This window comes from Archocentrus centrarchus, chromosome 6 (genome assembly GCF_007364275.1).
Source record: "Archocentrus centrarchus isolate MPI-CPG fArcCen1 chromosome 6, fArcCen1, whole genome shotgun sequence".
NCBI lineage: Eukaryota > Metazoa > Chordata > Actinopteri > Cichliformes > Cichlidae > Archocentrus > Archocentrus centrarchus.
The window spans coordinates 27,105,131-27,176,059 of NC_044351.1; the positions used below are offsets into that span (position 1 = coordinate 27,105,131).

The 70,929-nt window shown below is 40.3% G+C and overlaps 4 protein-coding genes across 8 annotated transcripts; 2 read left to right on the forward strand and 2 right to left on the reverse strand.

Moving 5' to 3' along the window:
* Positions 1–667: 667 nt before the first annotated feature.
* Positions 668–5,587, reverse strand: igf2b (insulin-like growth factor 2b). Its single transcript, XM_030731363.1, is given in 5 exon segments — positions 668–1,387; positions 1,389–1,412; positions 2,787–2,968; positions 4,426–4,579; positions 5,393–5,587. Coding segments are annotated over 5 exon segments (651 nt in total). The 5' UTR covers positions 5,468–5,587; the 3' UTR covers positions 668–1,171.
* Positions 5,588–7,516: 1,929 nt separating this feature from the next.
* Positions 7,517–13,432, reverse strand: th (tyrosine hydroxylase). 2 transcript variants are annotated; one of them, XM_030731196.1, is made up of 14 exons: positions 13,248–13,432; positions 12,902–12,997; positions 12,599–12,802; positions 11,689–11,863; positions 11,505–11,593; positions 11,318–11,385; positions 11,147–11,197; positions 10,277–10,422; positions 10,014–10,149; positions 9,514–9,583; positions 9,368–9,424; positions 9,164–9,259; positions 8,924–9,057; positions 7,517–8,302 (listed from the first exon to the last, which is right to left on the reverse strand). In XM_030731196.1, exons 1-14 carry the CDS (start codon positions 13,329–13,331, stop codon positions 8,143–8,145), a joined length of 1,566 nt encoding a protein of 521 aa, XP_030587056.1. In that variant the 5' UTR covers positions 13,332–13,432; the 3' UTR covers positions 7,517–8,142. The 2 variants fall into 2 exon arrangements, with proteins under 2 accessions (XP_030587056.1, XP_030587057.1); XM_030731197.1 differs by lacking the exon at positions 12,902–12,997.
* Positions 13,433–32,719: 19,287 nt separating this feature from the next.
* On the forward strand, positions 32,720–44,369 carry nap1l4a (nucleosome assembly protein 1-like 4a). Of its 4 annotated transcripts, XM_030731273.1 has the most exons (15): positions 32,720–32,825; positions 33,721–33,758; positions 34,809–34,881; positions 35,408–35,552; positions 36,080–36,166; positions 36,623–36,757; positions 36,851–36,922; positions 37,029–37,168; positions 37,432–37,577; positions 40,007–40,026; positions 40,129–40,248; positions 40,371–40,406; positions 40,581–40,634; positions 42,280–42,314; positions 42,676–44,369. In XM_030731273.1, exons 2-14 carry the CDS (start codon positions 33,743–33,745, stop codon positions 42,283–42,285), a joined length of 1,050 nt encoding a protein of 349 aa, XP_030587133.1. In that variant the 5' UTR covers positions 32,720–32,825; positions 33,721–33,742; the 3' UTR covers positions 42,286–42,314; positions 42,676–44,369. The 4 variants fall into 4 exon arrangements, with proteins under 4 accessions (XP_030587133.1, XP_030587131.1, XP_030587134.1 ...); XM_030731271.1 differs by lacking the exon at positions 42,280–42,314; XM_030731272.1 differs by lacking the exons at positions 32,720–32,825; positions 42,280–42,314 and adding an exon at positions 32,832–32,846.
* Positions 44,370–53,504: 9,135 nt separating this feature from the next.
* phlda2 (pleckstrin homology-like domain, family A, member 2) lies at positions 53,505–54,581 on the forward strand. The gene is made up of 2 exons (XM_030731967.1): positions 53,505–54,096; positions 54,243–54,581. Exon 1 carries the CDS (start codon positions 53,640–53,642, stop codon positions 54,054–54,056), a length of 417 nt encoding a protein of 138 aa, XP_030587827.1. The 5' UTR covers positions 53,505–53,639; the 3' UTR covers positions 54,057–54,096; positions 54,243–54,581.
* The last annotated feature ends 16,348 nt before the right edge of the window (positions 54,582–70,929 follow it).

The following is a 70,929-nucleotide window of genomic DNA, read 5'->3' on the forward strand; positions in this document are numbered from 1 at the left end:
CCGCAAAGCCATGGCAAACAAGAAGTACTGTCCTCGAACTATAGTACTGTCCCAATCCAGGTGGTCCATGGTGTCCCATATGTGTCCCCACAGTGCTCCATGTGTCCAGCAGCCTCAGAAGGATGGGAGGAACAGGGACTAGGTCTCAGGTCCCCCCTTGCTGCTTATGCTGGCAAACTAGTAATTAGTAGCCGCTAGCACTCACCATGAGCCTAGATGCCAACACAGCCCATATTTTTCCTCAGTGACTCTTCCCCCTTGACATTGCCACTGCCAGGAGCTCCCCCATATCCTTTATTTTCCTTTTTTTAAGTCACACTTTCCTTAAAACGGAAAGCTTTAATTATTCATTCAAAGAAAAAAAATGTGCTTTTCCACCTCTTCTTTGAGTCCATTCCCAAAGCTAGCAACCATGACATTTTTTAAGCTACACGTTCATTGTTCATAAAAAAATAGTGCCATTTTTTCTTTACTTTGACGTAATCCGTGGCAATGTGCAATTTTGCAGACATTTTTTCTGCTTTTTGTTTGTGATCAAAAGGTGCTGGAACAGGAATCTAATTTTACAAAATAATTCCTTACAGTGTGGAAGTCCCATTATAGGTAGAGGTGCAAACTAAAGAACTAACAGAAATTTTCTTTTCGCCTCAGGAAAAATGATGTGGAATGGATTCTTTCATGCAAGTTGCTCTTCACTTTCAGTTGTCTTCCACAAGGACAAAAAACATTCCGCTAGGTGTCCTCTTGACACTTGCAAATGACAGATCTCTTTCATCTTCTTTTTCCCTTCTCTTTTTGTCTTTTGCTTAAAGATCCACCTGAACTGCATTCAGCTGAATTGTTAACTTTTTGTTCGACATTTGTGTCTTTGCCTTTTGTATCAGTGACTGAAAGAGAGTGGGAGAGAAAGAGTTCAGACAGGAAGAATGTGAAGGCATGTCTGTGTGCCGGAAGAGGGTGGGTCGATGGGGGTTGAGGGGGGAGAGCATTAGAAAAGGACCAGGGTTCACGACGTAGTGGATGTGTGCAGGGGGAGAGACTGGTGAGCTCAGACAGGGCAGGGGAGGTCAAAGAGGACTGCCACAGAAATGACGTCAGAGACAAAGCTATAATCCCCTAGTCTTTTTTTCACCCTCAAAACTCTTGTCTGTGCAAAGGACTGGCAGCGGGCTCATTTGTGGTTGACAAAGTTGTCCGTGGTGAGCAACACGGGAGGCAGCTTGCTGGGAAGGCTGATCAGGGGCCTGTGGAAGATAGCCTGCTCCTCTGCTTTAATCTTCTCTGCATGCCTCTTAAACTTTCTGGCCCTCAGAATGGCGGGGACACCCCTTCGGAGCCGCTGGGCCGCCTTCCTCTGCCACACCTCGTATTTGGAATACTTCACGGTCCACATGCTGTTTCCTCGGAACTTCCTATTGTGGCGTGCAGGCAAAAAATAGAGGAGAAAAGGAAAAAGAGGAGTCAGTTCATTAGGGGTGATAAGATACTGTGCTTATTACAATGGAGGAAAGCCTTGTTTATTTTGTGAAAATATTCAGTCATTGTTGGGCCAGTAAAATGGAAATCAAATGTCATTCTTATGGTGTTGAACGTCATAAATAATTCGCCTTGCCCTTGTTTTGGTTTCCTTGACTGAGAGAAGTTGTCAACAAGTCCCTACTCCAGCCTCTTTAACATTAAGTCAAAGGGAAGGGCAGTCGCTTGCCTCATATACATATGAGGAGCCGGCACTCACCCAACCAGTCATTGAACTTTGTAGCCTCCACAGAAATAATGGAAAGACACACAAACACAATTCAAAAACTTCAATTCTTATGCATAAGACTCCTTCAAACAATGCTAGGTGTTGCCTTGAGCACCAGAGACAAAGCGGGAGTGGTCGCAGTGAAGCTAGAATTTGTGCGAGAGTAGCCAGTGCTCAATCTGAATGGCTTGTTTTGGTCCTGCACTTGAAGAGTGTTTATCCCACCTTCATTCAGTCCAGGCCTGCTCAATAGCCAAGGAACAGCTGGCCTCAGAGCAGGCTGTACCCATCAACTCTCCCAACACAGAAAAACTAGAGACATGTCCAAACTAAGTCCCTAACAGCCCTTCTTTCTTTCGTTCTTTCTTTCTTTCGTTCTTTCTTTCTTTCGTTCTTTCTTTCTTTCTTTCTTTCTTTCTTTCTTTCTTTCTTTCTTTCTTCTTTCTTTCAGACAGGATGCCCACTACTTTCCTCATTAGCGCTATTTATATATACATTTTTAGCAGTGACATGCCACCAGTACTGATTTATGATGAGTCAAAGCAGAAACATCTTCCCAGAGTTGTCTAAAGAAGGTTTAACTGGATTTTAAGAGGTTTAACTGGATTTTAAGATGTCTTTTTAATGCAGTCTAATGACTGCATTAAAAAGATCTCAATGTCGTCCACATCTCTGTGCCATATTTCAGAGAAGCTGTGACGGCCAGGATAGGTGTTTTCGACCGCACAGATACATTTTTTCTACCATCTTATAGGCTCTATCCCTCATATATGCACTTAACACACTGCCTTTTCCTGAATATTATGTGCTGTGACTATCTTGATGTTTTCCATGACTGTCAGCACTTTCTTTGTAAGGCTTAGTAACTGCTTAGTACTGACCATTTAACCAGCTATACCTGCCTTTGCATCACTGTACACAAGAGTCAGTGACATAGGGGTTAGGCTCCGAGGTGAATGGGGGCACAGGAGATGGGCCAGATAAAGCTGGGGATTAGTACTATTTCCCATACTGTTCTGTTGTTGTTGTTGCTTAGATGTACCTGTTTTAGTGCGGGCATCACGGGTATGACCTGTAGAGAGGTGGCTGACACATCCCTTTCAGACTTGGCAGGTTTGGCACAGTACTGCTCCAGTAGGTTGAGGTCACAGCTACGGAAACAACACTCCTCTACGATCCCACCGTTCTGCGGTCGCCGGCTGTTAGTCCTGCTGGTTGGCCTACCTGAGGAAAAATACCACAAGGAACGAAGACGTAGAGGTTAGGGGCTGCAAACACAGCATCAGTATAATAATGAATCAAGGTTGTTTTTCGCAGGATTACTTCAACAGCCATAGCAGCTCTTGGAGCAAACAGGATAAAGGAAATCTATGACCAACTGCAACAAATCTTTTTGTTTGTAGAGGATAATCTGATTAGGGCTATCTGGAAGTCCTTAAATGAGTGAATATACAAGTAAACACCCTGTGCTGTAGAGACCAAAAGAAAGCAACAGACACAATAAGCTCTCAGACATACTTTACGGATAGCAAAATACATAAAATGGAAACTCTTCTGTGACCTTGTCCTTTGCCAAGTCAGCAGAGATATAAAAAAAAATGCTGAGGAAGAGCAGAGAAGTAGAGAAACCAGGAGAAAGGGGATGAGTGCAGAGAGGGAATGTGAGGGTCAAAACAAAAAGAATGCATAACAAAAGAGGGTTAAATCAAGAGAAAAAAGGTGTAGAAAAAAAGGATGGCTGGTTAGCATGTTGCACAGGGAACATTATTCACAATCAGTAAAGGCCTTGTTTGAAGTCCTGCGACTCAAACAATGTTTGAGAAATCTCATGAGAGTGATGACTAGATTTGATTGCAAGAGGAAGAGAAAGAGAATGTGATGCAAGAGGGGGAGGGAGAAGGCAAAGAGGAGGGGGCACATCTATGTTCAAATCGAATAATGATCTTTCTGATCGGAAACAAGCCTTTGTGCCAAGCAGCACACAAAGAAAACACCTTGATTAGCATCAGCTAATATATTTTTCAACTGAAGTCCTTGAAATCAGATTAATGAGAGGAAGGTGAAGTTATTTATGTCAAAAATACTGCAGATGGTGCAAACAGAAGCTTATGCAGTTTAGGATTAACAGCTACCACAATGCTTCCACATACAATGCTTTACAGTGCCCCATCATCATGGAAGCAATGATTAGAATTGATGATCTTTCCTCTCTGCCTGACATCAACAACCCCCCACCCCGACCAACTCATCAGTGTGGTCTCCTGGCCTGGGAACACTATTGCCGAGGTGACCAGTATACCTCATGGGGTGCTATTACTTTAGTGGTAAACAAGCGACCCATCGTGTTGCTAGTCGTGTGTGCCTTCGCAGCTCACAAGTCTTTCATATGCAATGAGATGTACGGCCTGCAATCAGACTCAGCAGAGAAAGCAGCCTGGACCAGGTCTTGAGACACACAGCTGGCTATAATCTCTCCCTGTGCTTATGCGCGCGCGCTAGTGTGAGTGAGTGAGTGCGTGAGAAAGAAAAATAGCAAACACGCATACCACACAACCGCAGCACAGTCTCAGCTCTCCAAGCAGATGTGTGCAAATGAACAACAGAGACATTCAACAGGAGGGAAATAAAAAGCAAATCAACATTTATGCAGCTCATTGTGAAAACTTGTAATAGTTTGAAACCTACTGAATAGAAGCCTCTGTCTCCACAGACGAACTGCAGCGCATCCACCAGTTCACCCCCACACAGCGTCTCCGCCGAGGCCATTTCCACAGCGTAGAGCGTCAGGGCCAGTGCAAAGAGTAGCGCGCGACTCGTTGAAGACATCCTCTTGATCTGCGGGATGAAGCACAGGGTCATCAAATGTAACCATGACATGCAGAAAGTGGTGGCATACAGGATTCATTAAGAAAAAAAAAGAGAGACAGATTTTTATTTATTTATATATAAAAATATATACATTTTCAGACCAAGAGGATATAGTATCCATTACAGGCACGCTGTATATATTCAAATGTTACACACACACAAAAACTGAGAAGAGATGGGACAAAATATGCAGACCCGATCTTCACCTCCCCTGCCTGCTATTATCAGCTGTTGTCATCTGTGTCGCACCTGAAGAAGTGCTTATTGTGAAGGAAAAAAAAAAAAGTCGACAGTACCACCAGCTTTTCCACTCTTACACAACCCTCCTGAAGTTGCAAGGCCGGCTTCTCGGTAGTTAACTATTCGAAAACACCAAACTCAGCATATATTTTCCCCTCGCTCACCCCGGAATGAGCTCACTGACCCTCAGACCTACCGCCCCCTATCTGCCGGTAAAAACATCAGCTGTTTGCGCCGTGTCAACGGCACCATCCAGGCGAGAGAAGACTAAAATTACTTAAAACTCTCTTTTTCTATCACAAACGCCTCAAAGCTTCTCCTTGTCGTTTATGCATCTTACTTTCTCTACCGCATATAAATTAAGAGATGTCGGCTTTACCATACTGCACAAAACTGATGCGAACATTGCATCTACAGAACCCGAACTGGTTTTTCCTACTTATAAAGCCAAGGCAACGTCGCTATAACCCTGTCAGATGTCTCTCATTACGCCCCACGGCAGAGCCGAAGAGTATAAGAGCATTTGCTCCCTCTGGTTACCTTCATTCTGCTGTTCTCCGTTCTCCGGCAGGTGTGGCAAAGTGAATGGTGTCCGTATCTTTGCTGGGTTTCCATTGTCAGATGGCAGTAGCCAAAATGTTGGTAGTTATTTGGTTGGAGAGATTGCAGGTGAGTTAGTTTCCCAGTTGGTTAAGCTATAGTGATGATGAGTGAGAAGCTGTCCCAAGACTAGGCGACAGGCAAAACTTCTCAGGGAGAGGTATTATATACCAAAACACGCCCCTTACTCCAAGCCAACCCCTTGCTCCTCCTCTTCGCGCATTAAAAAAGAAAAAGGCCCAGAGACGTTGTATGAAAGTGCTTCAAGGGAGATAAGCAAAAATGAGAAGGAGAGGGAGAGGGTGAGAGTCACAAATATGGAACTCTTCCATGGGCATTTTTTCCACGTTTACGCACTGTAACCTACAATCACAATGTTTACACACAGGACGCAGACTGAACAAGAATAGGGGTAATTCCTTCGACTCCAAGAAAAATGTCAATGTCTCCGCCCTGCTGTAATTAAGATTAACATTCAGTGGAATCACTGTGGCCAAGGTCTGCGGCTTTCCTCAGACTGTGTAGATGGAGGCACCGGGGTCAAAGGTTGTCTAAGTGAACGGGGGAGAGTAACTGGAGTTGAAGCAGTAGAAAGAGGATGCAGCAGTACCCTGCGTGGGGAAATAGATGCAGACACGTTGTTTAAAATGTCTCAAAATCACAATAAATTGTGATTCATGTGATGGAGAGTCGGGATGAAGAAAATTATGGAAGTTTTTTTTGTTTGTTGTTTAAGTGCTATTAATGCGTTAGTACACACATTGTGACAAATGAGCATTATCCTATTATCCAGCAGCAAGACTTCATTCAGATTTTGTTCAGGTCGCGCCAGAGGAGACAAATAGTGCTGCATACTTTGAAAATCTGAGTTTAACATATAAACAAGCACATGCGTTTTATGCTTTGACGGTCCCCTTATGTAAGCGTGTGTTCTGCTGAATGTAAAGATATGGACGTGTCTTCAGACTCAGACTGACACCTGCTGGTCCGGTTACGCTACCTCCGTTTGTTTGTTCCCCAGCTTTCAGCAACTATTTTGTGCTGGAATCTGATCGCAGCTTCTTACCTGAACAGAAGGATTATGTCCTGGCAAACTCCCAAAGTATTTTCTTTCACAGCTTAATGTTGCTCTGTTATACCAACTCATGCATAGCTTTTTTTCAAGGTCATCCAGACAGCACATGCTGTAAAAGTAGATTCACTGATGAAGGGGTTTGTGCTACTCAGTTAAACGGTGATCATGCAACATCATATCTCTGAAAGGCTGATTTCTGATTTTATTGCATAAAGCACATTAAATAAAGTTTCTATTGTGCATTCACTGTGTCATTAAAATTTCTTAAGCTTGTTTTTGACACCGAATAACGTTGCAAAACAGCAAGTTGTGGTTGCTGGCAGGAGGAGAACGTTAAGAAGATTTACCCTCTCAATAAACTCAATAAATATGCTGGGATTTTATGATCCGGCAGCTCAAACCAGCTAGACTGCTCCATCTTGTGGTAGGCAAGTGTAAGGGGTGGCTCCGGCTCAGGAGGCAGAGCAGGTCATTTATCATCGGAAGGTTGGTGATTTTGATCCCTATCTGCTCCAGTCAAAGTGTGCCAAAGTATCCTTGGCAAGATACTGAACCCCGAGTTGATCCCGATCCAGTTCAATTCAATTCATTTATATAGCTCCAAATCACAACAGCGCCTCAAGGTGCGCTCATCGGAGTGTGATTGTGTGAATGTTAGATTGCGAACACTCAGACGGGGTAAGTGCTTGTATAATTGTATTGTGGATATGAATGGGAGAATGAGACGTACTGTATAGTGCTCACATAGGGTAGAAAAGCTCTATATAAGAACCAGTCCATTTGCCATTTAACAGCCAGGCATCGTTTAAAAAAATCATATGATTTAGTATATTCGGTTTTTCCTGTCAGACATAAGAGCAACAAATTATCAAAAGAAAATTATAATGTATATTTTTAGTTGAACTGTAGGAATAAAACTTGATAAATCACAAAAATGACAGTGAAATGTTAATTTGCAGTTCTTTATTATCTGACAGATTGTAATCAATAGTTTTATTACATGGAAAGTATGTTTTCTTTTTTTTTTCTTTTATTATGCATTTACACTTCAAGACAAAACCAGCATAAAATACACTGCAAGACCAGAACAGCATATTAAAGCCATGAGTTTAATTACTCCAATACTAAATTCACATATCTGGAAAATAAAGCTTTTGACAGAGCAATTACAGATGTATTTTATTTTCTACATAAATGATTAAAATATACACCCTTGTGTTTTTTCATTTTAAAATAGCTATACCATACTTGTTTAGTTTTCTTTTAATACATTCATAATCAGTTACTCTTGATTTTGACTCCAGTTTTGACACATTTCTCAAACAATACACTTTAAAAGCATGAATGGACCAATCAGTAAAACTCCATCATTTCACAAACACAGTCACACCCAGCGAAGCATTTAAGATCTTTGGAAAGCTTGTCAGCGCTGAATTTTGAGGTTTTAATGGCTGCAACCTTGCTGGCCAACCAGCAAACCACAACAAGCAACGACTCGGATTCATACAAGCAGGTACTGCACAGAAAGATGAACACACTGGCAATCTTGGACAGCATGGAGTTGGCGGGGAGGAAAGGAAACAACAGGAGGATGGTAAAAGGTGACAGGGCATCATCATGACAACACACTCAGGGCATCTGTCAGCACCTTAAGCTCATCCTTCACTCCTTCCAGGCCTCCTTGGATCTTCATTGGGTTGTCCAGGACTTCAATACTGCTGGTGTATGGATCAAACCTGACTGAGAAGGGACGCTTGATGCCAGCTACATATGTCCTGATCAAAATTGTAAAGATTAAAGAGGTCAGAATGATGAAAACTGCAAAATAAAGAGCTCAGATAGGACTTTCTTTATGCTCCTTGTGAATGCATGCACTAAAGCAGCCATGTCTGCAAATTTTCCCTGCGTTGTAGTTTGGTATATTGCATATGTACGCACATTATAAGGACTGGAGCTTCCACAACATAAAGAAAACACTCCTATATAATGTCACACCCACAATATGTACTCTATTCTCTATGCTCTTTCAAATATCCCAGTGCTGATATTTTCTCATCTAGTGTGGCAAGGATGTCATGTGCTGCATTCTGCTAGAGACTGAATATTGAGAAAACACTCACTTAAGCTACTTGTTTTGCAGGGCAGCATTTGATCTGTTTGCCAAATAAAACTCCAGAGTTTTGCCTTGGTAAGAAAGACTACATTAGGAACAGCTGTCTTCTGGCTGCTATGGCTGACCTACAAAGTTTGTGGCCTCAGGGGTTGGCTGGCTGTTCTCTGACCTTGTCCTTGCATAACCCCTCTCTTTTGTTTTTTGTCTTTTTTTTTTCTTCTTCTTTTTACTGGCTCAGTAGGTCCTTATGTACGTGTATGCCTGGTTCAATAAAGAACAGTACCTGAATTTCTCCTTGGCATCTGAAAAACTCTCAGAAACAAAGTAAACAGGCTGGTATGTCTGGTCTTGATAGGGCTGAACTGCTGCAGCTTCTGGATCAAACTCTCTTGTCTCTGGTTCATCCGACAGAGAGTGCTGGGAGTTAGAAAAAAAAAAAAAAAGGAGAGTTAGCTAATGACTCACAGTTGGCTGTGTGTGTTGCATTAAAGGAAAAAAAATAAATAAAAATGTGTGACCATACCACAAGTTCACCATAAGAGGAAAGCAGTCCAGCTCCATAAGCCCTGACCTCACCATTTTGTTTACATAAGCCATACTCAACTGTGAACCAGTAGAGCTGATGGGAAAAACAGAAAGTCTTTCAAGTTATTCAACCCCCAAACGTTACCCCAGTAATTTTTATACAGTCTCTCTGTGCTGTGATGTTTGAGGACAAGAGACTTACCGTGGACAGTTTCTCAATATCTTCATCCGAAGCCCCCAGTGAAGCCAAACCAAGATTCTTTGGAAAATCATAAATCATAAATACTACATTACTACACTGCATGAGCAAGAATTATCTGTAAGGTTGCTAATCCTTTCAGTACTAACCTGTGAAAATTGGGCAAAAGTGCGATCAGCCAGCATGGGCACATGGCCCAACAATTCATGGACACAGTCACTGAGAAAGAAAGCAAAATCAATTTTAATGGTTGATCCTGAATGAAAAATACCACAAAGTTCGGTTTGATTAAATGCAGATTTTGTGATCACAAACGGGAAATTAAATCTGGTTGCATAAGAATGCAGCAGTTAGAGAATGAAAAGCAAGTCTGTTTGCATGTGAAAAGAAAAGTTTTACTGATACCCCAAAACATACATGGTTCTTTATTCCTTAAGAGGTAAGCTTAATTAAACTTAGAGAAATGACAGAAACAGTTTTTGAATATGGCAGTTATTTAATATTAATTGCTGTTGCTATTTGCAAGTGTTATGCATAATTTCACTTGCATTTTTTTTCATAGATTAAAGTGTTTATGCTATGGAAAAGAGGCAAAGAAACTGACAGCATGCAAATAAACAAAAGCCAAAGGAGTCACAGTCATACTCACGGCTCTGGAGAGTGCATAGGTGAGGAAGCATGTCGGATGTACTGGGTGCACTGGAACACTCGGAATGCCAAACTGGCCAGAAAATCTCTGGCTGAGAGCAGACCTGCCACTGGACGCAGCTGAAATCCTGTGCGCTCTGCACGTGTGTGATGAAATGACAGAAAGAGCGAGAGCGAATTAAACCCTGTTAGATGGAGTGCATATTCGCTACGCATCTGTATTCAGGCATAGTTTCTTTTCATTTTGTCTGATGCCATTTTTACCTTTGAGGAAGCATGACACATCTTCCAACTGGGGAATGTTGTCTGGACTGTACCCACAATGCCTCTCTAGCAGACGAAAGGCCTCGAGGTATTCACTGCAGGCATGGGTGGTGTACAAGTCCCTCAGGGTTGAATATACTTCTCGCCTAAATAGGTATTTAATTACATAAAAACTGAGATTTCATTTTTTAAAAATCAGATTCTTTGAAAAATAATGACTGAGATTCAGTGACTAGGATAAAATCAAATCAGAAATAAAATCAAAATTAAGAGCAATCATTTATATCTTGCACTGCAGGGTAGTATTTATTCTCTTGCTAATTAGATGTATTTAAATTGAATTATATATATATATATATATATATATATATATATATATATATATATATATATATATATATATATTAGTATGCCATGTCCTTCTTGTAAAGTCATATGAAAATTCACATTGCTACCTATTATCTATCTGGTATGTGACAACATTTTAAATCTTCAGAGTAGCTTTTTGGACATAAACTGTCAAAGTAAAATATAAAAATTCACTGGTTTGCAAACAATCCTTATAAAATCATCATCAGGCTATGGCTATGTTTTTTGCTCAGATGAGCTCAAGCTGCCACCTCAAGTCCGTTCTGGTGACACCCTCCATCTGAAGTTAATTTACTAAAACATCCATAAAAAACAAATCATATGCAAAATGACTTATTGGTTGGTGGCTGGACAACAAAGTGTTGACGCTGAAACAGCAAAAACAATGAAGAGTGTTTATAATATAAAAAAGTTTATGCCCATTGCTTCAATGTTTCAGACTTAACTTTCACATCATATTTATATAACAGCATTCAAAACTAATACGCAAGAGCCCCTTACCATGTGTTGATCTCCTCCTCTGTGTATTCCACTCTGGGGATCGACTGCCCACTGAGGAGAAACATATGCCCACATTCATTAGGGATTATTATATTTTACTTTTATGTCTATTTTTTTTTTTTTTTTTTTTTATGGTTGTCTGTGCAGTATTTAGGAAAAATACTATCTCACTATCTGTATCTGAAGGCAATGTCCCCAATCATTTTCCTCCTCTGTCTGTAGGCAGGATCTGTGTAGCCCTGTTCAAATCAAATATTTCAAACACAGATCACATTTTCTAGCCAATAAAATAACCAGCATAATAATGGCAATTATTTCTATTCAATCATTTCTTCTTCTTGGCAATGTCATTACTTACTGGATGGTCATGGTCTAAGTCTGGATCAAATTTGGTGACCAGATGGTGACACTTGTCCAAATCTGCAATTTTCTTTGGGAACCAGTGGACTAGTTAAGAAAACAGAAAAAAATATATCAGTTGTCTTGACTATATAAAATGTTTCACATTTATTTTATCAAAGAATCTAAGAATAGGGTGTCACATTTGACTTCTTTGGTGGTTTTAACATCTTCTGAGTTCCTCTTGATGGAGCTGATCAGAGTATTGACGTCCGAGAGGTGCACTTCACAGCGGACAAAGTACTCCAGGCCCTCCAGGCTGTCTTTGAGTTTCCGGCATGGTCGCGTCTCCAGATGGTGAATCTTAGCTTCAAATGTCTGAAATACAGTCAACAAACTGCAATGTGACGCTAGTAGCAGTACAGGATCCTACATAGAATAAGATGGAGTTGAGAAGTATTTATGCAGCACAATAACTGATTCTGGATGCAAAATATGGAACTGTTTTTTTTTGTTGTTGTTGTTGTTTTTTTAACTCTAAAATAAACATGCATGGAATTACAATTGTTTTGTGTGTAATGATGAACGGATAAAATATTTTTTTTTAAAAAAGGTTTGCACTTAAAAAAACATAAATTATTAACTATAGCACTTGACTGTACTATCCACTGGCAAAAGGCACAACAAATAGGGTGCATTTTAACAGTTTAACAATAACAATGACATTACTTATTCAACCTTTACAGATGAGTAATATTCTATTAATAGACAAAGGACTATTTGGTTGAAAAATTCCCCTTGACTACTTTCCTGCTGGAAAAATCGGTTTTAACTTTCTAACATTTATTGCAACCTTGATGTCTCATCAGAAGGAGAGTCATGGCTACAACATTAGAGTGCAAATGCTGATAACTGTAATATTCCCAACTGGACACAAATTCCAACTAATGGGATTCTTCAAAAACAGGCAATCCCAGCAGCTTAGTCCACATTTGTGAAGTATAAGTAAACTGATTGTTAACAGACAAAATAAATACATACACACAAAAATAAACCCTTAAATTTTTTTAGTTACACCTTAAAACTCTGTTAGAATAAATTCTAATTGGCTACCTCGAAAACTTTGAGTGTCCGCGAAAGGACAGGTGTCTTGGAGTTTCTTAAAGTAAAGAAAATGTTGAGAAGCGCTTTTCCGTCGTCTTCCTCAAACACTATCTGTTCACTGGCCTCTGCAGCCTCTGCCGCTGCAGCGGCGGCTTCCCTCTCCTTGCGTGCGTCCTCGATCAAGCTTTGTCGTCTGCCGACGAATCTTGGAGACTGTTTTAAAAAGAGAAATTAAAGTTCTGCTTGTTATGGTTTTACTGACAGTAAGAACGCACAGACACGACATGAACGTAACTGATGGGCTTTGCTTACTTTTGGAGTGTCTTTCTTGATATTTGATGGGTGCGCTTTACATCTCCAAACGCGCATTAGATCGGCAATGCAATCAAGGTAAACCGTACGACACATCTAAGAGTAAATAGCGACCACAGCACACATTTTAGCAGTTAGCTGTAAATTACAACGTGCAGGATGTTTTTTTGTCCTGCATTTTTTTTAAACCTATGCGTTTGAGATGCGCGCCAGGTAGCAACCGTGTGTAAAGACCATTTTCTTCGTGCCATACAACAGATTCTGTGATTCGTTGAAAAGATTTTTGCCTACAGATCACTCCGCAGACAATCACAGATTTTGGCTTGTAATCTAAATTACTTCTTACCGTGATGGAATCAGATCTCTCCAGCTCGGATGCTGCTCTGCGGACGCTCTTCGTGGAGGACGTGGAGCTGGTTGAAAGTGGCATCTTTACGCTCAAAAGTCTGTTTTGGATTTGTTTGCGAGTGGCAGAAGTGGCAGTGTGGTTTTGGCGCTCTCTAAACCTCTCAGGGTGTGCTGTGTGCCCAGAGTTTTTCTTTTTTCTTTTTTCCCACGCAGGTTTCCCCTTTTTATGGGATCATTTGTTTGCCGTTTCTGACGTCAGACACGCTAATCTCAATCTAATCAATCAATGCGCAGAATCTATCAGTCTCATCCCAAATTGGAGCGTGTTGTATAGTTTGAGACAGAGAGCTTTTTCCAGATGTTTGGCAAATGAAATAAAAATTTCAAACGTGTTTCAAGTCATTAGGTTAGAATTAGAATTAAGTGAACTGCAAAATTTATTGATGTGCTTTAGTATACTGTATTAATAAAGTAATATGCAGTTTTCTTAGTTAATATTTACATGATTTAAATTTAAATAAGCAAGTTGAAGCTGTGTGGTGTATCCAACCAGCAGTTGGATACACTGTAGTCATTTTTAGACCATAATTAAAGCTTTGACCTCAGGGCTGTACATAAAGGTTATACCAGAGAAAAGTTAACTGTGGAAAATTAAGTCACTTTATCAGCTCAATCCAATCTCCACAGCTCCTCACAAATTAGATTTGATTGTGGAAAAAAACACACAAACACACATGCACAGACAGAAGGGAAAGAGAACAAGACATTGTTTTCCTGTTTTGGCCGCTCAGTTTCTTACCTCAGCAAAAGCCATATCAAGTGAATTTGTGCCGCTTTTGCCTGACGAGTTTGGGGGGGCGGGGGGTAACGTGATTGTGTGTGATGTACAGTGCCCACAGGCAAGAAGAGGTAAAATGATTATTTGTGGACCTTTTGCCACTTGGTCTCACAGCAGCAACTGTGCGAGGCTGCAGAGGAGGCAGGTGGGGCCCCAGTGTGACTCTTATTTAAACCCGAACACACAGACTCAAAATGCTAAAGAGCACTGATGTTGCCCTGGGCACAGAAAAAGCAGGTTGCTTCCTTAATTGAAGGGGAGTCAGTCTAAAGAAATAAAGAAAGCTAAAGCAAACAGACAGTACAACAGAAACTACCAGTCCACTTTTGTGAGCCTATGTATATTTCTGCATGGAAACAGTAAATTGGTGTATCTTTTTTTTTAAAAAAAAAGAGTTGGTTATATGTTTTTTCTTCTCTGTCTCTTGACCTTTTTTGAAAGTGGCATGACATGAAAGACTTGGTAACAGATATAAGCTTGACATTTATCTTGAGATAGGAACGATTTTATGCTATTTTTCCATCCATGTCTTTCAAGTGCTTTAGTACTTTTTCTAAGTAGTTTACACTTACAGCTCTTTTACAGGGGGCCAGAAGTAGTTGGACAAGCTAAATGTTTGATGTTTAGACTATTAATTATTAATTCATGATTTACTAATTAAGCAGGTAAAAGTTCTGAAAATCATTGCAAGCATGATATTATGAAACCATTGTTTTGAATCCTCAATGACTCCTGAAAGCAAGTGAAACAGCATGCCATGTAGACAGCATGTTAAAAAAAAAAAAATCCTTCAGAGCAATAGCTTGGACATTAAGAGTGGTGAAATTAACCATCCGGTACATCCTGAGAAAAGATGAACACACTGGTGAGCTCCGCAGCACAAAGTGGTCTGGATATCAGCAGACAACAGCAGTGGTGGATGGTCACAGGATCCTTTCTATGGTAAATAAAACCTCCTTTACATCTAGTCAAGTAAAGAATGCTCTCAGGAGGATGACATATCATTATCCATGTTCAAGCGCAGACTTTGTCAAAGCAAATACAGAGGGTTCACCACAAGGAGAAAACCGGTGATCCCTCTCAAAAGTAGAAATGCTGGATCAAACTTGGCCAATTAAAAAAAAAAAAAAAAAACCCTGACCAACTTTGAACAGTTTTCAGTGGACAGAAAAAAAACTAAGCTCAATCATTGCTGGAATGACAGGAAGGAAAATGCTCCAAGAAGGCTTGGGATGATGTGATAAACACAGAGCTATTGTGTTGTCCATGCTCATGATCCAAAGCACACTGCATCATCTGTAAAAAAAAAAAAAAAAAGAAAAAGGCAAAAACTGAACAAAAGAACCGCTGAAGGAAGCTGAAGTAAAGATCTTGCAAAACACATTTCTTTGGTTATGTGAATGAGTTTCAGATTCAGATAATCAGTGGTTATTCCTAAATGTTCACCCTTTTTAATTAATGCCAAAATTCTGCATTTTCATCTACATCTCATTTTTTTCTTTTGAAATCTAGGGGTTACATGCAAAGCCAAAGTCATTAAAACTGTGTCACTGTCTACATATTCCCAGACCTAACTGTAAATGGCAATGGCTGGAAAATGGATTACTTGATGTGATAATCAAAGTTGTGATTATTCAGAGAAAGTGAAGAAAAAATGTGTTAAAACTGAAAAAAAAAAAAAGTAAAAACATTTGAAGTACACGTCAGAGTAAAGAAATTATTCGGTGTGTCAGAAAATTAAGTAACATTACTAAGCTTGAAATAGAGAATAGAGTTCTGGAAAAGAATTGTTTTCCAAAATAGTAGAGATAAAACCCAAGTTTATTTAAGTACAACCAGATTCAGTGTGTCTGGGGAAGGGCAGCAGAGCTGCAGGCTGAATCAGGATGAAGATAAACTGATATCCATCCTTCTCCTCCCTCCAAATGTCTGCTTCCTGTGCCAGTCCAATTTATCAAGACCTTAGCCCACTGGACATCACCCAGAAAAAGAGCACTGCTGATCTCCCTTACTATTTGTGGAATGGAAAGCCTGGCTATGACATATAGTATGCATTATTTCCAGCCATTAATTTTGAAGTGATGTGGTATAGTCGAGCCATTGCTATGGGGATGGCTGTGACCTCTCCTCATTCCTCTTGTTTTCGCCTTTTTTCCCCTTCCCTGAAATCTCATATTCCCCTGTTTGTCTCTCTCTCTCTCACTGTGTGTTTATACTGGGGCATGGCACTTGTTTCTGCTCATCCAGTCAACTTACCTGCACACCTGAGATGCAGCCGTTAATCAAGTCCCCGCAGAATAGACATATGCACTAGTGTCACTCTTCACTCTTCACCGTATCTTTCAGCTTGTTTGTGTGACACTAATGCTATGGCCAAAGCTGACCCAGTCAAGTTGACTCAACTGGTTGAGCAATTCCATGTTTCCCTAAGTCTCTGATCTATTACATGCTTTGCCCACTAACTGCGAGCCTCACCCAGGTTCATATTGACTCTGTGTCCACCTGCCAACTGTCCAATTCTTGGATTTGGGGCATTCATTATTAACTGGAAGTGCTTTGCCAACCTGCCATGTTCTGTGCTCAGCTCACATTAAACCTGCCCTCATCTCCCTCCAAGCCACAACTTTAATGAGTCAGCTCTCCCAGTCAGCTTCTCTTCCTCCATCATGCCATTCCCTTGCTCCTTCTCCTGTTCCACCACCTGTTTCTCTGGCCAGAGAATCTTTTGTTCCTGATCTGGAGCCTCTCACATGGGATCTTCCTAAGTGTCTAGTATTTCTTGACCAGTGTAACATGGTGTTTGGTCAGAGGCTGTGTAAAAAATTTCACACAGACAAATCTTAATCCATTATTTTTTGGGATTATTAAGGGGAAGCACTCCAGCCTGGGTGGATAAACTCTAACTGGTCTCTGTCTTTTCTGTCATTTTAGGAGTTTACCTGTTATATGAAGTGTCTGTACATCTACATCACGCAAGGATCCCAAATCCTGCTTCACAGTATAGGCCTCAGATTTCTGTGAGGGACTCAGCCATGTGCATCCAACTATAACTCAGCAATTTTAAACTTAGTCATGCTTTTCAGTCTCCACACGCATTTCATGAGTTATTGACATTTCAGAAATAAAGCCCTAACTATTCAAACTATTTGCAACTATTTACAAACTAAACACATTCTAAACAACAGGTTGCCTGATAGTCATAAAGGAAAAACAGAGGCAACCCTATGCCATTTGGCACACATCCCTTAGAGGCATGCTTTGTTTCATTTTGATCTAATTTTTCATGTTTATATTTTTCATGATGAAATCCAAATTTAAGTCTTTATAAGTCATGTAATACTGTATGTGAGTGTTTTTGTAATTATATGGTAAAGTTCACAAAGTGGACACAAATGCAGACACTTCAGTTCAGTCAAACAGGAAAAGTAACAAAAACACACACACACAAAACAAGGAAACCAGGGAAGAAGCAGGAATAATTGGTGGGTTATGCCAAAATAAAGTGGCAGGTAAACAAACAGGTAAAAAACACAAAACATGAGGAAACAGCAAACAGGAGCTAATGGTCAGGAACGATACAGGAGGTAGGAGATCTGGACTGAGGAAGAGCTACAAGGGAAGCAAAGGGCCTGGAACCAGAGCTGTTAGTTTTCAGAAGATTGTGAGCAGTCTGGTGATTTAAGGAAAAGTGTGAAGGAGAACTGATGAGGAATTAGTAAAAGAAAATTGCTGCGTGAAAAAAAAATCCAACACAGCTATCTGACAGAATCAAACCACGATGTCCAGGTCACATACAAATGTTTATCTTACTTCATCCTATAATGTTTCATGCAGGTCATTATAAATGAAAATCAGGGATAAAAATATGGTTTCATTACAAAGATAGAATGCAAAGATAAATAAATAAATAATCTGAATGTAAAAATTAATTGATGATGATCCTAACACTGAAAACACAATGATGGACATAATTAATATAAAATGAATTATGCTAAAGCTTTTTTTTTTTTTTTTTTAAAAAGCACAAGCCAGCACCATGATAAGAGACATATTTTCTAACAACAGTGTTCATAGATAAGGTTATGGCATCAAATCGAAAGTGCAGAAAATTAACATTAACATTAACATTTATATGATCAGCCACGTCAGTTACAGTACATTGATTGGTTTTAATGACAGCAGAACAGTAAGTCACTAGGAATTATCAAACAGCTCTTATAGGAGGATGCAGTGGACCACAACCAGTGTCTGAATCAGGAACAGTCTTAACTTTCATCAATTTAAACTCACAATACCACTATGATTCTGTCCAGCAGCGAGACACAACACTAGGGAAATCCACACTGGCTTCTGGCTGATGGTGGCTTCAGAGAGTCTAGGGACTTAGGTTTTGAGAGGGTACTGGCAAATTCTGGCCGGTTAACAGTATGACTGGCTGAAGAGGCTGTCTTGCTGGTTGTCGCATGAGAGCCAGGTGAAAGGTTAGGTCCAGCAGGTATGACGTCAGAAAGATGTCTAATTGTTGTTAGGAGCCTACGTGTTCCCTGATTGGAGGGACAATGAAACTAAAATTTAAAATAAGTTGTTGCAGTATCAAGGGGAAGTTTCTTGGTATTTTGAAAAGTAAACATTCCTTTTTTTCTTTCTTACTGGCCATGTACAGTATATATTTACCAAGCAGGGCACAGCTGAGTCAGTGGATATCAGAGTGTTTTGGAAACTTTATAAATGATCTGACTTTGAGGTTTTGTAGATTGTGATATACCTTCATCTTTTTGGCTCACACCTGCTCAGTGTGTACATTAGCTCAACAGCAAAGAAGTACTTTTTGGCGGCATTTACCTGGGCTGACTCATCGCCACCACTCAGTTGAATACCAGGTATCGAGGTACCTTTTGTTAGAAATGTTGCACTTGAAGAGCCACTACCTCTGTGGATGTGTGTCAGATGCATCCGCAAATGACACCAGGATGATAATTATTACAATTATGTATTGATTCAGCTGCAGCATTGTGGCTTTGTGAGTGTCAGCTGTATAATTGTGGGACTTCAGACGGGCTAATTGCAGCTAACACGACCAGCTGGGCTATTATTCATCATCCTCCACATTTCTTTTCTCTCTCTCCCTGCTGAACAATGCTAGTCACCTGTGTGTGTGTGTGTGTGTGTGTGTGTGTGTGTGTGTGTGGGGGGGGGGGGGGGGGGGGTCAAGGGACTCATCTAGTTGATGAAGCGAAGAAAAACACAAAATAAATGTCCTATTAATTGCAATATTGTTGGGTAAACAACCTCAAAATGAGGCTCTCAGCTTGTAGTGTTTCCTGTGTGACCAGGCAGACCCTTTATGAACTTACATCTGGTTGTGTGTATTTGTTTGATTCATATGAGGTGTATTAAAATCCTATATAGCTGGTCTATATGAATCCACCCAACACCAGCACATAAACACCTATTTTAATGTTTCCAAACCTTAATGGAAAATTACAAATAAGGAAAGAGAAATTTGCACGTGATTGAGGCTAGTTACCTCTCGGGATTAAATATTTAACTCCTTTAGATTTGTGCCTCAACTTCTACATGTACAGTATGCATTTAGTGTTGAGACTGATAATAGTTCTTGAATGGCTTCACAGTGTAGTGGTTTATGCAGTCACCTAAGTGAAAGATCTCCAGTTCGTATCCTAGAGGAAAAAAGCAAATCCCAGAGAGGCTGCAGCAGGAAGAGCATCCAGTTTTTTTTTTTTTTAAAATGCAGAGCTACCTGCTGTGGTGACCCCTTGTGAATAAAGCAACTGAAAGCAGCTTTTATTGATACTCAAACTGTGGGGTAGGAATATTAAGTGAAAGGCAGTTTGCTAAATGTAATTTATTTAGAGAAAATAAACAATTCATGATGCTACTGTGCTGACCATTATTTCACAGAAAATTTGGATCCTTTATAGTTTGAGAACCACTTACTTGGCATGCTTTCAAATGTCTCAGGTGGTTTATTTGCTGTTTGACAGTAATGAGACTGGACTGAAACTTGAGCTGATAAAAACACACAGACAACAAATCACAAACATATTTTGTGGCTTGTAATTCCTCAATTTAAAAAGGTGTACTGTGACATTCTTGTGCAGACAAAGTTTCATTTATTGTTACTCACCAAAACACTTAGCATGCTTCTAGATTAAAGACCTAGCAATGTGCTAGGTGTGCTGTTGCCGCACTGTTCGCATTCACGATTTCATACTATAAGTCTTCTTTTGTTTTTTTGTTTTTTTAACCTGCTTTGCTGACACATTGCTGCATTTCTCAAAATGCACTTTGCTTCCACTTACCCGATTCAGGATTGGGGAACCAATTCAATATATGTCAGCTTCCGCTATGTCAGTGACACCTCTAATAACCTCCAGCCCCGTGGCAACCAGAAGTTGGATAGGCAGTTAAAAAAATATGGATGGATGGAAGGATGGCTTGAAGTAGGCTGGAACAACACGGAATGGTGTTCTGGGGTTGTGCCAAAAATGATTGCTGAGGTTTCTGTTTTATGTCTAATATCTTTGTTTAGATCGGTAAATAGATTGTAGTCAACTGGATTTATGAAGGGGTATGCTGTATATAAAGAAATGACCTGCTTTGCAAGTATCTTTATAACTGTGTTATTGTGCCTATGCTGTGTTAAAAACAATCCAATCCTTAAATTATATTCATAGAACTGCTAATATATATATTTTTTTCTGGGGTTTTTTTTGGTTTTTTTTTGCAGTTTCTGCTGCCATCTTGGTCAAATCTCTCTTCAAAAAGCAATTTACATACTAGCAATCATTTGTTAGCAAATAATGAACTTTGTGGCACATGATCACTTTTTGGCATCTCCAATTAATGAGTAATTAACTCAGGTGAATGCATATTACTTTTGAATAAAATAAATTTTTGTGTGCTGCAGCCTGGCATTTCTTACAGTGATGGTATGGAGATACCTGTTCACTAATAAGAAAATAATGATGTCCCACGGCCTGCATACAGCCTCAACATATACCCTTTGTCCTCACTCATAGCTGTGATGCATTCACAGTGCGTCTCAGGGAGGAGAACTAAATAAAGTTGCAGCCACTTCACTACTTCATTTTATGGTTTTAAATGAGATATAGGATCTATGCATTATATGTTGTTCATTTATTTTTTGTTAAACATTCTGCAAACAATCAAATCGAAGTGTAGAAATTTTGTGTTTTTCAAACGTTCTCTCAGTGTGGTACAATTTAGTGCAGACTAAACTGGTTTGTTTGCAATGGCACACTATGGTACATGGCAGGTACAGGGCAGGCTGTGGTGTTCAGGGCCAGTGTTAGGTTACATCAAGGGTACCAGACATGAGTTTATATTTAAGGTGATAATACTGATTAGATTTACTCACCAAATTCTACCTTTTATACTAGCTTTGTAGTGTCTAGGGATTGTAAATCAGCCATGGTAGTTTGTGAAACATCTGCTTATGTCTTGTTGAAATCAGCTGGCTAAATCCATAAAGAGCAGTGAAAATAAGAGTAGCAGCATAGGTGAAAGAAAAAAATCTACTGGAGCTCAAACAAAAAAACAAGTTATTATGTGATTCATTCACAGTTATTCTTTTCCCCACTTACACTCATAAGAATAGTCTTCATCTAGTTTTAGAGCTTGGAAAGCAAGGAGCACTGTGTTCTGCTGTTGAGATTTACACTGTGCCAACACTTTACTTAGGCTTAATGGCTTTTCAGTAGTATCTATAGTTGGTCATTATTACGATGCATAACACCAAAAATAACAGAAAAAATGCAATATTTATGGTGATGACATTAAGTTAAAACACTGAGAAGTTAATATTTTGCATAGGAAGCAGGATTTCACTCATTTTTATATTCAATAAGGATTTACAGAATCTTAAAATAGATTCACACACCCTTCTAACCACTCTTTTTTTTATAGAGCATGTATAACTGGCAATGACTGCTATTGTTCTTTCGTGTATTAAAATACAGCTGCCAAGTGAAATGAGTAATCACCCAGAGTGTTCCTCCATTACCTCTGCCTGCATGTGTAATGACAGTGGTGACAGAATGTTCTTCGGGTGGGCGAGAGGTTGGAAAAGTGGAGCCCAATGCTTCATGTTGACTGACGTCATCAGGTTGGTACCATGGCGGCCAGTAATTACAACTGTGGCAGGGACATAACCGTACGCATTACCCACACCACCAGCAGGCTGCTGTAACCCCATTATGATCACTGGAGTCTTTCCATTCACACTTTATTTTGGTTTTTAAGTCCTTTAGGACTCAACCTTAGTTTGTTCTTGCAAAGGAACACATTTGCACAATGTGCAAATGTAATTTTGTGTTCATGACTGAGTACAGCAAGATGACAGAAAGTTTCTAAATTAGGTGCAAAGACTAATCTAATCATCATTTTCGTTTGAAAAAGACACAACACTTGTGTCGAGCGTTTCACACTGGCCATTTAGAAAAGGAATGGCAGATAATGATGGGAAAGAAAGGAAGAAAGTCAAACGTGGGCTTTAACCTTTTAAACTGTTTGTTGATTATTCTCTGCCATACACTATCAGTGCTTAAGGCATGTGTTTTACTTCTTTCTTGGTCTTTTATATTTTTTTTCCTCCGGCAGCCTGTGCTTTTCTAAATGTCATATCTGATAAGTCTGACTGTGGTCCGGATGCAATCTACTGTGTGTGTCATGTTAGATGTGCTCAGCAGGATAAATTTTCACAAATAGTTCTAAGACCACTTAAAGTGATTGATTTCCATCAGTTACTATAAGTGGTCAAATAACTGGTCACAAATAGCACAATTAAGTTTATTTCTTGTTTATTGACTGCTTGGAAAAAAGGGAAAATTCATGTGTTGATGCCAGGATTTATAGCAATAAAATTGGAGTTTCTTTTTTTTTTTCTGAGCACATAATAATGGTATAGGCATACACATACGGATTGTTAAATCCGCAAACTTGAACTGCATTTCCTTAAAGGTAGCAGCACATAAGGAGAAAGCTCTCTCATGACTCAGCACTTTTCATCTCAGACTTTCCTATTGTATGAAAATATGACACTTTTCACCAGCCAGTGCCAGGGTCATAGAAGCAACTTGGTGATGTTGTAGCATTACCCATTTCCCCTCCGGCAGTGACACAGAGCTTTGTAGCTGGAGAGACTCCTAATTAGATTTACCTTTCGTAAATGGGCCCGTGTCCTCTAGTAGCCTGGAGGGGCCCAGCTTCTGAAGCTCATGATGAAAATCAAGCAGCTGGAGCCTCAGCTAAATGTACTGTTACATTTGCCTTTTCTGCCACCCATACAGCCACTATACTCTACTTGCTTAAATCATTTATGTACATGTATGAAAATTAAGATATAGATGTTAATGTAGTAATAGTGAGGTAGTAAGGTGGAAAAAAGAAGGCATAAACATAACAAGTTATATTATTTAATTGCCAAAGTAATAGCCAAGTGATAACCAAATAATGTCTTTTATCAACAACAGTTTTTAGATGAGTAATGTTACACAGTTTATGTAACTGGGTAATAATGAGCAAGAAACTGAGGGTAAAATATGGAAACAAATGTATGCCTATAAGGCAAAAACACTTTTTTATAGTATAGTAATGTATTGGTAGCACTATCAAAACCTGCTAGCCTGCTAAAATGTATGATGATTACCTGTAAATGTTTTTTTGTTTGTGTAATGACCATGAACCAGGGCTGCAAAATGCAATACTACACATTTCTACAAAATTACATAGCAATATTTACTACATCTCAAACCCTAGGACCAGAAAGACATGTATGAAACAAACATGGCTATTATGTCTATTTTATATTACATCACTGGTTATAGGCCACAGCATTGCATGTAAACATGTACATTCTTACCTTTAAACAAAGAAGGATGCTGGGGACTAAAGGTAGGATTAACTGCAACATTGTATGGTAATATTATCCTAATATGTTAAAGCATCAGTCAATATCACCTTATTATTTTGAAGTTACTACCACTTGAAAGTCACTATATAAAAAAAAAAATCTAATGCACAGATGTTCCTATTTTATTGCAGGCAGGTTTGATAGTGTTATGAGTATATTAATACAATTTTACTATTTTGATTTACCTTATAGGCCAGGGATCATCAAATCCAGACCTCGAGGTCCAGCGTCCTGCAGGTTTTAGATGTGTCCCTGATCCGGCTTCTTGTCCTCATTATTGAGTACGTTCCATGACAGAGGAATACACATACATTTACTACAAAGTACAGCAAGACTCTGGGGTGTGTGTGTGTGTGTGGGGTGGTGGGTGTGTGGGTGTGTGTGTGTGTGGTGGTGTGTGTGTGGTGTGTGTATATGCATGCATGAGGGTATGTGGATATATATAATATAGTATATAGATCTGTATATATGATATAATATAGGAGTAGATAAATATATATAGATAGAATAGATATATATATATAGACAATATATATATATATATATATTTTTTTTTTCCTGCCCCCCCCTTTTTTCTTTTTTTTCCCCTTTTTTCTTTTTCTTTTTTCCTCTCCATCTCTCTCTTCTTCTTTCTCTGCCTGTCAGATCTGGCAAGAATAAATAAAATAAAATAAATAAAATAAAAAAAAAAAAATACAATTAACAAGAATAGCTTATAGAAAATAATTATAGAGCACGTCTTGTAAAAGCAAATATGTTTGGTACAATAATGCCTTCGGATTATCATTCCGATTGCGAAAATTGCCAGACATGACAGGTCAAAAAAAAAAAAAAAAAAAAGATGTGTCCCTGATCCAACACACCTGAGTCAAATATAGAAGTCATTAGCAGGACTCTGGAGAACTTGACTGCATACTGAGGAGGTAATTCAGCCATTTGAATCAGGTGTGTTGGATCAGGAACACATCTAAAACCTGCAGGACACCAGACCTCGAGGCCTCGATTTGAGGATCCCTGTTATAGGCACATGTTTATTTCTACATTTCTACAGTATCAACCGCATGTAAAGCTGAGCACAAATGTTTGTGTCGTTATTAAACTTACAGGCTGAACAAGGAGAACACTGATCAGAGATGCAGCCAAGAGGCCCATAGTGACTCTGGACGAAATGTAGAGATCCACAGCTCAGGTGGGGGAATCTGTCCACAGGACAACTATTAGTCGTGCACTGCACAAATGTGGTCTTTATGGAAGAGTGGCAAGAAGAAAGCCATTGTTAAAAGAAAACCATAAAAAGTCCTGTTTGCAGTTTGCCAGAAGCCATGTTGGGGACACAGCAAACATGTGGAACAAGGTGCTTTGGTCAGATGAGACCAAAATTTAACTTTTTTGGCCAAAATACAAAACGCTATGTGTGGCGGAGAATTAACACTGCACATCACTCTAAACACACCATCCCCACTGTCAAATACGGTGGTGGCAGCATCAGGCTCTGGGGCTGCTTCTCTTCAGCAGGGACAGGGAAGTTGGTCAGAGTTGATGGGAAGATGGATGGAGCCAAATACAGGGCAATCTTGGAAGAAAACCTGTTGGAGTCTGCAAAAGACTTGAGACTGGGGCAGAGGTTCACCCTAAACATAAAGCCAGGGCTACAATGGAATGGTTTCAAACATATTCATGTATTGGGCCAGTCAAAGTCCAGACCTAAACCCAATCGAGAATTTGTGGCAAGATCTGAAAACTGCTGTTCACGAACGCTCTCCATCTAATCTGACTGATTTTGAGCTGTTTTGCAAAGAAGAATGGGCAAAAATTTCAGTCACTAGATGTGCAAAGCTGGTGGAGACATCCCCTAAAAGACTTGCAGCTGTAATTGCAGCAAAAGGTGGTTCCACAGAGTATTGACTCAGGGGGGCTGAATACTTTTGCACACCACACTTTTCAGTTTTTCATTTGTAAAACATGTTTTGAATCATATATAATTTTCGTTCCACTTCACAATTTGTGTTGGTCACATTAAATTCCAGTGAAATATATTTATGTTTGTGGTTGTAATGTGACAAACTATGGAAAAGTTCAAGGGGTATGAATACTTTTGCAAGCCACTATATACCACAACCCTAGATGTACTTGGCAACAGTGGGGAAAAAAATAACTGTATTTGAACAGGAAGAGGCCTATGTCAGAACTGTCTTCTGTTAATTTGTCTTCATACATGTTGAGAATCCATCCATCCTTCCTTTCTCCTGCCTATCGGGTCACAGCCCTCTCCCCAGCCACCTCCTCCAGCTTATACGGGGAACACTGAAGCATTCTGAGGCCAGCTGAGAAATTTAATCTCTCTGGTGTATCCTGGGTCTACCCTACCCTACATTTCCTGGTAGGACATGCCCGGAACACCTCACCCAGGAGACATCTTAGTCAGCTGCCCAAACCACCTCAACTGGCTCCTTTCAATGTGGAGGAGTAGCGGCTCTACTCTGAGCCCCTCTTGAATGACTGCACTCCTTACCCTATCTCTGCAGAAAGCTAATTTCCTTCCCAATCATCAGCCTCGATAGCCAGGGATCGGTCTGCCAGGGCCTCCGCCCTTGGTCGCCACCTGACACACCCTGCAACCAACCCCTATGGCATCTCCTGTGGGTGGTTGACCTACAGGAGGGTAGGCCCACGTCTCCTCTTTGGGCTGCACCCAGCCAGGCCTACAGGTTAAGGCCCGGCCACCAGGCACTTTTCCTCGAGCACTTTCATTTAGCCTTTTGTGTTTAAAATATTTTATTCTTCTGATAGTAAATGTGACTTTCTGTTTAAGAGAAGCAAGAATGTAACAGCATGACATTCAGAGGTAAAAATTAAAACTTGGTGGAAACAATGAGAATGTGCAGATCTGTGTTAGCTGCAGGGTACTAAAATGTATTAATTTACTGTAAAATATCTTACTAACAATATGTCAATATAGATCATGTTGACAAAAAATAAAAAACGTTCAGGGTTTCACTGCTACTTGAATTTACCAGAGAGGAAACCAAACATTAAACTGAAAGAGTTGCTGTGCTTGTGGATACAAAACCTAATTATTAGCTTTATTTAAAAAAAATAAATAACTGGTATATTTGCAGATTAATACTATTAATGAAACTGAAAATGATCAAACATGAAAGTAAGTGTGCCCTTGACAGAATATCCTTGACTGTCCAAATTTGAATGAAGGCAGTTTTGTCGTCAAATTTTTGATGTTTAAATTATAGTGAAGTATAACAACACACTAAATCTGTCATTGTGGGTGTCTGCTCATGTGATAGCAGGTGTTACAGATGTTTTTTTTGTTGCTAACTAAAAGGTTTAGCTGTCGCTGCAGAATTAGAATGATGGAAACTGCGGAGGACAACAGACACGAAAAAACAAACAAACAAGCAAGACATCATGATTGAAATTGCTTATCGGTGCAGATGAAAGTAAATTGCACTCAAAATGTGGAAAGCGTGAGCTGCCCTAAGTTGGATCGACGGCTCTGCCGAATTTGTTACACATGCACATCCTTTTGACGCACCATAGTAGTTCCGCTTGCCATTTTTTATCCCCCTACCATCCTTACACACACACACACACACACACACACACACACACACACACACACACACACACACACATTCACCCAAGACCCCCTCCTGTGAATAATGACTGCAGCTGTAGCAGCTAGTCGCATGTGTGCTTGTTTGTGTGTCTTATTTTGATGGCTTTTTTACAGTCGGTGGGGATGTGTGTGTCTGTCTGATTATGGTGTACAGATAGGCCATTACCCACGCGTTACGAGTAGAGGGGCTTAATGGACAACACAGGATGCAAGGGCAGGATAGCTTGTAAATATTGTCCTGTCTTCCCAGTCATATCAATACTGTCATCTGGGAGTCGGGCCACTTCATTCACAAAACCAATACCCCATTGGGATGAGGTGGGCCAGTGAATGCAGTGTTCAATCAAGAGAAAAAGACAAAGTCAATCATAACATCCACTTTCACAGCTGATTCTTTTCTTCTCTTGTGTATGTGTGGATGGGTTTGTGTGTTTAAATGAGACACGTGAGTAACAGAGGCTTTGACCTGCCTTGCTGAGTCTAAACCAGTATTACTGCAGACTGTAATCAATACAAGGAACAAAATATTCATTAAAGAGCTTTTAAATAATACAAAAATAATATTAGAGATCTAGCTGTAGCATACATTTCCAAATTTAACCAATCAATGCAGAGGAATTGATTAATCATTCTGTGAAGCTGTGAGGACAGTTACATACATAGGTTTAATAATTCATTTCATTCAGGGCCACAGAGTATTGAGGTTCTTCAAATATGTAATGGAACACCAAAGCACCTTCACATCCATATCTGTCAAAGATTTTGAGCATATGTCTAGCTGGATTTGGAAACAAATCAGACCAAACAAATACAGGTGAGGGATACAACTACAAAGCTGGAGTTGACTGGAAATATCTTTCAAAACTGAGAGGGCTATGCATTGATTTGCATGGTGGCTATTGTCTACATTTTTATCCTATTTAAGGCAATGCCTGCACATAAGTTGGTATTCTTGAACAAAGTCAGAGCTTTTTCAATCATTTAATGCACAAACTTCATTCTGTGAAAAAAACAAGCACTCCATTGGCCTTAGAAACTAATATTAATTAACTAAAAGCTACTTTCATGCTGATCTCATGCCACAAGGGGTCACCACAGTGAGTAGCACCACACATTTGATTTAGCAGTTTTATGCCAGATGCCCTCTCTGTTGCAACCCCAAAGGGGATTTGTGGTTCCAGCTGGAATTAAACCAGTGACCTTGCTAAGTAAATGTGTTAACCACTACACTATTATTATTTTTCCAGACATTTCTCCATATTTTGTATAACAAAATATAACTGTATAGGGACCAGAAAAAACTAAAAACACTAAAGCTAAGCACACAGCGCAGGCACTTACAGCACGCAGTCTGCATCATGTTATGCTCAGGGCATGCTGGCGTGTGACAGCTGGAGCAAACAGTTGCTATCTTCCTGTTGGTGTTTTGGGAGCAAAGGTAACATTTTTTCAAGTAGATTTTCCAGCCAGGTGTTGAACAGTCAAATGAGCAGGTGTTTTCCTTGCTCCCAGGAATGTTCTTGCAACTTGGATTAGGGCTTGCAATGTTGCTGTATCAGCTTTCCTTTTCATGTGTGACATGACCAGGGTATGCCCCAGCTCTTTCAGCTAGACCTGATAAGTTCTTTCTTCTTTTATTTACATGACTGACAGAATAACCCTACTGCTTTTTATAGTGTGTGATAATTTAATTTAGGACCCATGGATAACATTAATGGGATAAATAGTTCCATTTATTAAAACTGCATAGGCAGAATTGGGTGCTTTCAACTGGGGTCCCCTAGGACCCCAAAACATTTGTAATTTTTTTTTAAGTATTAACTGAAGCATGAACAGAAAACAGTGATGGTGCAAATCATTAAAAATAAACTGACTTGCAAAGCAATGAAAAATTGGAATGAAAAAAAAATACCTGTGAGATATGACAAAAAAATATATGTGGGATCTGCAGGAATGAGGGTTAATATGATGTAGAATTCATATATGGTTCAATGGCTGCAAGAGGCCCTGTTCCTCGGAATATGAAGCAACATCATATCATAATATTTCCACCATGCTTCATGCCCCAGGCGCAGAGATTTGGCAGAAAATAGATGGATGGTTGGATGGATGGATGGATGGATGGATGGATAGATAGATAGATAGATAGATAGATAGATAGATAGATAGATAGATAGATAGATAGATAGATAGATAGATAGATAGATAGATAGATAGATAGATAGATAGATAGATAGATAGATAGATAGATAGATAGATAGATAGATAGATATGGGCTGCACGAAAGATGTCTGCTTTTAGTCCAGCTATGTTTGTTCATCTGTCCAGAACAAATTATTTCAAAAGCTTCTTTGTGTTTATGTTCACTGTCAGAATGCTCCTTTTGGTCAGCAAAGGATCTTTCTTAGAACACCTTCAGTGCAGGTAATACTTCTGTGCTACTTGTATAGACTTCCCACACCACTGTAGATGGAATGATTTGTTTCAAATATATGGAACTTTGTTATTTTAATATATGCATTTCTTACCCACTTGCCAGACTCATAAGCATTCATGAGGAATGAAAGTGAAAGTGGCCCACACACTCTTTGGCTATACTTTAAGGTCTGGCTGGTATCAAGATTTTATCCTGCATCCTTCACATGTGCACAGCAAAAAATTTGTATCATATAATAAAATTTATGAACACATGCCTGAACAACAAAACTGGACCACTGCATATAATACGTGACTTAATCTGAGATTTCTGGATTGGTGCAAAAATTTTACAAGCTTTCAAATGAATATATTTAAAGACTCTTTCCCCTTTGTATAACTCAAATATCTACATTACAGTGGGTGGTAGTGCACAATGTGTTTTTCTATACATTTATAGAATAAATTGGCAGTTATTATACAGTTGTTTCTAGACTGTTGGCTCATCCCAAATGCTACACAATCACATTTGATTTCTTCTGTAAGTACAGACCCTGCTGGTAAATGTCACAATGTGACAGGCACAAAGTCTGGTCACAACAATTCTGCCCTTAGGGGCCCCAGCGCTGTCACTTCCTCTCAAGTGTGTAGACTACACTGTGGTTAATAGCAAACAGAAAGAAGACCAGATTTTAGTGGTTTTATGTCTATTGCTCTATTTCCGTAAAGGGGGGGAGAGGTAACAGCGGGCTGTGGCATATAAATAGACTATGATCACTACTAATTTAGTCTTATGGCCTGTCCTGTGAGCCTCTGACAGGAAACATTTGAATGAGCAACTTATTTATAAAATTTCTAATTTAAGATAGAGGTTATCAGGATGAGATGGAACTGCCAGTTTGTGAATGGTGACAGAAAATGCCTCAAAGCTACACAGATTTAAAATTGCCCTTGATGTCTCCTGGTTCCAGTAAAAACACTGATGATCTCTTACAAATCAGGTATATGGTAACTCTTGTCCTACTGGATGACATCAAGCTGTAAGTGAGGAGCGAACGGGACATCAGCTCATTGACCCACCTCACCAAAATCTGCAGCAAAAATGCTGGGATGTTATTTAGACTAGATAATGGCCACGTGGCAGCCAAGAGGGAAGGTGACCGAGACTAAAGGGATGGTACTACCAGAAGACAGGCTAGAAGCAAAAAGTACCTGATATCCCACATGTCATCGGGAACCATGGTGAGGATGCAAGGAGGTCAACCACAGCTAATTTTCAGAGTTGCTCTGGTGACAGTGGGTCTTAGTTTGATCATTTATACCTTAGAAAAATGCATTTTATAACTAGACTAGAAATTTGTTTATTGCAGTCACATTTCTGCCTGTCTCAAACATCCATACCAAAACACTAAGAGCTATTACAGGTGTTTTTTTTTATTATTACAATTTTCATTTGTTCCTGTTTACTATATTTCACATTCAAAATGTCATGCTTTAAAAAAAAAATCCTTTCTGCTATATGCATGAATATAATGAAAACAAGCAGTTTTCCGCAAGTGCTGGTGGGAATGGAAAACACTAATCACAATGCTTAATAAACTTTTAGTGGCTTATTAATACATTTATACAATATTAGAGTCTCTTTCAGTCAGCAGATACTAAAAGAGTCATTGTCTCTGATAAAATGAGTATATGAAGCCCTCTTGTGGTCTGCACATGATTTGGTCCAGCGATCACAACATTCACTAAAATCGAATACAAGTTGCTTGTCACCTATATCAAAACAAACGCATTTCTGCTATTTCAATACTCCTACATTTTATTAAGACTTAAGGTGCTATAAGATGGAATCATTATTACTTACAAACAAGTACTTACAACATGAATAGCCCAAGTTGTACCTGTCTCCTGAAATCATATGATTTTTAGAAGCAGCTTTGAAATATACAAGCATAAACCTACTGGGGTATTTAAAATATAGAGTTCTAAAATTACAAGCTAACTTGACTGTTCAAAACTGTGGTTGTATAATTAATGTTGTGTGATGTGTAGATGCTGGCTGAAATTATCCCAAATGCCCACAAAAGGGAACTCAGACAAACAGACCAGACACCAGTGTGGGATTTTTAATGGACTCCTGTGAGACATTATGACAATATCAGAAAGCATTTATCAAGAGAGTATTTCTCTTGTCTCATGAGACAGCCCCAGGCCTGACAAAACATATACATCTATATTTGGTCTTTTCATGTTGACTTCACTCTTCTTCTCCCATGCAAATTATTATCTTCTGGGCACAAGTTATTCTATGTACATGTAAGAATATTTACATTTTAAAATAATGATCCTGTGTGCATTCAGTTAATTGCTCTGACAAGAAAACGCGTTGTTGGTATGAGATGGGTGTTTGTGTTTACACATGCACAAGATATCCTCAGTAAAAACATAAAAATAAAAGCTTTTTTATAGAGCCCTGGCAGCGGGTGACAATACTGCGTGGTTGTTTTTATTTGGTAAACCCGAAGTGACTGAGGCACTAGTGAAGGTAGATAGGTGGTAAGTGTTACCACGAATGAGATTTTCGCAACGCAGTGCTTAAATGTAGCACCAAGCTCGCCCTCGCCGGCTGTCCAATCAGAATCCAGGAAGCTGGAGCGCGTGTGTTGCTCGGGCGTGCGGATTGAAGCGAATACGCGTGAGTGACGCGCCTGGTGAGAATTCCGCTCATTTAGAGGTAAGACTGTTGAAATATCCAGTAAGCACACATTTATCAGTAATGCTAGCATATGTTTCCGTGTTGGGGTACTACCCTTTGATTCTGAGCTATCTAATGGATCCGGCAGACCGCGGGTTAACTGTCCTTACGGTACTTTTGTCTGACTCTGGTGTTTTTAATTCACCCGCGAGCTAACCGAAGCTAGCTTGTATTAGCTTGTCAATGCGGTCGGTGGAAGCTAGTTGTTGTACCGTTATCTGTCGATACATAATAGACACGTACAGCTGCTGCTCAGCCTCCTCATTCTCATCGTCTTGTTACAACTGGTGGCAATCTAAAATGCTAACCTTTGCACTTGGTTTTCACAAAACCATTGTTCTTAGCACGTTGGCTTGTAGTTTCTTGCTACCTAGCTGGCTAACCCGGTTAGCTGCTGTCAGATCTTTGGCACGCCCATACTGTGCTTACAGCTATGTGCTTGTTCGTGAGCTGATGCTAGCGTCTACATTCATAACATATTGCCCACAGGTTCCCTGACTGTTAGAAGCAGCAGCATTTTATACTTGTTGTGAATGGGGAGACGCTAACTTTGGTTGTCATAGCTTACCCCAGCTGCTATTAGCATGTCAATGCGTCATCGGCCTGCGCTTGCCCAACACTGTTGTTGCTCTAGATCGGTCGAAGTTAGCTCAGCTGGTCTGCCTGTCACTCTTCATCACCGGTTTTAATTTTGAGCCTTCAACGCAGATTATTTTTGGTAGTGTAATAATGTCTCTTATTTACAAGGACTCGCTGATAAATATAATTGACAGTTTTTCATCATTCACTTTATTGCTACTTCTTAAAGTTACTCAATCACTTTAATTGCTCATGATCATCATATGACTAATATAGCTGAATTTCTCCTAAACAGAGGAAGGAGTTGACACTTGGTCATGGAAGCCAGTAAAGGTAAAGACATAAAAAGTGGTTTTCTCCGTGCAATTTTAAAGTATACGTCTAATGTGAACCTGTCTGTGTACTTGCTTTGACTCAGTACTTGTGAGCTGTTAAGTGTGTGTATGCTTTGAAGTAATTTCAGTACTTTAAAAAACTATTCAGCAAAGGGCAGATTTTCTGACCCTTTTCAGTCTGATTTTCAAAAGTAGCGCTCCACTGAGATTGCGCTTTTGAAGGTCTATACTGATCTTCTAATGGCATCTGATGCAGGGCATTGTTTCTGTATTCAATGCTTGACCTCAGTGCTACCTTTGATACTGCTGACCATAATATTTTACTTAACAGGCTTAAAGTTTTGGCTGGTATATCTGGCTCAGCACTAGACTGGCTTTCCTTCTATTTGTCTGGAAGGACTTTTTCTAGTAGGGCTAGCAAGTTCTCCTCTAACACTTCTCCGGTAACCTGTGTGATTCCTCTAGGCTCGGCCCCAGGTCCATTATTATTCTCTTTTTACATCCTTCCTTTAACCAGCATCATTAATATTTTTACTGGCATTTTTTTATTACATAATTTTTATGCCAATGCTATTCAGCTGTATATGTTTTTTAAATCTCACCAACTGGATAGGCTGTCCACCCTAGTTAGCTATTTATCCCAGTGTGCTTGGCTCTCAATTACTTTATTTTAAATTCCAACAAGACTATGGCCATGATTATAACTCCTATTGAAATATATTGTAAGAATCAGTCAAATGATTGCTTCATTTTGTGAAGTCCAGTGTTCATAATCTCAGCATAATATTTGATTTTTCTCTGGGCATTGATTCACATGTAAAATCTATCTTGCATTCTTATTTCTTTCATTTAAGAAACATCCCTAATTGGTGAGCTATAGTGCGATAATGCCCTGTTTACTGCCTTAGAATTATAACCTTTTTTATGCATCCAAGCAGTGCAAAATGCTGCAGTCAGGCTTCTTACACATATTAGTTAGCAAGCGCACATGTTTGTTATCACAGTGTGAGATGAACACCACTATTAATGTTGTCTGTTGGTTTGGCAGGTAAAGGGGATCAAGGGATGCAAAATCCAGGTGGGCTGGGTGACAGACCTGTCAGCTTCCACTTCTTGGAAAGGTCAGTGCAGCTGAGCTGTGATACAGCTACCTTTTTTAGATATGAGATAAAAATGAAAACATTGTGATTACAGTTTATTGTTCGTCTCATTGTCTGGACAAGTTTAGATGGCAATTCAAGAAAATTGCACATCCGTCAGCTTTGCATTAAAGCTGATCTTAACTAAATAATTTTTAGAGGTTCAGTGCCCTTTGTCATGTTGACATTAACGTTTGAACAAAACTTTTCACACGTAGAACAAAGCCAGTTTTTGGATTGTTGCTTGCTCCAATCAGTAGAGAAATGTATTAACTGATACTATGAGCAATTTCTAACAGCTGATATAGAATCACTAGATTTTTTTTTATACTGCCACAACAAAAAAGCACAAATAAAATCACATCTGATCTCCTAAAACCATGATTAAGTTGTTCCTGCCCCTCTGGGTTGTAGACTCTCACAAAATGGTCTAGGATTACAGTTTATCTTTTTTTGTTTTGTTTTTTTAATTTTGACACACCATTCTCATGTTTCTCTTCCCTTATAGCATGCTTCCCAAAGCAGTGAAGAGGCGAGTGCATGCCTTGAAAAGACTACAGGTGCAATGTGCTAACATAGAAGCTAAATTCTATGAGGAGGTCCATGAGCTTGAGAGGAAGTATGCTGCCCGCTATCAACCATTGTTTGACAAGGTACAGGAAATTTAGTTTTTAATAACAAAACTTTTCCTTTTACTAGTTTCACACTAGACAAATAATTTCCATTACTCTTTGTATGCTAAGGCAAACAGCAAAAACTAGCTTTGGAAATACATTTGATATTTAAGAGGACAAATCTCTAAGAATTACTTGTGGTGCTCCCTACACTAATGGGTGTTTACATATGTCTCCGGTCTAACCAGAGGTCAGCGAGGCTTCATCCTTGGTGCTAAATTGAAAACTGCCACAGCAAGTAGTTGACTATCCTTTTGTCAGTCAAGGCTATTTCCAGAGATAGTGACAAGAAGTCTGCCATTCTTAATCACACTGGAGAGTGACAGCTGTAATCCTGCTGCACCTGTCCTGTGTCAGTCCTTTTCTCAAATGGTGTTGATGTCAGGCTGCAAGCTGAAAATAATCCAGTCTTGCCAGATGAATGTTTGCCCGCATACCAATATTTTACAGAAATGTACGTAAGTCTCTATTTGAAATGTTTAACTTCACTATAATGTTTCTCACAGAGACGAGATATCGTCACAGGAGCAGTGGAACCCACAGACGAGGAGTGTGAGTGGCACAGTGACAGAGAGGAAGAGGAGGAGCTAGCTGTAAGTATAAATGTGATTCGCCTGTAGAACCTGATCTTGCATCTACTGGTTTTCTGAAACAAAGGAACAGGATTGTGTTGTTTTTGTTTGTTTTTTTTTACTTAAAACCAAACCTGAATCTCAAATAATGTCGAGTGTACTGAGATTGGCTGCTCTAAAATAAAGTCTCTAGCAGTGGATTTAGACTATGTTATGAAAGCATTATTATGTCATTACGCATTACTGTAATAACAGAATGGAACTGACCATTTTTGGGTTGCGTGAGTGGAAGTAAAACAAGGTTTTAGGAAATGTGCTTCTAATGTAATCTTGCTGCAACCTGAACTGTCTGATTATTTGGAGAAAATTCTATCTGGTAATAAATAATGATCTCAGTGAGACATCTTTAATGCTTAAAGTAAATTTAGATTTTTGTGAACAGTGGATGTTGATCATCTCTCTGCCCACTCACTACAGGAGGAAGTAAAGGAAAAAGCTACTATTGAGGATGCAAAGAAAGAAGAAGCCACACCAGAGGAAGACCCAAAAGGCATCCCTGAGTTCTGGCTCACTATATTCAAGAGTGTGGACATGCTCAGTGACATGCTACAGGTACATTTCAGTGATTGATAATCCTGTTAACCATTTTGCCTATTTTGTGAATGGTAGCTCGAGTTTCTGACTTGGCTGTTGATCTCCTAACAGGAGCATGATGAGCCCATCTTAAAGCACCTGAAAGATATTCAAGTCAAGTTTTCTGAGCCGGGAGAGCCAATGGTCAGTGTCAGCCAGTGACTATAATTATACTTAGATATCGTTACATTTAGCTTAACTAAGATTTAAATCACTGTGTCAAATGGTCTTTTTGTTCTTTCGTTCTTAGAGTTTTACATTAGAGTTCCACTTTGAGCCCAATGGTTACTTCAACAATGCAGTTCTCACTAAGGTCTACAAGATGAAATCAGAGCCTGATTCCTCAGATCCTTTCTCATTTGAAGGACCAGAGATCATTGACTGTGAAGGGTAAGAGCCAGAGCACATAGATATGCTTGTCAAACTGTGGTCAATATGTGATGTTAAGTTTTTAACTCAAAAATAGATCTGTGGTTTGTGCAGTATTTTTGTTCACTTTTTATAATATAAATCTCTGGCTTTACATCCCACGTATCAGCCGCCTCTTCACTGGTCTTCCTTTTTTTTTTTTCTTTTTTTTTTTTTTTTTTTTTACCTTTTTCTTGTGCTTTGCTTTTTGCCACTTCTCACATTTTCATATTTCCTTTCTCTAGCTGTCAGATAGATTGGCACAAGGGGAAGGACGTGACAGTGAAAACCATTAAAAAGAAGCAGAAGCATAAAGGGCGTGGCACTGTCCGCACTGTTACCAAACAGGTCCCCAATGACTCTTTCTTCAACTTCTTTAACCCTGTCAAAGGTAAGAACACACACAAAAACAGATGCACAGAAAATGTATTGGATTTCTCTAGAGCTCTAAACGTGTCATTCAAGGCAGCTTCTCCTTTCATAAAAGGAGTTGTATAGATCTGCACAAACACCTCTCTGAAATGCCGACTTGTTCATAGCTGCGAGAAATGATACACCTACAAGACAGTTTACGTGTTCACATGCAGGTAGTGTAAAATATTGAAGCATATAATGTTAACTTTTAATGATGTATTCAACTAAAGTGAACAGCAGGTGGCACCAGACTCATTGTATCAAATTGTTCGGACACTGCCATGTCATAGGTGGAACAGTCTGTGTGACTGTTGCTGAGTTTGAACTTTGTACATGAGTCAGCTTTGGAATTTTTATATGAACTTTGGTTTTACCATTATTTCCCAGCTTAGAGAGGGTGGTGTTGTGATGCTAATTAGTGAATTTAATGACTGACACTGAAAATGTGACACAAAAAAAAAAAGAGTGGAAAAAAAAAAAGTTTATGGTAGCAACTACCTTTAAAGACATCATGCAATTTATTGACATTATTATTCCTAATACAATATTTTTGATATTGGGTAACCTCAGTGGTACAGCTGCCCCATTGAAAGTGAGGCAGGTCAGTCTCCATTGAATAAATATTAAGTGAATAATATAGTGACAGTTGGGATAATCTTGAAATTAATGAATCTTCTTCAAAAGATCATTAAGTTAGGGCAGGATACACCTACAATGACTGTATCATCTTTCTTGTATAGACAGCTTACCTGACTGACATGCCCAGACTTATTCTAACTTTGAGGAGTTGACCTGATCACTCATTGGCTGAGCAAATGTTTGTCTTGCTGGTTCAGTCATAGACTTAGTGTATTACTAGTAATTACAAATACTCGAAATCTTTATCAAGTGTGTTTGGGTGTGCAGCTCTTGGGCTGTAATGCCCATTAGTGAATAGACTAATATTCACAGATCATATGGGCATGCACAAATACTGCATGCGACTTAATTGCTGTGCAGACAATCGATATGTCAAGATTTATTGAAAGATTTTATTGGAAAGTAGTTGCCAGAGAAAATGTTGGCTTTGGCATACACTTCATTTTTCACCATGAAATGAATCCAACTTTTAATATTGTTTGATATCTACATCTGTCCTTGGAGGTCATTCATTCTCATTAGTTATTAGAGGATGATGGAGGGCTTTGATGAACGGGGTTCTGTTGAACCCCACCCCCAGGGCTTTCAAATTAAGCCGGCGGCACGCGCATTTTCCACCTACTCCACCACTCTGCGCCGTCTACTTTTTAATTTTCCTAAAAAAATTTCTTTGTGCCGTCCGCCATCTCCATTTCCAGCGCCACGTGGACACACGTAACAATTTTTACGTTCTTTCTATCTGAGTCATATGATTGGTTCACGACTGCCATGTGACTATTCATATTGTCTGCTGCCGTCATGGCTTCGGTCTCGGTCATAAGGCGCCTGCTACTTTGGCATGCCCCCCTGCTACTCCGAAACAATTTGAAAGCCCTGCACCCCCCATTTCATTTTGTTTTTTCTTTAATTTGTCACTCATCTTACAGGGGTTTTTGGGTATCGCTTAAAGAGTGTATGTTAATACTTTTCACAAATCATTTAATGTAAGCAGAGCTAGACTAATAATTAATTTCCTTGATCTTTTTATCGATCAGATGTCTTTATGTATTTGTTAGCAGAGTAATGTTAATATAGAAATGAAAGTAATGCATTTTATAAATCTCTCTTGCATAGTTCTTACAATACTAAAAAGTACATATTGTCCAAATCCTGCTTGGTATATACACCACACTGCTTCAAAAACACTAAGTTGAGCTAGAAGTCTACGCTGCACCATGAGGAGGGCAAAAAAAAAAAAAAAAAAAATTGCTGTTGACAAACTTGTGTTAATTTCTCTTTTCCTTCCCATCCTAGCACTGGTAGAGTTATATATTTAAAAAATGGTAACAATATGCCACTTTTTACAATTTAGAATGCTAGTGTAACAAAAGTGCTAAATTGTAATGTAGTCCAAGCAGGACTGTTGGGTGGGATTCTGCTGTTAAACTTGTGAAAATCACCTGTGATATTAAATATGCTAATATTGCATTGGCAGGCAAAGAACTGTACATTGTTAAGGTTGTCCAATCAAGATGAAACTCAGATGCAAATAACACTGTGTGCACAGCTTATAGAAGTGTAAAGTGTCAAGTTTCCCCTAATACAGCATTGTTGAAGGAATAGGAAGGGCTGGATGATGTCACCTTTAGTCAGTTTGTTTGCATCAGGGTGAGGGAGCACAACGGTTTGCTTATGGCCTGTTTTTACCCTCTTATACTTTTAAATCCTTTCTGCTGTCAGTTTAATTCCTTGTCAATTTTATAATTTTTTCTTTTTTTTACCTTGCAGCTCCACCAGATGGAGAAATGGTGAGTAAAATGTTGCTAAAATTGTTCTTCATAAAGGCATTATTGCATCTTTAATTCTGTTCCGTTCGTGTGAAAAGTGTCTCTTCTATTTTTGTTTTATAGGATGAAGACTCTGAGTTCACCCTAGCCACAGACTTTGAGATTGGTCATTTCTTCCGTGAAAGAATAGTTCCCAGAGCAGTGCTGTATTTTACTGGAGAGGCCCTGGAAGATGATGAGAGTGTGAGTGTTTTCTTCATGCATGTGTGCTGTGAGATACAACCATATAAAAAGCTTAAGTGACAAGACGGATGTTTGCAGGCTGACTTTGTTTGTTGGTGGTTTTTCCCTATTTGTTTGTGCAGTTTGAAGAGGAGGAGCTGGAAGAGGGAGATGAAGAGGTGATTCTTTGTTCACTAACAAACACTCCATTTGATCAGAAATGTCAAAAAGCTGTTTGCTGACCTTCACACAGGACCTGGCCATAATAATTAAATTATAGTAGTACATGTAAATGTATATTTTTCTGAATTTTTATTTGCATTTCCTAGTATTATTTTCTGTTTGTGTCTTAGGAACAAGATGACGAAGGTGATGAAGATGATGATGAGGGAGACTTTGACCCCAAGGTCAGTTTGCATCTTGCTCTTCCTTTTGCTATCAGTGATCACAGTTTGAACCTTTAGGTCCTCTGTGTGACTTAATTCTGTCTGTGGTCATGGAGCCCCTCATTCAGGCCGAACCAGAGAAAAGCACATTCAGAGGAAGTAATGGCAACATTATTAAATGGTACTTAGTGAGCGCCTCCCCATTGGCATGAACTGCCCACTATTGTGGACTAATCATAGGATACAAAGTATTGAAGATGTATGCAAATGTCTACATTATAAGTTAATGTGTATAGAAACTTGTTTCCACTACTACAAAAAAACTTGAAATTTTGAGATAAAAACCTGAAGCAATTATCTCAAAATTGTGACTTAATTCAGAATTTCGAGTTATTTTCTCAGAAGCTAGTAAAATTTTTAGATAACTTTAAAAGATGTTTATTTTTTTTGCAGTGGCAGAAACAAGCTTCCACATGTGAGCTTTTAACCAACTTGATCACATTTGTGTTCATATAAAGGAGTGTTTACTCTGTTCCTAAGTGTCAGCAACACCTTCAGGATTAAAGGAACCTGTCGTATTCTTTTAGCATAGCTTGTCCTCGGTTTATAGTGTCCCTAATTTGTAATGATTGCCTTTGAATGTTTCAGCTTTAGTCTGATTTTGTTCTCAGTATTTTTAAAAAGCAATGAAAGCCAAATTCTCTGGATTCCATCTGTAGCTTCGTTGCATCCTGCTGGGAATTAATTTAACTGAAAATGAAGTTGGTTTCTAAAATGATGCAAACATTACATGTCCTTTGACTAAAGCTGGCAGGTTTTCTGTCTAAGCCAGTGTACATGGCCTGTTGTGTAAACAGTGGAAAAACCATCATGATACGAGGGTTCCCCGAATTTGGTTTCTAATTCCATGCTACTTGAAACAGCTGCTCAAAGCTGATTATCAAGATTTAACTTCAATGTCATGACATATAAAATGCACAGAGCATCTCAGTGTATCATTGTATTAGGAGCATCTCAATATCTCAAGCAGCTGTTTATGAAGATTAGGCAGCGATATTCTTAATGTCCCGTGTTGTGCTAAAACTGCTGAATATGTTACAGATTACCAGGATTCTGGTCATTTGCATAACCTGTACACAGGTTAAATGTAAAGCTAAATATACCACTCATTTTTCCCAATCAACTGAGACATGCAGTGCAGTCAGCATGTAGTAGGCTTTCTAGTAGTTTTGACTTTTTCTGTACCCATTTCTTTCAGGCTCTCAGATTTTAAAAAAACAAAAACAAAAAAAAAAACTTGTGTGATAACAGTGACAGAGTTGTTTATTTGGGATTTAGCTGATGGTGTTGTTAAGGTTACTATGCTCTGTTTATGCGATGTTCCTGTCTGATGGTGAGGAAAGGACCGTGTGGCCTGTAGTCATTTTGTAGGTGTGATGACTGATTTTATTGACTAGTTCGGGGTTGTTGTTGTTTTTTTTTTTCTTTGCCATTTCCCTGCTGCCGTCTCCTCACTTGATTGTTTTTGCTTTAGAAATTCTGAATGCTCATTCGCTACCTTCAGCAATGTTTCACTGTACTTTTCGACATTTTTGAATGTGATGATTAAACTTGTTCATGCTGTTGTCTCTCCCTCCCCTGGATTACCCCCCCCCCTCCATTACAGGCATAATCAAACATTCTCACCCCATGCATTTCTAGGTAAGGGAGAAATTAGGATGGTGTCCCACATGCATCACACTTGCTCGTCCAAAGGCTTTGGGTTATTCTTACTGTCCTTTCTTCTTTACATCCTTACTTTTTAACAACATTCCACGGTCTTTAGCACTCCCAGTTTATATATTGGGTAGATGGCTTCTGTTCTTAGTCCTCTGTTAGTTTCCATCCATTTATATTTCCTGCTTTAGACTGATCCCAGGTTTCTAAAATTGTTCCCTTTGCTGTAAAACGAACAAGGTGCTTCCTTGAGCAACTGCTTTCTTGCTAGCTGATGTTGAGAGGCTTCATTGTGTTTTGTTGTCTAATCTGTTTTGCTTTTTTGTTTTTTCTCTGTTCCCCGCAGAAAGAACAGCCCCAGCCGGCTGAATGCAAACAGCAGTAACCTTGGTGATCAGCGGAGGTGGAGACCTGCTGTCCATCAAATCAGTTGTTAACCAATCAGCAAGTCCTGTTACTCGTACAGGCTCCACCTTTTTACAAACTCATCTGAACGCAATAGAACGCAAACCAAACTGCGTTTTTTACTATGTGCATGACTTCTTTTTCTTTTGTCTTGCGCCCATCTCACCCCGTTTATTTGGCTTCATTCCAACCCAAAGCAGAAAGTGACTTGACTCTGTTTAAATTACCACAGCATCACATAGGAAAAGTCGTCTTCTCTAATAAGGTTGAGTAGGTTACTACTGCCAAACTCAGAACATCATTATATGAAAGAGTTAAAAAAAAAAAAAAAAAAATCAAAAAGATTGGATCCCAAACTTTAGTTTTCATGGAAATCGGTCAGTTACTCAGGGTTTTTTAACACCAACACGATATGCGAGTTTACCAGGAAACTGCTGAACAAGTTTGACTTAATCTTTCTCTGGGGGTTGCGTTTTCATTTGATAGTTTTTTTTAAAGAGACATACAATGTACCATTTTGAATTTAATTTACTTTTTTAAATGTTCATTGTCATGTCATTGGACTATTTATTCTGGTGTCATGCAGCTATATGATACGGTGCATTTTGGGGAATGCTTTAAGGCCCATCCGCAGTTATAGGCTCAAATCTTATATGAGCTTAGCAGGTCAACAAAACGTGAATACTGCCAAGTTTTGTTTTGTTCTGTTTTCATTTGTTTTGTTTTTAAACTGTCAAAATGCATTCAGACTGAAGATTTGTGTTCTGCATTACTAGTGCTCACTTCTGCCCAAATACATTGGGGTAAACAAGCATTTACACTGAGCACACTACAATTATAAGACAGGCATGTGGTTATGCCTCAAAGCTGTCATATTGCTCTTCCCTGTTTCTTCCATCACCCCTAAAAATGCTCCTTTCTCTTGTGTTAATAAGCTCAGTAAGAATAATTTTTAAAATTACAGTGTTTGACAGGAAAGGCCAAAAAAACAAACTTTCCCCATCACATTCAGTCTGAATATTCCCCTCACAGATGACAGATTTAAACAGACATGGTGGCTGATCCTTAACCTTTTTGTGGCTGTTCATAAGAGAGCACTTCTGGTATGTATCTAGAGCTTAACAGTGTCAATTAGAGTGGAACAGGGTGCCGGAAGTGTGGATGAAATGTAAATTCTGTTGCCAAGAAGCCAAAATGAAAGACACCATCTTGGTTCATTAAATTGTTTGCCAATTGTTATTAACACAGTGTAATCTAATTCAGCATTTAAAGTTGTTTCAGAATATATAAATATTTGTTATTGTCTAATGAATCAGTAGAATGTGGGGGAAACAGATGATAGAAGGTGTCAATGTATTTTATGTACTGCACTGGCATTTTGGCACCTTTGCCTGATGGTGGATCATCGACAGCAAAATATTACCCACCCCTTCGCTCTTTTTAAAAAGAAAGATTGTAGATCTTGGACTGATCTCCAAGCCACGGTTGACATCTTCAAATCTACGCATTGGACCGTGTGCTAGCAATGGCCTTAACTGGTTCTTATTCACAATTTGTTACTTGCGCAATATTTCTTTTCAATTTGTACAGTTAGTTAAGATATTCTATTAAAGTTGTGCGACATGGAAATGCAAATTTGTTGTCTTTTGTGTGTTTGCATTTAGTCAAGAACACAGGTAACCCACTGCTTCCATAGGAATTAAGAAAGTAAGTAGTAGTCAGGTGCTCCTAATCAGAAGTCAGTTATTAACTGAGCATAAGCAAATGTGAGCAACCAGAAGTGTTCGGCAGCTTGCCGGTCTGGAGCATTCAGGTGTGTGTTAACACAATGCCAATGGGGAAAATTTTCACCAATGATCTTAGAGAAGAAACTGGCACCCACTGAGTGTTAGGTGTTTTACAAACAAATCCAGTATTCTGCAGTGAGAGATTGACAAGTGGAAAACAGTCTAACCAAGTGTGAACAGCCCAGCAAATTCAACCCAAGGTCAGAATGTGTAATACTCAGAAACTGCAAAACAACCCAAGAGCTGCATCACAGTACAATTAGACTATTGAATACATATGGCTTCTTTAGAAGGGCTGCCAGTAGAAAGCTGCTTCTCAAAGGAATATCAGCACAATTTAGGTTTGCAAAGTTGCAGGTGAACAAACAGTACTTCTGGAGCAATGCCCTTTGGATAAATGATACCAAAGCAGAGATGTTTGGCCACAATGCACAGCAGCACATTTGTGGAAAATCAAAAAAAAGTGTCTCAGCACAAACACCGCATGGCGGTGGAGGAGTGATGATTTAGGCTTGGACCTGGGCACCTTGCAGTCATTGAGTTGACCATGAACCAACAAATCTGCAACAGAAGATTTGAATAGGCTGAAAAAGAATCAAGGTGTCGCATTGACCCAACCAGAGTCCAGACCTCAACCCAATTGGAATGATGTACAGAAATGAATACCAACAAACCTCAATGAACGGAAACAATGTTGTAAAGAAGAGTGGGCCAAACTTCCTTCAGAACAATGTAAGAGACTGTCCTAAATTTGTCTTACTTAAACCTGTAGACACTGATGTATATTTGTTCCTTGTGTCATATTAAAATGAATAAGGCATATTGCTTCTCCACTGAAGCTGCTATGTTGTATGCTGGTAAAATTAATGATGTTGCTGTAGAGTGAGTGCTCAGATCATTTTTCTCAGGAAAATGCACATGCTGTTGAAAGCGCACCAGGTGATGATTTGCAAATGATTGGCTGAAGATTTGAAGCATGCAGTCGCAGGCTCAACATGTTGAGCAGATCAGATGAGCCTTTTGTCCATCACAAACACCATAGTGACAGTGTTAAAGCGGCTTGGTATCCAGGCTGTGGGAATTTGGTTTTGGTCTGTCCAACCTCAAGCAAGGCAACCAGTTGGTCTGGAATTCTGTCTTGCAGATACAGAAAGCATGCACACTCCTCTAAGAAACCCTTGTGATACATTGTGGGAGATAATGGCTGAGTACTCTGAACTTTCTGGAGGAAAAGATCAACACTGTGCTGACACATGGGTGCTTTCTTATCCTGTCAACTCATCAAGCAACACCTACAGCTATGTGTTTATGCCTCTGTCTTCATGGGAACATGAAGGTGACAAAAGAAATTTTTTTGGATTAAATCAAGATTGTGACAAACACATGCTGGTAAAATATATGAAGGGAATAAGTAGAAAGCTCTGAATGCTGATACCCCCATCCTTCAGCAGACAATCCACAGACTGAAGTCTCTACTGTAATTTTGGGGATTTTGCTCTAAAGACCTGTGAACAAGACACCATTCATACTGAGGCTGCTGTGTGGGGGTTTGAGGATTGCCTGACTGTAACAAGGAGTCCATTTGTGCCTGCGTTTCATGAACTGGGCCGGGGAGAGGGAACTCCACAGTGGAGTCATGATGGCTGCAAACACTGTGCACTGAAAAATGATATTGTGTCAATTAGATATAACTGTATATTGGACAACCCATGGGATATATATAAATATATATATATATATATAGAGAGAGAGAGAGAGAGAGAGTAAATGTTGCTTTTTTTTTTTTTTTTTAAAGGAAGAAGCTACAGTGAGGGTTTATCATCTGTGGTCTCTTACTGTTGCTTTGTTGTTTAATGTTATATTGCATTCATAGATCCATAGCCTGATGGGACTGATGGGACTGATGAGGGGGGGGGTCTGAGGATATTAACTTCCTATTAACAAACACATACAGAAAAAATCACTTTACAGAGCTCTCAGGGAGATGGATAGTTGTGCACATATTCACAGCAGCAGAACAAAAACAGAGGGGTGGAACAAAGAGGAGTATTCAGATTATTCTGACACCTCCTGCCATCGTCTCATCCTTATCCAGCAGAAGTGCAAAGGGTGCAGTCCTCCTCCAGTCTTCCTCTGAGCTGCAGCTGCACCTAACATCCCACTCTTGGCCTCAAGGTGCTACTGGCAGTGTTCTACGTGTATGTGAGCACCAATACAAGTGTGCTTGAATAAGATTGTCTGTGTGGGGTCTTCTGTATCGTCCCCTCTCATTCGGAAGTGATGTTTGCCAGACTGAGTTCCGGACAGAGAGAGAGAGAGCGAGGGAGAAGGGAGTAGAGAGGCGCTTTATGCTTGTGACACTGGGTTGGTGTTCAGAAATGAATGAGGTTAACTGGAGGCCTGAAAAAAAGAGACTATTACCTCTTAGATCTGATCTTACTGATGGTCTTGCACACACTGACTACGGACAAAGATATAATTCGAGTCATTTTAATCCTATGTATGTAACTCTAATTCCACTTTTTGGCCCTGCCAGTGGAGTGGCAACATGGATGGTCACCAGTTTTGTCAAGTAAATAGTGGTAAAAAGTGACTATTAACATGCTAGACTAAAATGATAACATTATACCTGCTTAGGATTCAGTCTTGTTTAATGGAACTCACCTCACAAGTTCAGATGTTTACACAGTAACCCCCTAACTTCAACTACACCAGATGTTGCAAAACCAGCTTTTCAATGGATAACTTATGCATGTGACAGTAAAAAGACAATCCAGTTTGCTCACTCATCATCAGAGAGAGAAAGCTGAAATATTAAAGATACTGGCTCTTCACACTCCTGGTAGATGCCCATGACCAGAAAATGGAGGAATGATGCAGGGATCATACAGAGGTAGGCATCCAGAGAGGCAACCAGAATAGATGAGTTGCCAAAAAGATTAAAAATTAGTTTCAGTCAAAAAAAATAATATCGAAGAACATTTGAGGCATAAAGTTACAGAGGTTGAGACAAAGAAATAACTTCAAGTACAGGCTGTGATCATACACAAAAGATCATATATAGGTTATCACAAGTAGAGGGAGAAGTTAAAAGACTAAATTTCAGCCAGAAACTATAATAGTGAAACCAAAACTTGAGGTGCAATAATATGTGCAGTCCAAATCAAAGATCTGCAAATGAATGAACACTAAACATGCAAAGTGCCAATTCTGCTGCCGCAGTCTCTGTTGACAGCACCTGCAATGCAGTATCAAAGCCTGCCACACAGGACTCATGGGAAACTCTGTTCAGGCAGGCCAGCATCCAAAAAGAGGGAGAGAGGAGCACACTCTGCTCCCATAGCAAGACTAAACACGGCTGTGACTAACACACCAGCCTGGGCTTCACAATAACACTTTTTGTTTGAGCGTCATATGTGGGCATCAGGTGATGGAACTATGAGGGAGGGGGGGTGTTGACAGCTGTTGGCCAAAATACAACCATTTTTCTCTTTTTCCTTTTTGGAGTTTACCCAGCATGCACCGAGCATGTCCGGTACCTGACTGGCATGTCTCTCTCACTGTGGGAGGAAAACCAGAATGGCAGCGTGGGGAGAAGCTTTCATAGAAAAGGCTCGGCAAGGAATCAAACCCAAGCTGACCACAAAATAAGACCACATTCAATGAAACAAAGAAGCATCATTTAGAGTCGCGGGGGGGAAAACAATGCCAAGTACCAAATTTAATGCAGCTGCTATCAGAAAGTTCTGCACAATCTCTCATATTAAAGGCACAGTTTGTCTTCTTACGTTTATCTGTATGTGCTTAAGGTAGATTATAAACAATGGCCATTATAACCATGCTAATCTTCTTTGCTTTTACTGCATTATCACGTTTTTACCTGGTATGTCTGGGAAAGCAAGCTTCACACCCAGTCACAGCACAGCAGCAAGGCTGCACACCTCTTTGTGGATTTGTGAATGGGTTGACAAATGAATGGTGAACTGGGTGTGGCCCTTGTTACCTGAATCACACGCCTTAACTTCCGTGCATAGATAAATCTGTCAGTCAGGCATGGTAAACATGAACCGGTATTAAGTTACATAAGGAATGCAGCCATGACTAATTTAAATGTATGTAAATCGTGCCTCAAGCTGTTTTGTTTCAGGTTAAACAATGTCTGTGACTAGGTTTGAGTTATTATTATTATAAAAACTTCTAGGCTTGTGTGATCCCAGAATATTGCATCTCATATTTCGAGGGGAGTCTTGAAAAATGAGTTAGTTGTAAGTAATCATTAAAATGCAATTTCCTCATTCATTCATCATCTTCTTACTCTTTCTTGCGCTTTTATACAGATTATCTGACACCAGGGCATTTCTTTGGAAACAAGCCTGCATTGTTTCTGATGAACACAATGGACAAACCACCTTTTAAACGAATCAAAGTCATGTGTCAGAATTAGCATGAAGCCAGAAACTCTGAAATCCGTGAGCAAAGGTTTAAGTGTCAAGTGTAAAACCGGTCCACACATCCTGCTCCCACCACAGACTGGTTTCAGTTGCATGGAAAGACTCTGGGTTTATCATATAAACTGCAATGAAGCTGTGCAGGCAGTGAGTGAATGCTACATTCCTGGCTGAGAGAAGGATTGCAGACCTGCATACCTGCCATTCTTCATAGAGCAAAATTGTCAAGAATGAGGTACTGGACTCTTCAAGTGACACCCAAGATCACATCTCATAATACTTATCCATTCATGAGAGGTGCATGAAGGAAATGTGGCTATCATACACAGCATTGTTCATGTTAATTTGTCTTGAATGCATCATCATGTGTGCAGGAAACTTAGTGAAGCATGTTTTGTTCTGTCTTGGCATCTATGAATCTGTTCATATTTGCTGGAGTAAAAAGACCAGTTCATTTCAGTTTATATAGTTATAAATCATGACACATGGCATCTTATTTAAAGGAGCTTGCAGTATAATAGAAAGGAGTCATTAGCTGTAACTTAATAATAAAACTGGAAAGAAAGTGCTGCAGACTCTTTGCCGTGATCGTGTCCAGTTCATAAAGAGACTTTGTAATGTGTACTGAGAGCAGCCATGTCTGTTTTTATTGTTCTCCTCCTGCAACATTGTGTGTTTGACTTCACGCTGCCCTCATCAGCCATTTGTTCTTTTTCCCACGCTGCTGAATGCCAGCTTAGCCACATACACACACAGAGCTTATCAGAACAATGCCTCAAATAGCTCTGGAGTCTCATCACAAGGGCATGTCACCAAAGAGCAGAAGAGGATGTGTGTGTGTGCGTGTAGGCGGCAGGGCAAAGCCATCAACGTGTCACAGTATGCAGCTGTTACCTGTGGGCTCTGCTGTATCTGTAAGTAGCCATCCGTACTGCTCCCCATTGTTAGACTGACTATGTATAGTTCCCTGACTGTTGGAGGTTTTCCCAAGCTAATGCATTGAACACATGCAATATATGAACACTAATTCACCTGTACTGAAGCACAGATATATGCAGGTGAACTACAAACTACAACTTTCTGTTAACAGCCAAGTGCAAAGAGTACCATCTTTGTTTTTTTATAACATCACCATCAGTTAAACGCCCACCGTCCAATTGGGCATGTTGCACCAAGAAGAATTTCTCAGATAACTGCTAAAACACCATGTACATCTCTAAACATTCGTTCTTAGCAATAATGACTGCTAATTACAGCAGAAATTAACTGCTTTAAAGTTTTCAGATCAAAACATAGCCAAGTTTTTGGTTTTCCTTTTTTAATTTTTTTAACTGACATGGCAATCCAGCTTCCTAGAATATATGTCTGGTCAAATGGGGTTTAAATATAGTACAGAAACGACACACATGCTGTATTACTTCACTGCTCCCAAACACTACCTGTGAGGTTAAAAATGCTGATCAGTACAGTCAATTACTGCATAAATCTGCATAAATCCTAGGACATGATACTCTTAATTTAATGGCTTCCTGAATTCTGATTTATATATATATATATATATATATAAAAAAATTGATATCTTCATTGTCTACAGCAAATTATTTTTCTTGATAACTTACCTGAGATCTGTGACTTTAGAGTTAAAAAGGAATAATTAATGATCTATTAATTTTATTACACCAACAAACTTCTAGTTTACTTATAACTCAATTATTCCATTTCTAATTAGCGTTCGGGAGTAGAGGACACGCAGTCTCCTTTTTATATGGATATCTAACATTTGCTGGTTTATTTTCAGCCCAAATTAATTGCAGCAGGGTTCAGTAAGTCTGTCTGTATTTTATTCTGTGCATTGTGTTGTGACTCACTGTGAACTCTCAGCAGCTTCGTGTCCCAACATGACTACCAAACTCTGGGTTTTTCTGGTCCTTCCACCTGCTGTCTTATCACACCCATGCGCCCATGGCTACAAGACTGTGTGACACTGAGGCAAACAAGGTTAAAAGAACAATAAACTTCAAGTTCTTTTACCTTCTTGCCCACATTTTAACTGTTCATTTTGTGATTAAAGCCCTCCCCCATTGTTGAAGTTTTCTCATTATCTGACTTCCTCCCCATATGTCTCTGGGTGATTTGTTTTGTCTTTGCAGAGACAGCACGAACCGGAGTACACTGATTTGAACCCGAGGTTGTCACAACACACCTGCAGAGAGAGCCATCACACATCCCAACTCCCTCGAGAAATACTTGTACTTTCCCACAATCCTGAGAAACAAGGAACACAATGTCACAGTTGAGTTTTGCTGCGGCCTGAAGTCTGCACTCACATTACGTGGTTTGTGAACTTTGAGTGTATTCATTCCTGTCTACATGTAATGTGTGGAGAGTTTATTAGATGGATACCAAATCCGCTTCATGTGATGAAAACACTGTGTACTGTTTAAGCATGGTCATATCTGCTTTATCTGTTGTTTATCAAGCTTAGTTTTCATTTAATTTGAATCTTTTCTGCCCCTCTTTTTTCAGAACCCCACATAAAAAAAGTACAATAATGCTACTGAACATAATTTATTATACCCCAACCCTGCTGATACATAAAATAAACAATGATCCTTACAGATTGACACAACACACTCATCCACAAACAATCACTGGCCCACCTTTGGCAAGCAAACTCCTCCAAAGTAAGGCACTCCACAGCTCACTGAGTCACTGCCTGGGCACGTCTGCAAGGCTCCACCACTTTACTTCTTCAAACAAAAAGCCCACATATGCACACATGGATGTTTCAGAGACATAAAGCAAAGGCCTGGAAACAAAGGAAGAGGAAGAGGAAGGGAGGTGAAGAGGCAGTGGTGAACCTTTTCACTCAGCAGAAGCTGGCTGACTCGGGACACGTGTGGTTTTGTTTTCTTTGAGGTCAGAGGATTAAACTGACCACCACATGCCACTGTTGCCGTGTCTGAACTTATGTCAGAATTGTAAAGCAGACAGGATGTTGATCTGTTTGAAATTACTTGCCATGGTTACATCTTTGGTGCTGTCAGATCTATATGATCATGGTGGTGTGGATGTGTGAGGCCTTTTTGGTGGGCTTGTAAATCATAGGCACACAAAGCATTTTTATACCCATATTGTCCCCCAACTATTTACTGCAGAGTGCTGGAGACCTGGTGGTGAGGGGTGATGACATGGTATTTTTTATCTTTAGGGGAGATGTTTCCACAATGCGTTTGAGGGAAGACAGATAGAGAAGCCAACACAGGAGAGCCTGAAGTGGGTGCTGTAAGGACCTCTTCTGTTGTGCGCGCGCGCACACACACACACACACACACACACACACACACACACACACACACACACACACACACACACAGATGGTTTATATGAACTAAGGTCCCTGTTGTGTTTGTGTGACTGAAGCCCGTAGGGGATAGGACAGACTGCGGGCGGATAGTCGATGACATCTCCTTCCTTACCATCTCCCTCTGCTGAGTCACACGAGCTCCAAGAGTGCAAGGATACACATCCAGTGTCTGATATCAGTCTGACATGAACAAACAGGACTGGATAAGTCATGTGACTTTGTGAGCCGCACTGGTCCGTTGGTGAAGGAGCACGGCATAGGCGTGGCAGGAGACATGATGATAGCCAAGCAAACACACCTTAACAACCTTATCAAAATGCATCAGAGTCATTCAATATAGCTTTTGTTTTTGGTCACCGGTGCCTCAGGATCAAACTGTGAATCATCTCCAAAAGTAGGCCGGAACTATAGAGAAAGTTTATTTTTAGATCTAAACTTAGTGGATAAGATTTTTTTAAAGTTAATTTAGCTTAATATCAAACTAAGAAAATATAAAAGGTATGTAAGTTAACTCACATTTGACTCTAACTCATTAATTTAATGACCTCACAGTGAATTATTGTTACCTGTGCATAAGAAACACACTTTTTGTTTGATTCCTATAAGTTTTTACTGGTATGACTGCTGAGTTTAAAATACTTGTACTTTATTCTGACATTCAAACACAGGAATAGCAAAGTTTACATGGAAACACTACTGAGCTGAAGCACGTTTAGTCTAAGTATCCCCTTTGAAAAGGATCACCAAAGAAGAGGGTGGGGTAGAATCTACTTGGCACTGTTTAGGGTCATAAAAAGAATGAATTGCCAGGTTGTCATGGAAAAAGGCTGTTTTTTTAAAATTTAACAGAGAACTTAACTTCCTCTGAATTTACTGCTGACATTAGAGGTCAGACTGACGTGCACGGCTGGCCCCCGCTCACTCTGTGTGCACATCTGGTAATTAAAAGATTGACTCACGTGGTGCGGACTGGTCAGATATTTAGACTAATCTCCGCAGTAGGATGTGGATTACTAATTAACATGCTGCCAGTGCAATTAGGTCCACGTTAGACTTCCTCTACTTCCACCCACACACAGCCTTGAATTACTCCAGCGGCAACTGTTGATGCATTCTCCAACCATGTGACGTCAAGAGGGAAGGGGTGAGGCCAGAGTACGCTATAAATGCCCTCTAGTACCTCTGGTTCATTCACAACTACACTCTGGATTACCAAATCAGCTGTAGAGAAGCTCCTTCCTCGGGCGACTTGGACGACCCAGTAGGAAAAACAGGGGGTTCACAAACGTGTCAAACATAAACGATGAAAATGTCAGCGGCAGAGATCTGCCAGGTTCTCAAAGAGGGAGAGCTGGAGAAGAGGAGCGACAACCTGCTCCAGTTTTGGAAGAGGAAGACGTGCGTCCTGACCACGGACAGCCTCAACATTTACGCCGACACGCAGAAGCGCTCCAAGGGCAAGGAGCTTAAACTGCAGTCCATCAAGAAAGTGGACTGCGTGGAGCGCACCGGCAAGTTCGTCTATTTCACCATCGTGACCACAGACAATAAAGAGATCGATTTCCGGTGCTCCGGAGAGGACAACTGCTGGAACGCAGTGATCACCATGGCTCTGATTGATTACCAGAACAGAAAGGCCATCCAGGACTTTAAAACGCGACAGGACAACGAGAGCGCGTCGCCGGGACAGCAGGAGAGGCGCATGGCGAGAGCGCCATGAGCCACCGTGGGAACGCCGACAGTGAACTACTCCTAATATGGTGAGAGACACATCATGAAACATAGCTGACACAATATATGAATATAAATATGAGTCATATAATCTAAAAATAAAATCGGTGGTGCCACCAATCAGTAAAAGTGCTTTTTAAGTTGAAACTAATGGCATGTTTTTAACCTCCCACAGTGTCATTGTGGACCATACAGAAATAATATGCGGACCAAAAGGAAGGCGAAGTTATCCGGTCCAGAGATGAAGGATTGTTCGAGACTGAGTTCTCGGAGAAAGGGGGCAACTGATTTAAATCGACACTTTCAAAGACCCCACCACACAGGACTGAACTCATGAACTGTCAAAACTATTTCATGTTTGCTCTCCGGGGAGGAGTGACTCCTAAAACCGCGATGTTAATTTATTTGTTTCCAGAATATGGTGTTACTGGCAAACAGCTCATGTCATTTAAATTATTTCAGTGTGTGTCATGTGTGTATTTATTTGAATAAATATCAGTTGTTTTTGACATACTCCACGATCTCTTCTGCTTTTATTTTATTTTATTTTATTTATTTAGTTGTAATTTTTTTTTTTTTTTTTTTTTTATCAACGACATATATTTTTTTTCACTTGTTTAAAGGTCCATTAATATTCAATTACAACATTATAGAGTCTGGTAACACTATATTTGACTCTCAGGAGCACTTTTCACCGGAAACGTTTCTCAGTAAATACCAGACATACAACCGTAAAAAGGGAGCGGAGGACAGGAAAGTCCCTTTCGTCTTTGCTGTCAGGTGGAATGTGACTCTTTATTGTTGGGCAGGGCTACAGGCATGAGTCATAACTGATAAGCAGGGCCTTTCGGGACACTTGAAAGACCAGACTACGTGTGAACACACCCGGTTCTAAGGGGTCTCAAGTTCACAGCTTCCAGTAGGATCTATTGAGATAGAAATACAGACTATGTAAAACTCAGCATTTATTTATTTTAATTGTGGGTTTTGTTACCATGTGTTTTCAAAAATGTAATCTCTATAAATGATACTAAGGCCACTTTTGAGCAATATTTAGATGAGATATGCCGCTGCACCCTTTTTTCCAAGTTCCTTTGATCTTTATGGGTGTGTGTGTGTGTGTGGGGGGGGGGGGGGGGGGGGGGGTGTCCAAGGAAGTCCACTTTACTCCTCTGTTATCATAAAGTAATGTGACACAAGCTACACACCTATTTGATTACTGCTATAAACTCATGAGGTAAGGTTGTGAGCATTTTTCAAAAACTCCTACAAGACCTACAGAGATGATAAAATGGGGGTAAAAAGGTTGACACACCAGGATGTTGCTATTTTTGTCATATTTTATGCAGCTTTTTTTTTGTGTGTGTGTGTGTGTGTGTGTGTGTGTGTGTGTGTGTGTGTGTGTGTGTGTGTGTGTGTGTGTGTATTTCTGTGCTTATAAGTCTATGAAGAATGTAGAACAGTGTACATCACATTCAGCTGTGACCTTGAATCAGGTTCTCTAGTGACTGATCCAAGTCTTTTTAAAATATGCAGCTAAGAAACTTAAGGAAGTAGTGAAAGAAATATTTTATGCTAATAGCTCTTTCCAAATAGGAGCCACAAGATGCTTTACAGACTCACATAGAATACAATATGGTATGCTTTCAAAAACACCTCAGAAACCACAGAGAAATAATATCCAAGAATTAAATTCAACAACACTGAACTTGGAAATGAAATGTCAGTGTGTTCAGGAAGGGGCAGTTTGTTCCAGTGCTATGGATAAAACTCAAAGGGTTCACTGCTCTGAGCCCCACTGCACATAAAAATCTCTGGTCGAGAATCTTGTGGAGTGGAAGTGTGTTATGAGCACAAATGGCCAGGGGTCGGAGGTGACAGAAAGCTGAATCGCTGGCCAGGAATAATGAAGTGTATCATGGAGTCACACCCTGCCCTGTACCATCCCATCCATGTGTGCAGCTTTGAAGTAGGATCATGCTACAATGAATGCATCAAAGGGTTGATCTGCAGAGTATTACAGAAGTGGAAGTGCTACCTTCTCTAAAAATACTTCTTCACAAATTTGCACCATGTTAATCTCGCAGACATAAACACACTTTAGGCTCCTAAACCATGGGTTGAACCATTTTTTTCCCCCACCAGGGCTACAAGTGGCTTATTTTAGACAACATCAACATCCAGCCATGGCCTTTTCTAAACATTTTATGATTTAGTGACTCCTGAAATCCACTTTCAGAAGCTGATGACAGGTATCATCATGTGCTCTACATCTGGCCACAGAGTGTAAAGCTATCTTGTTTTCTTCTGGACCCACACCACCAACCAGAGCGACTCATACATTGTGTCTTCTACCTGACCTCGGACTGCATAAACATCCTCTGATGCAGCCCTGGAGCACACTCAGGCCATACTTGTAGCCTTGACATCATCCCCTCAAAGTTCGTCATTATGCATGGTTGTGCAACACTCTGTGCATTGTTATACTCTCCAGAAAAACACAATACACATAGAAGACATGTGCACTAGGCTTGAAATCTTCAATTAATCTTTGTTTTTTTTCTAAACTGAGCTGGACAAAATAAATGATTCATATGTGTTCATTATAAAAATAAGAAGCAGGGTTGACAAGATGAGACAGGCTGTTGTAAGGTGAAGGAAGTATCATGGAAGAAACATTCATTTCATCATAAAGATAAACTTAACAACACTCCCACACAAACTCCTCTCATGTCGTTATCAGCAATAACCCATTAATACTCTGAAATACTAAAGTACTAAATACTTAGTACTGTAGTCTGTGGGTAGACCAATGTATTAACACATCCACTTAGGAGCTTTTCAAATGTTATACAATGTAAGTAATTACACAGCAAAAGGATCAAGTACACAGGAATCAAATTACCTTTGTCTTTGTTGGAAAATGAATGGGTTTATGTGTGTTGGGTTGTGCTCGTTGGAAGCTAACTATAGACAAGCTGTGATTCAGGCTGTAACAATGATTCTAATTTTACATAAAATCTTACCTAATGTGTCTTTAGAGGTTATCAAAAACTTGATGAGACATGTTGCTCACACCACTTGACGTCACCTACAATACAGGTTGGCTCAGGTGTGCATCATGACTCGACATAGCATGAGAATGAATGAGGCTCGCTCTGCTTCCTGTAGAAACATCTATCTTTGTTTCACTTTAAGTTGTTGTGTTATTAGCCCACTCGCTCTTCCCGTCAGAGGCTAATCTGACGCCAGCAGGACACAACGCTAGTGCTTCATATAAATAAAAACTTCACAAACCCAAACAGCAGAGGATGTTAGGCAAGGCCTTGGGAGAAGGATTGATTACTAACAATCTCCGAGATCTGTGTCATGTTAATAGTGTCTAGCCATTTTGGATCATAATGACTTAACAGTTCTCTATTGTTCTGTGATAAGCTCGAAACATTATTGTCACCTGAGAACCCTGGAGGCAGTGTATGAAATCTTCCGCCTGGTTAATCCACAGGAATGGGATTATCTCCGTGAAATGCTATTGACGGGCTTGTTTTACTTGAAAGCATTTTTCTTTGTGATGCATAACTCAGGTGAGCAAATACCTGAGCACATACTTCAGTAACTACAAACAGACCCACACGCCCTCAGGGCATGGCTGAGGCATTGTGAAGTCATTTTCCATTTCCCATTCCTTCATCAAAATGAAGGTCATCTGATTCCCAGATCTGGTCTTGTGAGTAAAAGGGACAACTATCCTCCCTCGTCTTGTCCATGAAGGCGTCATTCTCCTAATCGAATGCAGCTATGGCATCCGTGTTTGTTTTTTAGTGGACATCCATTACTGTCTGCTGAATCATGGGAAAAGAGCTCTCCAGAGTCATATCTTCAGCTCTATCTGCCCACCCTGATAAATGGCAAACATGAGTAATTCCAATAACACTGAAGGCTAAGAACACAAAACTGTAGATCAATAGAAATATGCAGTTTCACAGGAATAATTTTTTTTAAGCCTGTTGTCGGGACTCATTGGAGTCAGTGACACCAAAACAGTAGGAGGGAGTGGGTACTCGTCTGTGAGACATCCCCTTAATGCAATCTAATATCATTCTACACTCAGACCACACATATTTCAAACTTTAAAAAAAAAAAAAAAGATTCTACAACCACAAGCAAGCTCAACATTGTCAACATATGTGGGATTAAGGTTGATATTGTCCTACATTCAACAAATGACTCTCTTTGTAGGCCTGTTTTTCACAGAGAATTTCATGAATTCGGCACCTCTTATGTCTATGACATACGCGTGTGTTGGATATACAGCACTACACACACATGCTGCATATATACATACAAAGTGTTGGCAAGCCCTGGGCTGGTGAAGGGGGAGATCATGTTGCTTAAGACCCAGCTGTCCGGAGAGAAGCTTCAGACAGAGAGAGGAGACGTTGTTAGGAATGTCTACAAGGCAGTGAGGGGGTGGAAAGCTGAGGATGAGAGCGCCGCATGCTTTCTGTGGCTTGAGAAAGCAGGAAACACAAAGCTCAGTGTCAGATACTGAAGATATTAAACTTTAGACTTGGGCAATCAGAGGCTTCAGTTTTGACTTACATTTGAAAGTAGAAACACTGTAGTTTTGGACTAAAAATACTGAAAAGAGCAAGCTGCTGTGACAACAATGTTGAGATCATGTCTTGGTATTAGTTTTCATCCATCCATCCATTTTCTTCTGCTTATCTGCAGCTGGGTCACGGAGGCCTCATTCTAAGCAGAGAAGCCTAGACCTCTTCCCAGCCACCTCCTCCAGGTCATCTGGGGGAACACCAGGTCCGAGAGATATAACCTCTCCAGTGTGTCCTGGGCCTCCTCCCAGTAGGACATGCCTGGAACACCTCACCCAACAGGCATCCAGGAGGCATCCTAGTCAGATGCCCAAACCACGTCAACTGGCTCCTTTCGATGTGGAGGAGCAGCGGCTCTACTCTGAGCCCCTCGCGAATGGCTGCACTCCTCACCCTATCTCTAAAGGAGAGGCCAGCCACCCTTAAGAGGAAGCTCATTCCTACTGCTTGTATCTGCAATCTCGTTCTTTCGGTCACTACCCAAAGCTCGTGACCATAGGTGAGGGTAGGGTTGTAGATTGACCGGTAAATTGACAGCTTCGCTTTCACATTCAGCTCCCTCTTTACCACGACAGACCAGTGTAGTGTTTGCATCACTACAGACGCAGCCCCACTCCATCTGTCAATCTCCCTTTTCTCGTCACTCATGAACAAAACCCCGAGATACTTAACCTCCTCACTCTGGGGCAGCAACTCGTCCCCGAGCCAGAGTGTGTCAGACCCAGTCTCACTGCCTGATGAAGCCAACAGGTCCGCATCATCTGCAAAAAGCAGACACCCCCATACTCCCACAGCACTCCCCTCAGGATACCCCAAGGAACATGTCAGTGGGATTAAGAATGTCCTCAAAGTATTCCTTCCCCACCCACATTATATACCGTGTGAGTAGAGCACCTGACGATTTGCCAGAATCTTTGAGACCATCTGAAAGTCTTATTCCATGGCCTCAACGAAGTCCTCCCACACCCGCGTTTTTGCTTCGGCCACTGCCTGAGCCACGTTCTGCTTGGCCTGCCAATCCATCAGCTGCCTCTGGAGTCCCACAGGATAACCAAACCCAACTCCTTCTTCAGCTCACTTCACCCCTTCATGTGATTACCACCACAACAGGCACCAGCCACCTTGCAGCTGCAGCTCCAAGCAGCAGCCTCAACAATGGAGGTGCAGAACATGGTCCATTTGTTGTTGAAGTTCTGCCAGAGATGGGAGTTGAAGATCTTGCAGACTGGGGCCTCTGCCAGGCATTACCAGTGAGTACCCACACTATATATTCAGGTGCGCCAGGTCTGTCCAAAATTGTGAAAAGCATTGTGCATAAAGATATTTTTTTGGTTCCTCCAATAAATGTTGAAATATTTTACAGAATAAATGAACACTCTGAACTGCTGGAGGAACAAAAAAAAACAAGAAAAGTCACAGGTTCACCAAAGTTTGCCAGATATAATCTCTGGGGACCAAATCTGGGGAAATCTCTATGATAACTGCTCAACTATTCCAGTCTGGACCACAGACCATACATGAAATATGGATGGTGCCATGATGATAGAGCCATGATGAGGTTGCCTTTGGTTTGTGGAGTCAGGATCAGTATTTTGGATTTTTTTTTTAATCTGACTGAGAAACTGAGGATACTGGAAAGTAGCAATATATCAGTCACAAGGTAGCCACACCCTAAATCATGCCCTGTCAGGGACCATAAGCTCATTACAGAGGTGCTTAATGAGATATTAAATCAAGTGAATGTAGACTCATTTTCTCAAGACTTTTACCCATTAGAAAGTCTGTATATTTTAATCACATACATATTGGCTTCATTTTTCAGACCCAGAGGGTATGTCCATCTCTTATATAGTGTGCAATCCCGACCATAATGGTGCACTAACACATTAATACTCCCACTTCCAGTCCCACAAAGCTGGAATAACTAAGTAAACATCAACAGAAAAGGCCCTTCTTACCACTCAGATATTTCCCATATCATTTTCATTTGACCCTTTCAGAAAAAAAAATTATGAATTGAATTTTGGGGATTGTCCAGAGTAAATGTGAAAGAAATGTTGCTTCCTAAATATCAATTGAGTTTTTCAATATTGTGAGCAAAACAAATGAAATACCATTTACCTCAGTTGCTTTTAGTGTGTAGAGACTGAACCTTCAGAGATGCTTTATCCAGCTTTTCACAAAAGGACCAACATTATCTGTCTGGCTGGATACCACTATTGATTTAATTTAAACAAAATGTGTCTCTGAGTAGTGGAACTGAGCAGCTGGGCTTCAGGTCTGGAGTTGTTCTCTGAGACCCCGGAGTCTGATCACAGACTAGCAGGGTTCCTGAGGGGAGCTTTAGTTACCAGCACCTGTCTGAGTGGGTGTGTGAAGAGATGGTCCAGAAAAAAATACAAAAAAAAAAAAGAACAGTTCTCATCGGGTTTAGTGTAAGACATTATTACAATGTCTGGAGAAAAGCTGGGAATTTTTCTGTTTGTCTGATATAAACTTTTTTCAACTCTTCGCAGACTTAGATTAATCACATACAGAACAAACTTTATAATTCCAGCAGCAGAAGCACAGATAAAGAAAAGAGATGCAAAGTCAAAAAAGATAAAGAGGAGCAGAGAAACTATGAAGGCAAAGGGCAGGTGACTCATGCCATAGTCATGCGATCCTTCTCAAGTGTCACTTAACTCCATCACTCACACATTTCTGTAAGTTGCATCAGATTGTCGATCCAACAAATAAGGCAGCAACATAATCAGTTTTACCTGTCGTGAAACTGAAGGTGAAACAAACGGCTTTAATAACCTGTAATGATGACCGCAGGCCCAGCGCCTTGGAAATTAGTTTACGGCAGAAATTACACAAGAGGAAAGCAAGAGAGAAAGAAAGAAAGATAAATGAGGACATAAAGGGAGGGAGGGGAAATTCCAGCACTGATAAAATTACAAGTAGCAGCAGAAGAGTTGCTTGGAGGAGGGAGAAATGAATACAGGAATTCCCCTGTGCCACACCAAAGCGAACAATATCAGAAACAATGTAATCAGCTAGTAAAAACTGCACCCATCATCTAAATGATTTTCAATCAATCTTTCACCCTATCTTTCTAAAGAAATCAAACAATACCTGTAATGAAGACATAAACCATCCTGAGAGCACTTTTCAGGTAATTTAGTATCATATTAGAAGATGTATGCAAGATATTAAACATCTAATACCAAGCGATGGCAACATCGGGAAGAAGGAACACAAGAAGCTCGAGCAATACCAAGGGCTGAGTGAAGAGCTATCACCAGTTTGTCTATCTGTATCTGGAAGTCCCACGGGATCTTAGCTCAGTCATTCTCAACTACCCGTGGGGGCATATCCCATTTGGACCTCAGGACTTCCAGGCCATGTGCCTGTATCCTATGTCAGCCGCTTGGTATAAAATACAATTGGCAGTTCCATGTATGCCCTACTTGTTAGCATCTTGCACCCCACTGTTACATGCTGCATTGTCTCAGGGGCATCTCTGCACAGCCTGCACCTGGGATCCAGCCTCTATTGACCTTGTGCTTAGAGCTTGTTCTTGTGCTGCCATGATTAGTGCCTCTGTGCTATCTTTCAGGCCAGCTTTGTCCAGCTATTGGTAGGATGTTTCAATATCAGACACTTCTTCTATCTACCTGTTACATGCCGTGCCTTCAATGATGGCTCTTGTTGTTACCTGTCTTTGTTGTTTCATCCTGGATAGTGGTTCTGACGCTCACTAGTCCTCAAATAGGGTATAGTCTCAGGGTGCTGGATCTGGAGTGAAACCCTTCATGCATGGTAAGGAGCTTTACTTGTCTTGCTGTCAGTGGCTTCTATCTCCTCCTTTGGTGAACTTATTATCTCATTAGGGTATCTGATGACCGGCCAGGTGTAGTTGTTGATTGCCTGGATCTTGTTCTTCCCATTCATTTGACTCCTCGGGACTTGCCTTACTCTCTGCAGATTTCAGTTGCAGTTTTCCTAGTGGCCTCTTCATGGTTCCCATTTGCCTGTGGGATTCCAGGGTACTTGTAGCTGTCCTCAATGTCTATAATGTTGCCTTCTGGGAGTGCAGTCTCCTCAGTTCTGACTACCTTCCCTCTCTTTGTTACCATCTGACTTCTACAGTCCACTGAAAAAATATTTTTTTTTTGCTATTCATAACTCGAAATTCCGTGTTGAGGTCCGTGAAAGAGGTAATTTCCCTGTTACCCAGAAGCAGATGATACCAATACATGTGCACTCAAAATCAGGTAGCAACAGTATCAGTTAGCTAGCAGTATATTGCAAACGTGAACAAATTGTCATCAGGTTTTTGATAAGAGCAGCATAAAAGGTAAGGAATCAGTGTTTTTTTAATGTTGGACAGCTGATGCCTTCAGCTTCCTGCTTCCTGATTGGTAGAGCTAACTCAAAAATTTGAGTTACTAACTTGAAACTTTGAGATATGTGACTCAAAATTTTGACTTATTAACTCAGAATTTTGAGAAAATAACTTGAAATTTCAACCTATTAACTTCAAATTTTGAGTTATGGATGGCAAATTTTTTGTTTGTTTGTGGCAGAAACAAGCTTCCATACCTTATATTCTGAGGCAGGCACTCTGGGGCTTGGGTAGCATGGCGAGCCTAGTCTGGGGACCCTTACTGGATACACATATATATTATATAAACTAATACTGCATGATATGCATCAATGAAACAGGGAAATTAAAGCTATTTTTCTGCAAATGCCTTTCTCAGAGTGATGAGATGACAAGAAGCAGGCGGGGGAGGCTGGAAAGTCCCACAAAAAGAGCACAGGTTCTCACACAATTCCTATAGTCCCAGATCCACCATATTGTTTCACTTCATTGGCTCCAGCTCCCTGATCTCTTCAACAGTGTGGTATTGACCCAGCAGCAAATAATTCCATCAATCATAGCTGACTGCAACAGATGTGCATTCTTGAAAGACAATGCACAAGGAGAGGGTGTTTAATTGCCACTGATCAGGGTGTAGGCTTCTTTCCATGCATACATACCTTTGCAGTGGTGAGGTGATGCCTGTGTGGGCGTATCTATGAGAGGGTGGATTAGATAAGAAACAGGAAACTCAAACCAGAAAGCAAACAGAAAGACAATATTTTTCAACTTTTACTGGTGTTTCTCTTGCTGCATTTATTCTTATTAGAGGAAACGCAAGTGACAGCCTCTGGGGCTGGCAAACGAAGCCAGAGGGGTGTGTTAAAAACTGACGCTGAATCTTTTTTTTTTTTTTTTTTTTTTTTTTTAGCCTGTCATGTCTGGTAGATCTTGCAAGCAGAACTGTGATCTGAATGCGTTGTTGTGCCAAACATATTTGCTATTTCAAGATGAGCTCTATAGGTTCTCAATAGGCTCTTCTTGTTGATGTTTTAACCCTTTATTTTATTTATCTGAGTTATTTTTCCACATACTATGTAACAGCCAGAGCTGACAGGCTGCAGAAGAGGAAAATAAAGAGAAGAAAAAGGGAGAGAGAAAGGGAGCAAAAAAAAAAAAAAAAGGGGAAAGAGCACAAGTCTATTAATCAGATACTTCATCACTTTAACATATAAAAAAATACTATCAATACTTGCAAAAATAAATTTGTGTGTGAAAAACAAAACTAACAAAGCATGTTACGCACACCAACAATTTTGTTGAGTTGTGATTGAGTGGGCGTTTGTGTCTGTGTCATGTTTGTGTCTGTGTCATGGAACGTACTTACCAATGAGGGCAAAACGCTGCAGCTCCACCCATCAGAAGCCAGAGGCAGGTACGGAAAGCCCCCGGAACCCCAGGCCACCAGCAGCCCACCAAGAGCCAGGAAGACCCCCGGCCACTCAGTCCAAAGACAACCGCACACCTACCCCAGCAGACGGGAGAGGGTGGTCTCAGACGGAGCCCCCCCAGTCGAGGAGCGAGGGCTCCAGGGAACCCAAGGCGATGAGAAGCCAGCCCCCCCCCAGCGGCCAGCCCCCTGCACTGGCCGGCGGCAGGGCTCCCGGGCCCACGGCACCCAAGGCCCGCCCGACCCTCCACAGAGCCCCCCCCCACGCCGAAGAAGCCAACGCAGCCCCGCACCGCACCCCCAAGGGGGGCAGGCCAGTACCCACGCCAGAACACCCAGCCCCACCCAGGAACCCCGAGGCACCCCCATCCCAGGGGGGTAGGGGGGAGGAGGCAACCAGCAAGGAGTGGCCAGGAGGCAAGGCACAAGGCCCAGACCCAGGTCCAGCCATACATACAAACACACCCAGACACCCGTGTACACATTTATACACAGATACTCATACATGCCCATACATACTTACCCACACACAGATATGCCATACATACACATTCACTCACCCACCCATACTCACGGAGACGGTGACAAATACACAAAGACACACATTCATCCATAGCTACCCACCCTCTGAAGGCGGGGCAAGTGGAAACCACCCCAGGGCCAACAGCGACCCCAGGACGCCACCAGCCCGGTCCCCAAGGAACCACCCGACCCCTACCCCGGGCGAGATGCAAGAAATCGGGGTGTAAGATGACCCATCCACCCCTCCTCCTCCCCAACTTGTAGGTCTATGTGTTAATGTTTGTGAGTGAATGAGGTGTATAGGGTGCAGTTAAAATTGAGGGGACAGTTATGCCACAAGCGCCAACTGTTGGTCGTCAGCGCTTGCCCACACTGCCCATTCTTATTAGAGGAAACGCAAGTGACAGCCTCTGGGGCTGGCAAACGAAGCCAGAGGGGTGTGTTAAAAACTGACGCTGAATCTTGAATTATCTGACAAATAATATTTAGCATAATCTGTCCAAGTAGTGCTTTTTTTAGTAAGTAATACATATAAACTTATAAATCTGAAATGCCTAAAAATACTTGCGAGCAAATCTAGCAGGTAACTGCAATGGTGCAATTAAGCAAATAAGCCTGGCTTTTAATCTTCTTATTTTGCCAACGTATCTGGCTTTTTAGTGCTGGAGAGTCTGTGCTTAATAGATGTGTGAGTAATTTGTAATGCCCGGTGAAGTTAATAAAAGTATTGCTGATGAGAGCGGTGAGAGTGAACAAAAAAAGAGAAGACAGCTATAAAACCAAAACAATTAGTAGTACAGTAATTCTGTAGTGACCTCTTATGTATTTCCCAAAGTCATTTGTTCTGCTTTAAACATTTATTAGAAGTTTCCCTCCTGATTTTCTTGTTTAGTGTCAATGTTATCAGTTCATTTCTGCTGGACAATGGTCGTATACAGTCACTTTATTATGCTCACCTTACTAGAACAGTGCTGGAAACATACCGCAGAGATTTTGGTCCATACTGACAAGATAGCATCACACACTTGCTGCAGATTTGTCAGCTGCATATCCATTATGCAAACCTCCTGCACCACCACATCCCAGAGGTGGACTGAGATCTAATGATTGCAGAAGCCATGTGAGTACAGTGAACTCATTGTGATGTTCAAGAAACCAGTTTGAACTTTGGGTCACAATGTGTTAGCCTGCTGAAAGCAGCCATCAGAAGACGACAACATTGTGGTCATAAAAGGATGGACAAGGTCAGCAATAATACTCAAATAGGCCGTGGTGTTTAAATGATGCTCAGTTGGTGCTAACGGGTGCAAAGTGGATGCAAATTATGCCAAGAAAATATCTCCCACACATTACACCAGCCTGCCAGCTTGAAGCGCTGATACAAGGCAGGATGGATCCATTCTTTCATGTTGTTTTGGCCAAATTCTGACCACACCATTTGAATCTCACAGCAAAAACTGAGAGTCATCAGACCAGGCAATATTATTACAGTCTTCTATTGTCCAATTTTGGTGAGTCTGTGCAAATTGAAGCCATGATTTCTTGCTCTTAGGTGACAGGAGTAGCACCCAGTGTGGTCTTCTGCTGATGTAGCCCATCTGCTTTAAGGTTTGCATGTGTTGTGCATTCAGAGATGCTCTTCTGCATACCTCGGTTGTAACTAGTGGTTATTTGAGTTGCTGCTACATTCCTATTAACTCAAAGCAGTCTGGCCATTCTCCTCTGACCACTGGCATCAACAATGCATTTTAGCCCAGAGAACTGCCACTCACTGGATGTTTTCTCTTTTTTGGACCCTTCTCTATAAACCCTAGAGATGGGTGTGCAGAGAAATCCCAGTAGATCAGCAGTTTCTGAAATACTCAGAGAAGCCCATCAGGCACCAACAACTATCCAATGTTCAACATCACTTTGATCCCCTTTCTCCCCCACATCATTTTTTTTGATGCTCATTTTGAACTTCAACAGGTTGTATTGGCCATGTCAATATGCCTGAATGAACTGAGTTGCTGCCATGTGAATGGCTGATTAGATACTTGCATTAACAAGCAGTTGAACAGGTGTATGAAGTGGTCAGTAAGTAGTAGGGTGCGGTTACAGATAATATTGTTGAAAGTTTGACATTAGCACTAATGACTGAAGTTAAATAAATCCAGGAACGCAGCTTTCCACTGGTTAATAAGGGGAATAAAAACCGATGAAAGTTTAAATTAATATTGAATTTTAAGAGCACTCCACTAGATTTCATTGTCATTAAGAGTAGAGCATCGTTTATAGTCCTTTTGCATACACCATATTGTTGTATGTCATAGAAGGAAATAATGACAAGAACTTAAAAGAAATTAAAAATTAAAAAAGAAAATACTGAGTGCGTAACTGTGCACCTAGAAATAACTGCTGAAGTAAGCAACCAGCTAGCTCTGATCCATTCTCTCATACTTCAAGATGACACAGTAAGTTAATGTAGTGTCTGCCTTTTAACTTTGAACAGTGTATGATTGTGCCCTCATTTAAGTAATGTTAAAAGAGGCAGTGAATGAGTGAAACACAGAGATGGCTGATGTTGTTAGCAAGTGACCACCGTAAAGAAGAATTAACAGCAGCACCAAATGACTAAGGTTTGTTTTCTCTTGCTCATTTATGCTCAATCACACACCGGTTAAGCCATCTACAGCCACTGGCAGCACAAGGCACTGAGGACTGGAGACCTGGTCTCTGCAGCCGACTTGCTCCAGCAGACCTTCATGCAAGTTGTTTGCCATTTGTTACTTCTATGCTGTAGCAGTGTCTGATGATGGTAGAATCAAATACCAACTGCTTTAATGTCAGTAACAGCAGGGATTTGAAAGTAAGTAAAGTAAGTAAAGTTCCAACCAGGAAAAAACAGTGAATCCTTCTAAAACAAGTGGTGCCAGGCCCAACAAACCCCGCCCCCAGTAGATGTTTTAGCTGATTTGGGCGTCGTCCGTCTCACAATCATGTCGCTCTACAAACAGTGAATCTGATAATCAGATAACACATTGGTCCTATTGTCCATGAAAACCTTTAAAAGCTGGTCATTAAGCACACCTATGGTTTTCAAAAAGTACATCTGTGGTTTTCATCACCTGAAAAGTTATGTGGAAAGTTATATTATTTGATTTACAACCTGAAATGTTGAGGGAATTTCTAATTTCTGGTTATAATTAACCAGAAATTAGAAATTCCCTCAACATTTCAGGTCATAGTAATAATGTCGTCTCATAAAAATGCTGAATTTTTGTGTCAACGTGAATTACAGAGCTGTAAGTGGCTGCTTTATAACCTCCCCTAGAGAGAGAGGAAATGGAAAGACTAAAGCTTAAAATAAGAGGAAGTCCTGTTTTTCAAGGCTCAAGGGTCTTTCCCAAGATGCACAATGGTCTTCTCTGTCCACACGCTGCCCCAAGACTGAACACAGGGGCAACCTTTTGCCATATATGCTACAGTTGTATTGCAGGTCAACATAAATCAAAGTTAACTGCACACTTACAGTGCAGTGAAGTCCTGATTTTGTATTTTATTTTATTGCATATTTGTTGCACAAATACAAAATGCAGTTTTTAAATTATGATTTCCTTTATTAAGGGAAAAAAATCTATCAATCCTATCTGGCCCTGTGTGAAAAAGTAATTACCCCCTTTTTCAATCATGAATTAACTGTGATTAACTACATTTATCAAAACGCTGAGTTCAATTTCAGCCTCACCCAGGCCTGATTACTGCCAGACCTGTTAAACCAAGAAATCACATAAATAGAACCAGTCTGACAAAACGAAGTAGACTAAAAATCTCACAAAGCAACAGATCATGCCACAAAAAACCTCAAGAACAGATGAGAAACAAAGTCAAAAAGACATCTATCAGTCTGGAAAGAGTTACAATGCCATTTCAATAGCTTTGGGACTCCAGTGAACCGGTGAGATCCATTATCCACAAGTGGAGAAAACTTGAAACAGTGGTGAACCTTCCCAGGAGTGGCCGGCCTATGGAAATTACTCCAAGATGACTCATGCAGGAAAAAGAAAGAACCCCGAACAACATCTAAAGAACTGCAGACCTCACCTGTCTCAGTTAAGGTCAGTGTTCATGGTTCGACAATAAGAAAATGACTGGGCAAAAATGGCATACAAGAGAGAGTTCCAAGGCGGAAACCACAGCTGACTAAAAGGAACACAAAGCTCGTCTCACATTTGCCAAAAAACATCTGGATGATGCCCAAGACTTTAGGGAAAAAACCTTCTGTGGACTGACGAGAAAAAAGCTGAACTTTTTGGAAGATCTGAGTTACATCTGGCATAAAGCTAACACAGTATAACAACAACAGTCAAACATGGTGGTGGTGGTGTGATGTGTGGGGCTGCTTTGCTGCTTCAGGAACCAGACAGCTTGTCTTTATTGATGGAACAATGAATTCTACTCTAGGACGTTCATGTTCAAAAACCCTCTGTGTAGAAGAGTGGGCCAAAATTCCTCCACAATGATGTGAAAGACTCATTTCCTGTTATTCCAAATGCTTGACTGCAGCTCTTGCTGGCAAGAGTGGGACAATCAGTGATTAGGTTTAGGTGGCAATTACTTTTTCACACAAGTAAGCTTGGATAGATTTTTTCCCCTTAATTTAAAAACTATGTTTTGTATTTACTTGGGTTATCTTTGTCTGGTGTTAAAATTTGTTTGATGATCTGAAATATGTATGTGTGACAAATATGCAAAAAAAAAAAAAAAAAAAAAAAGAAACCAGGAAGTAGGCAAATATTTTTCATAGCTTACTGAGAATTTTAATTCAAGGAAGTTTAAGTTGAACTCATACATACATCTATATTTAGCCATTTTTGGAAAACATTGTGTAAAAGAGTCACAAAAAGTGACATTTTACATTGTTCAGTGTACCTCCCTGTGTCAGCATCCTCACTGACTTTTCTTCTACTCAACCCTGCCTTGCCTCTCACTTTACCTCACTTGAATTTGTCTAAAGGTCTTGCACAAATGCTGAGCTTTGCATCTGACTTACTTACTTAGTCACTTACTTATGTAGAGACAAATTAGTCTAACATTTTGTGAATGGGTTTATATTTGAAAATGTAATTTGGCTCCTTTCCTTCAGACAGGAAGGACCATGATGTCATCTCCTACGGATATCATCTTTAATGAACCCAACGTATGCATATATGCAGCAGAATGTGAAAAACATACACACCTGCCGAGCCAATTGCTAAAACATGGTTGTAGATGTCTGGATTTGTCCCCATGAGGTTCCCTGATGTGTGTGTTCACACAAGTTTAAGCTAAAGTTTGACTTCTATGAACTGTGAGAAGGTGAGTAGGTGGTGTAGGTTTACACAACCTCAAAGGAAAGATGAAGAAATTACTCCAGCAGGAGAGATGGAGCCAGATGTTGGGATTTCAGGTTTATACATGAAAAGCTGAAGCATTAAATATGAAAGAAAAAATTGAATTTATTCCAAATGATGTTGAAACACTGGAAGATCTTGTCTAGAGGCTGTGCATGTGGTATCACAATATGCATGAATACACACACACACACACACGTGCACACGTATACACGCACACACACACACACACACGCACACACGTGCTTTCTTGGGGATCATTGATAGAAGAAAAGAGATTCTGTCTTTGGGACTGTGTGGTCCAAGCTCTTCTGAAAGACTCTTCTGTGTGTGTGTGTGTGTGTGTGTGTGTGTGTGTGTGTGTGTGTGTGTGTGTGTGTGTGTGTGTGTGTGTGTGTGTGTGTGTGTGTGTGAGCGCGCACGCCTTGTAAGGAGCTCTGTGTCTGCTGTCTGCGCCAGAGTGAGGATAGAGATGTTTGAAGGGTGTAGAGGACATAGCGGATGGGTGGATTGTTGGGTAATGAGTCACTGGAGCCTCCTTCAAAGCTTGCTCT

Bases quoted from the DNA above. Each gene is read 5' to 3' on its own strand.
- th (XM_030731196.1), bottom strand. From the start codon at position 13,331: ATGCCACTTTCAACCAGCTCCACGTCCTCCACGAAGAGCGTCCGCAGA. The intron at 11,864-12,598 runs GTAGCCAATTAG...ACTGTATTTCAG, and splicing joins GGACACTCAAAGTTTTCGAG to ACATTTGAAGCTAAGATTCA. The intron at 9,584-10,013 runs GTGAGTATGACT...TTTCTTTCTCAG, and splicing joins CCTATGCACTCTCCAGAGCC to TGACTGTGTCCATGAATTGT.
- nap1l4a (XM_030731271.1), top strand. The intron at 40,027-40,128 runs GTGAGTAAAATG...TTTGTTTTATAG, and splicing joins CTCCACCAGATGGAGAAATG to GATGAAGACTCTGAGTTCAC. The intron at 40,407-40,580 runs GTGATTCTTTGT...TTTGTGTCTTAG, and splicing joins TGGAAGAGGGAGATGAAGAG to GAACAAGATGACGAAGGTGA.
- phlda2 (XM_030731967.1), top strand. From the start codon at position 53,640: ATGAAAATGTCAGCGGCAGAGATCTGCCAGGTTCTCAAAGAGGGAGAG.